We start from the raw sequence: 72,089 nt of genomic DNA, 5'->3' as shown, positions 1-72,089 counted from the left end.
TGCCAAAGGATTCGTTCAAATGATCGAGGGACCGGAGGACCAGAGTGTCTTGGATGATGTTGGCACCAAAGTAGAAGACAAGGCAGTTGAAGAATTAGTTGAGGTGCGGATTGATGCCGAGCAGCCGGACAGGTTCTTCTTGCTCGGTTCAAGTCTCTCGGCCATGGAGAGAACCGAGATGATCGAGTTTTTAATGGCGAACATCGAAGTCTTTGCATGGTCGCCCTATGACATGCCTGGTCTTGACCCAAGCTTTATCTGCCATCACCTCAATGTCTTCCCTGGAGCAAAGCCAGTCATCCAGCGAACAAGGCGATCGGCGCTGCATCACGCCGAGGTAGTAGCAGAGGAGGTAAAGAACTTGCTTGAGGCACGAGCAATACAGGAAGTGCACTACCCTCGGTGGATTTCCAACACGGTAGTGGTGCCCAAGAAAAATGGAAAGTGGCGAGTTTGTGTCGACTATAAGACAGTCAACCGAGCTTGTCCAAAAGACAGCTTCCCTTTGCCACGCATTGACCAGCTAGTGGATTTGACGGCCGGACACAGTCGGCTCAGTTTCTTGGATGCATACCGCGGCTATCACCAGATTGCCATGCATGGGCCTGACCAAGAAATCACCTCTTTTACGACTCCCAGGGGACTCTTCTGCTATCGAGTTATGCCCTTTGGTTTGAAAAACGCCGGGGCAACCTTTCAGAGGATGGTGACCAAAATGTTCGCTCCTTTGCTCGGCCGGACAATGGAGGCTTACATCGATGATATGGTGGTAAAGAGCCGACATGAGGCACACCATCTGTCCGACTTAGCCGAGATGTTCGCCATTCTTAAGAAGCACAAGCTGCGCTTGAACGCCTCGAAGTGTACCTTTGGCGTGGGATCCAGGAAATTTTTGGGATTCTTAGTCACGAACCGAGGCATCGAAGCAGACCCTACTCAGATCAAAGCCGTGCAAGAATTGAAACAACCTAGCTCGGCTAAGGACGTACAGCATCTGGCCGGTATGGCCGCCGCGCTTAATCGATTTATAAGCCGGTCATCAGATCGCTGCCGCATTTTCTTTCAAGCATTGAAGTCAAAATTCTCATGGGATGACGAGTGTGACCGAGCTTTGGCTGAGCTCAAGGATTATTTGTCTTCCCCGCCGCTGTTGGTTACACCAGAGCCCGGTGAGGAACTCTACCTTTACCTTGCCGTCTCCCAGCACGCAGTAAGTGCGGTGTTAGTCCAGGCTGAAGGAATTAAGCACCTCCCAATTTTTTACGTAAGTAAGACCCTTCTGCCGGCTGAGACGCGGTACTTGCCGCTGGAAAAACTAGCGTTGGCACTGATGATGGCTTCGAGGAAATTGGCACATTATTTTCACGCCCATACCATCGTCGTACTGACCGAGTTCCCTCTCAAGGCCTTGTTTGAGCGCGCAAACTTTTCCAGCCGAATATTAAAATGGGCGGTCGAGTTGGGACAGTTTGATGTGAAGTTCCAGCCGCGCACCGCAATCAAAGCCCAAACCTTGGCCGATTTTGTTGCCGAGTTCTCACCTGGCACTCATCCGGTATGCCCGGTCGTCATTGCCGGGGCAGATGATGAGACGCCCACAATGCCAACCGAGGAACTACTATCTGCAGAAGGTCGCGCCGCGGAGTTAGCGCGCACCATCGAAATTCCCTCAGTTTGCACGGTCATATCTCCCGGTGTTGCGATGACAGAGTTGTGTATCACCAACCCATCCACTCTGTCCGGTACCGCATCACCAAGGGGAGAAGGAATGGTTCCACACAGCTCAGAACTTGATGATTCGCCTACGGACTTGGGCATTCTGAACCAACTTGCTGAGTCCGGTGCCGAATCCTCAAGGGGGAAGGAATGGTTCCAGGCAGCTCAGAACCTGCGGCCGGCTTCACACCGCAACCTGGTGTTTCGCCTACGGACTTGGGCATTACGGACCAACTTGCTGAGTCCGGTGTCGAATCACCAAGGGGCACTGACTTTGAACCGGTCAACACCAAACTTGACACCGCACAGCCGAGCAGTTGTGATCCCATTGCCCTTCGCAACTCTCAGGACCCATCTGACTGCTGGAAGCTTTTCGTGGGGGACATGTGGAAGCTTTTTGTTGATGGAGCGTCCAACCGCCATGGTGCCGGCCTAGGTATTGTTCTTATATCCCCGGACGGCCTAACCATAGAGCATTCTATCACACTCGGCTTCCCGGCATCTAACAACGAGGCTGAGTACGAGGCGCTTCTTGCTGGGCTCAAGAGCGCAATCCAAATGAAGGCTGCCGAGCTTCTGGTATATACTGATTCCCAGCTTGTGGTTAATCAAGTTTCCGGGATTTATGAAGCGAAGGACGACAGGATGGCGAAGTACCAAGCTCTGGTCAGGGACCATATCAAGCAGTTCGCGGCAATCAGAGTCCAGCAGATTGGCCGGGAAGAAAACAGCCGGGCTGATGAACTCGCCGGCCTCGCTTCCATGGTAGATAGCACATCTCCAAACCCCCTGTTGATTGACTTTCTTCCGCGGCCAAGCATTGAAAACACCGGGCAGACGGATGTACTCTGCGCCGAGCTAGGTCCTTCATGGATGGACCCATTGATCTCGTTCCTCAGAGACCGGACTCTTCCAGCGGACAAGAAAGAAGCACACAAAATCCGGGTGAAGTCCGAGCGGTTTTGGCTCTCTCCATCAGGCGCGTTGTATAAGAAGTCCTTCACCGGTCCTTATCTCAAGTGCGTGCACCCGAACAGTGTGGAGGCCTTCTTGTTTGAAATTCATGAAGGCAGTTGTGGCAGCCACGTCGGGGGACGGTCCTTGGCTTACCGAGCTATTTCGCAGGGATACTGGTGGCCGTGCATGCAGGCCGACGCCCAAAAATATGTCCGCAAGTGCGAGAAATGCCAAAAATTCGCTCATCAGATCCACCAGCCTGCCAGGGAACTTCTTCCCCTCACCAGTCCTTGGCCTTTCGCCATGTGGGGGCTAGATATAGTGGGACCGTTGCCAACAGCACCGGGCAACCGGAAATTCTTCATCGCGGCCACAGATTACTTCACAAAGTGGGTTGAAGCTGAGCCCTTGGCAACCATCAAAGAAAAAGACGTGAAGCGATTTGTCTGGCAGAACATTGTCACGCGGTTTGGCGTCCCCAAGATTTTGATCTCTGACAACGGTACCCAGTTTGACGGTCGCCTATTCAGAGGATTCTGTGAAGATCTAAAGATAGAATTCTACAACTCCACCCCGGCCTACCCGCAGTCCAATGGTCAAGCCGAAGCATCAAACAAGACTATACTGGATGGGTTGAAGAAACGGTTGGAAAAGGCTAAGGGCAAGTGGGCTGAAGAATTACCGAGCGTCCTTTGGGCATATCGAACAATCCCGCGACGTTCGACCGGGGAAACTCCATTTGCTTTGGCTTATGGCATGGAGGCGGTCATACCCTTGGAAGTTGAAATGCCCACCCTCAGAACTGAGAGTTTTGAGCCCGAGCTAAATGCCGAGGCTATTGCCTTGGAGTTGGACTTAGCGGAAGAGCGCCGGGAGAAAGCCCTCATCCATGTTGCCGCTTACCAACAAGAGCTCTCCAAGAAGTATAACAAGACAGTGCACCCCAGACCGTTCAAAGTTGGGGATTGGGTTTTGAGGAAAATTATGGGCAACACCCTGGTGCCAGGAGAAGGCAAACTAGGGGCAAATTGGGAAGGACCTTACAAGATCACTGGTCTGGCGGGCAAGGGGGCTTACCACTTGGAGGATCTAGAGGGAAGAGCCATACCCCGGCCATGGAATGCGGCCAACTTGAAATTGTATTATTTTTAAGCTTTTTACTTTCCTCTTTTTTGTAAAGCAATTTTTTGGCTTGCAAAGCAGAATGTAATTCTTTTTGTCAAATTATAGAAGTCATTTTGCATTAGCACTCGGATTGTTCTTTTAATGTTTAAAACCGAGATGATTTGCTCCGGTTGGAAGAGTTGGTGTTTTGTCCAACTTAGGATCCCCAACCGAGATGATTTGCTCCGGTTGGAAGAGTTGGTGTTCTGTCCAACTTAGGATCCCCAACCGAGATGATTTGCTCCGGTTGGAAGAGTTGGTGTTTTGTCCAACTTAGGATTCCCAACCGAGATGATTTGCTCCGGTTGGAAGAGTTGGTGTTTTGTCCAACTTAGGATCCCCGACCGAGATGATTCGCTCCGGTTGGAAGAGTTGGTGTTTTGTCCAACTTAGGATCCCCAACCGAGATGATTTGCTCCGGTTGGAAGAGTTGGTGTTTTGTCCAACTTAGAATCCCAACCGAGATGAAGTACTCCGGTTGGAAGAGTTGGTGTTCTGTCCAACTTGGGATTCCCAACCGTGATGAAGTACTCCGGTTGGAAGAGTTGGCGTCTTGACCAACATGGTATCTTGTCCAAACTTAGCAACAACCGAGATGGATATTTCGGTGCGTGAATTTGTTTTGTTATGCTCAAGTGCGTCGACCATGTTATGGACTCCGGTCGACCAAGTGTTCAAATGATAAGTCATACCGAGATAGTTTGCTGAAGACGGAATTAATTACTACCGGGCAAACACTTAGCGAAAATTCAAAATTTTTCATTGATAAAGAAATTCATTACAAAAGGTGGGGACAAAGCCCGGTTACATCAAGTGTATTGAAAGCAAAAATACAAAGAAAAGAAACCTAAACTAAGGGGGAAAGATTGGTGAACTCATCCTCGGCAGCATCAGCATCAAGGTCAACAGCTTGGCTTGCTTCTTGGGCGCCGGGCTCATCGTTGCCGGGCTGTTCAGGCACCTCGGCCTCTTCTTCCTCAGAATCTGTGTCATCCTCTCCATCTTCAAGTCCTTCCTCGGCCTCCGCTTGAAGCGCAGTAAATACATCATTTGCATATGGCACGAGGTAGACCGGTAGTGAAGCTTTGGGAGGATTGGCAAAAACGTCGGTGTCAGAGCCCTGGCCGAGGTGTTCACAGGCAGACTTCCAACCGACCTTGAAGTAGATGTCTTGTGTTGCAAACACCTGCTTCTTATAGCTCTCCTCGGCCTCGTTGAACCCGGCCTTGTTGGCAGCCCGGCAAGCCTTCTTCTTCGCCTTCTTCAAAGCGTCAACCTCGGCCTGAAGCTCACTTTGTTTTTTCTCGGCTGCGCCCAGCTGACCGAGCAGCCTATTATTGTCATGGTTGGCCATTTCGAGAGAAGCTTTAGCCCGGCCGAGCTCGGCTTGGAGGCTTTCAACATGGCTCGCAGTGTCGTTGGCTTTCTGCCTAAGCCGGTGGATGCGCTCTAGGACCAAATGTTGTTTTTGAATGGCCTGCACAAAGAAGCATAGTACATCAGAAAGGGGACCGAGCAAGAAGAACCGAGCAAACACTTGTGAAATGTTAAAAAGAACGCCGACTTACCCTGGCCATCGACTTCACAGAAGATTTTACCAGCCGGGTGTCAGGGACGTGGTCACTGCCTACCACGTCGCCCGGTAGGAGAAATGCTTTGGAGAGATCGAAGGCAAGCAAATGTTCTTTGTCTGCCTTGATCGATGCAGTCGCCGGGATGTCCTGTCCCCGGTGCTTCAGCTGAGGACGCCAAGCGGGCACGGGAGCAGGAGTTTCAGCAGGATGCTCGGTTGTCAGCTCGGTGACGAGCTCGGCGGTGGGATCTGCCCTTGGTCTTTTTCCAGCCCGGCGCGCTTCTCTGGCAGATTGCACGGCAGCTGGAGCTGGAGAAGCAAGGGCTATAACGGCCGCACTCGATTGACCGGCAGCCGGGGAACGGGTGGTGACGCTCGGAATCTCGGCTGAGGTCGCGGTTAGGAGGTTTTTGATTCGAGATCTTTTGGCCATTTCTTGCTCGTCGGTTAACCGGATTAATGGGACGTCTGGTAGGGTTGGATCTGGAGGTGGCGAAGGAGCTCTGAGGAAGTCAGTTACTCTACTCCGGCGCGGTGCAGAATATCTGTAGGTGGGTGTGTAGCCGAGCAATTCGTTGCAGTCTCGGTGACGGTACCTAAGCACGGCCCGAATTGCCTCGACGTTGGGGAATTGGTAGTTGGCTTGCAAGGCTTGGATGGCTGCAAAAGAAACAGGGAAACCGGTTAATAAAACTAAAAGAATAAAGTTAACCGTGCAAATTTGAGTGGCTTACATGAAGAACCGAAGTCCTTGCTTATGAACCAGCCCGGCACCTCGGCTGTTTCGTAGTTGCCGGACACCCAGAAGAAATCATCATCGTGCATATCTTTGTCCGGGGTGCCGGTTACGATTTTTTCCTTGCCCGGTCTTATTTTTAAATAGTAAGCTAGGCCGTCACCGGTGTGGCCCATTGTGTATTGCCTCAATACCTCGGCTAGGCCTAAGTTGGTGCCTAGCCGTTGGTTCAATTCATGTACGCCGTTGATTATTCTATAAGTGTTGGTGGACACTTGGGTTGGCGCTAGCCCGGTACGGCGTAAGAACTCGGTAATCAGTGGGTTGAGAGGGAAACGAAGGCCCCCTTCGACAATGGACAGCACGGTGAAGGGGCATTCCTCCCTACCCCAAGGCGTGGTCTCTTCTTCGGCCAGCTCGAGATGGACATCGGCCGGGACGCCGTAGTCCTCTCTGAAAGCGGCTAGCGCGGCCGGAGTATCCACAAGGAAGCGGAACTTCCCCATTTGTGGCCGACTTACTATAGCCCGGTTGATGGGTTGGGCACGGTGATAAATTGCTGCAGCTCGGTCCTGAGAGGTTCAGGAATGACAGGGGTCCCCTTGGACTCTGCAAGAAAAGGATGGCAAGTGTAAGTGTGTGGTTTCGTAAAGGGAGCTAGACTTCAGCTCGGTCGGTAAGGGGGCCAAACTACCTCGGTTGTTTGATTAAGGAGCTCGGTCGCCCAAGCAGACCTGATGTTAGCCCGGTTGAGCGACCAAGTCCTTTGATTATCTCGATTTTTGCCCCGGTTAGAGCAAACACGTTGTTTGCCCGGTTTGGCTGGCTTCTTGGATCAAAAAAAAGGTCCAGAGCCCGGTTCACCCCAGTTCTTCGACGTTCTTCAGGAAGACGAAGAACACCAAGAACATTGGGAGGTTTAGAATGTTTTCTATGGTCTAAGCCCTAAAATCTATGTTTTCGGGTCCTAATGTGTGCAAAATAAGAGTAAATAGCAACATAAGAGAGATTGGACATCTTACCTGTGAAGGGCCGAAGGTGTTCTTCCCAAACACGAAGAATGGCAGGATGGCAGTCGAGCTTGGGTTTGAGAATCGACAGAGATGGATGCAGCAGTGGAGGAAAAATGGAACTGGGGGGGGCAAGTTTGTATAGGCGTTAGAGACCGCCCAAATTCAAATTCTGGCAAAAACGGCGGGTTGGCTGCCCGATGACCAATGGCAGACCGCCACGTGTCACCATTTATGGCTTTGGCAGGACTGAAGCAACGGGTTGAAAAGACGAAGAGCCAACCGAGCTACTTTCAACGAGAAAAGGTCAGCCGAGGAATATAACCGGTCAAATCTACGGACAATTGCGTCAACTAGCTCGGTCGAAGCTTGGCATCTTGACGACCAGATAAACGTTATCTCGGACGAGGTGAATAATCCCAGTCACGCTTCCACGGACGGAATTAAGGGGCAATTGAGAGGGTGATTTATGCTCCGGCGTTGGGCCGAGGTATAAACCGAACAGGTTGGGGGCCCAGCAGAGCAGTGGGCCGAGATGATCGACTGTTCACCCGGAGATGGGCTACCAGAACTTGGGCCGGGCAAAGTTTGGACTATGTGCTGCCCCGAACCGTGCAGAAGGTGCTCGGCCAGGAAGTGACCGGTCAGACCAGGATGCTCGGTCCAAGGATTGACGAGATCAGACAGACCGAGAGGCCGGCGCTCGGAAAGGCGCGGTCAGCCGAGGTAGTTGACTGACCGGCGAGAAGACCGACCAAAGGAGGATCCCGGGCTAAGCTTTGCCGAGATGCCGCCTAGCCCGGTCCTCCTCAGTCTTGGCCAGTGAAGTGCTAGGGTATGGAGCACGGCATGGCACAACAACGGATAGGGCAGCTCGGCTGCCGAGCTCCAGCTGTGATGACAGGCAGTTGAGGTTAGGTGATGAATGGCATGGTTTATGCTGACAGATGGGATAGCAGAGCCACGTGTCAGGAGATGACTGGGAGTGGATATGGGGCTCAGAAGGTATATAAGCATGTCTGCGCCCCCCATACTGTGGAGACGAACACTCTGTAAGGAATTTCTTACACTCAAACACTCTCTCCCTTCTCTCTATCCATCCTAAGGTGTGTGCTAACTTGATCGTCGGAGGGTTTTTCCGGCCACACACCGCCGGGTAGCTCACCGTTACTTGCTCGCAGGTGATCGGACATCGACGGAGCTCGGAAGAAAGGAATACGGGCACGCCGGAATATTTGCTCCCCGTACATATTTTTATAGTAAATTATTTTGATATAAAGAATGGTGAAGTAAAAAATGAAGGAATAATTAAAAAAAATGATAGAGAAAATACCATACTAATCAATAGAATAAATAAATTACGTAGGATAATAGAGGGCAAAATAGTAAATTTCTCGCTAATCCCAAGGGATTGTTTTTCTAATATCATCTCCTACGGGGACTACTAGTCCCATCCATAGAGGCCTATCATAATCCTAAAATATTGTAAATTTTCTTCCCTATTTTGCAATCAAACACAATATTAATGTATCCTACATCCATCTTAATCCAATCTCATCCCCAATAACCCAGAACAAACGAACCCTAAGAACATTGCTATTCAAAAAACCAAAAATTAGACCCACTTTTCAAGCTCAAAGATGTGGCAATCATTTAAGATATTAAAAGTAACACTTTATCTCATATATTTTTTTTAATTATCAACCAATCATATTACTTACACATCATTAAATTTAAAAAATTGACTTATATATCATTTTAAATAATTTCATATTATTCAGTTTAAAAAGTGAGGAACCTTAGACAACTTTAAAGTAAAAATTGTATTTGCTGAAATTCATTTTCAGTCCTCTAAACTCTTGTCGAGCCAAAAGCATCTCTTTCAGTTTTTAGATAATTAATATTTTTTTAATTCATTTAAATTATTTTTATGTAATAAATTGTAAGCAATCCTACACTATAATTTTTATATCATCTCAAAATTTGTAATAAGATTATATTTACACACATATATATAGATAGAGAGCAATACTATATGTACTAAATTTTTTATTAAAAATCTTATTAACAGCACATGTGTCCTGTTAGAATAGTAAAGAGATAGAGAAAATAATATGTATTGTATTGAATATATTGTATTGAATAAATTGTCCTATACAATAGAAGGTTTGTATATATAGGCTGAAAAAGAATATCCTACTGGAAATCTAACTATGAGAAAGAATATCCTATAAAAGACCTAACTATGGCAATGTTGGAACAATCTTCTGTGTACAATAAATAAATTGAAACTAAGTCAAACAAATAAAATAAATAACGTATCGAAATTATTTTACCGAAATTATTTTACTGAACCGAATGAATAATAAAAAGATCAAGTCGAGTGTGTGACACTCTATCCTTAAGACAGATTCGGCGAACAAAAACATGTGTTCTTAGAATGATCTTCACAAATTGTAGTAGCACTCTAAACAATTTGTTCGGCGAACAAAAACCTGTGTTCTTACTCTCTGAATTTTTCCTAAAATTAATATGAAGATTATATCATGCAAGAGAGCAAAAGTAGAGGGAAAGTAATGAATTTTCAGATACCAAAGACTGTTGGAATGGCCTCTATTTATAAGCAAACAAACTGTCCCGAACAGGTACAATTTAGAAAGGAACATGTGTAAACTATTTTTGAACGGATTCAATTCAAATTCAAACAAATCTGTAAACTGTTTGGCAGTTTTAAAACTGCTCGGAACTGTTGGGCCGTTTACCTAATTTTTTGGACAGTTTGAACCTGTTGAACTGTTGAAAAAGGACTGAAAAACGGGTATAGATTGGACAGAAAAAATTGATGCAAAAAATTTAAATAAATAAATTTTTTCCCGCAAGAATTTTTGAAAAAATTCAAATAAATTTTGTCCAAAAAATTAATGTTAGAACCGACCCGACCCACAACCCACACCCGGACCCGGCTCGACTGGTCGAACGGGCAGTAGCGGCGTGCATGTGTGGTAGTTTGAGCCAAGGTTTATTTTGTCCATAACTCCTTCCTTCTACAACCTTGGGGTGCTCCTTGGTGCCCAACCCAAGGTTGTACTTCTAGAACTTATATATACACATAAGTTCTCTTCAAGTTTCAATGTGGGACAACCCATTTCACGGAAACCCACATTTACTACTTTTATTGTCCATTCCACGAACCCAAAAACGACGTATAGTTCCCATTCACTCATAAATGGTTTTCATGAACCGTCTTCACCGTGTGACTTGCCATACGGCAAGGAACACGTCACCTCTTTGGACCTATCCCAAAAGACATGTGAACCCCACTTAATTTTAGGCTCAAAGTTGGTCCAAAATAAGCCTATAAAACCAATTTTTCAATAGGCAATACCTAATATATCTAGGAAATCAATACCTAATATATATAGGAATATATACCATATATACATTATCATCCCCCCTTAAACTCAAGGAAGATAAACATCTTGAGTTTAGAGAGAGAAATTGAAACATGAAATAAAACTAAGGGTAAATTACATTGACACCCCTTGAGGTTTGGTCCAATTACTACCCACCCCCTGTCGTTTTGAAAATTACAGTCCCACTCCTATGGTTAATAGTTTCATTTCAAAAACCCCATTGCTTATATAAAAGGTAACAACTTCTAGTAGAAAAATAGAAGAAATTACATTAAAAAAAAAAGTAAAGAAAAGGTAAAAAAAAAGAGAAAGTAAAGCAAAACAAAAAAAGAGAGAGTGCATGAGTTCAATGTCTTCATTCCGTCTAAATAATTACAATGATAGGAGAGCTAATGTAATTTTCCAAACGTCAGGGGGTGATATGTATTAAACCCAAATCTCAGGGGCCTAAGTGTAATTTACCCTAAAACTAAATAAAATAAAAGACAAATATATTGCAAAATCTGAACGAGAGCGTAATGGCGTTTGAAATAGATCAGAAGCCGGAACTAATGCTGGGAGACAGTTTATGATTGTGTCGGACCATTGTAGGAACTAGGTGAAACTAATGCCAGGACAATTTAAGATCATGCTAGACCGATATAGAAACTAGTTGGAATTAATGCGAAGATCAGAGGCTGAAGCTAATGTCGGGAGACAGTTTATGACCATGTTGGACCGTTGTAGGAGCTAATCGAAATCAATGTCAGGACAGTTTAAAGGGTCATGCTGGACCGTTGTAGGAGTTAATCGGAATCAATGTCGGGACAGTTTAAATGGGTCATGTCGGACCGATGTAAGAGCTAACCGGAATCATTGTTGGGACAGTTTAAAGGGGTCATGCCAGACCGATATAGAAAACTGGATGTTGAACCAGCAAGCGTGGCACATATATAACTTATGACATGGTGCTGAACGATGATGGCAACAGATAATTGAGTGCGCTAGCGTGCAGCTTGGATTGTGCACCAAATTGGGGCGCTTGGGTTGTGCGCTAGAGGGAGCAACTTAAGTGGTGCGCTGCAAGCGTGGCACACATATAACTTATGACATGGTGCTAAACGATGATGGCAATAGATAACTGAGTGCGCCAAGGGCGGCTTGGATTGTGCACCAAAGGAGACGGCTTGGGTTGTGCCCCAGAGGGGGCGGCTTGGATTGTGCGCCAGAGGGGGTGGCTTAGGTGGTGCGCCAGAGGGGACGATTTGGGTTGTGCGCCAGAGAGGGCAACTTGGATTGTGCGCCAGAGAAGGCGGCTTGGGTGGTGCTCCAAAGAGGACGGTTTGGGTGGTTCGCATGGTGTATAACCATACTCACTATGATATAGGTATAATACCCCCCTCAAACTCAAATAGGTTTGAAGATAGAAACCTATTTGAGGTTGAAACAGAGAGAAAGACAAAGTGAAGCAGAACTACTTTTTCTTAAAAAAAAAAAAAATATGATAGAGATATTTGGGGTAGGAATAAATTAGCGGATAGAGGAAGAAATCACTACAAAGTGATACTAGAAGGAAAATATAGCAGTGGAATGGGTTAAAGTTCGGCGGACAACCAAGGCAAGGCTGTCACCTGCCGATAAGGCGAAGAACACCAAGAGCTTAACCTATAGCTCTGATACCATGTTAGAATAGTAGAGAGAGAGAAAAAAATGTATTGTATTGAATGAATTGTCCTATACAATAGAAGGCCTATATATATAGGCTAAGAAAGAGTATCCTATTAGAAATCTAACTATGAGAAAGAGTATCCTGTAAGAGACTTAACTATGGCAATATCTAATATATCTAGGAAATCAATACCTAATATATGTAGGAATATATACCATATATACATTAACATGTCTAAACATTATGTCTAATTATCATTGTCTTTTTTTTTTATATACAATTAATCATATTTAACCTATTGTACCTATAAAATTATTCTTTTAATTTCATATATTTTGTATAAATGTTTCTTAAGAATATTTAAGTTTGAAGAAAATATAACAAGTCCCGCACTGACCTTGTTTAAATTTTTAAAAAATATAACAGATCTTATAGTTTTGAGATAATTACATTAATTTCTCCTAATAATTTAATTCACATAATACTTGAGTCTCTTTTACATCGAAATGTCTATTTTTCATTAGTTATGATTGTGTCTTCACACAATCAGCATTGGTTTTGGTCTCCTTTATATTAAAATATATATATATATATATATATTTTATTGTTTATCATTATGTCTTCACACCATCTATATTGATTTTAGTTTCTTTAACTTCACTAAAAAGAAAGTTAATAGAATTGCACTAAAAATATAGGACTTGTATTATTTTAAATATCAAGAAAGGTTAATGTAATTTGCACTTAAGTTATTTTAGGTACAACTTATTTTTTAACTTTTTAATTTTATTACGTATAGACGTGAAAAAAGTAAATAAAATAATAGTAATAAACTATTAAATTAATAAATAACTTATTTGAAATGTCCTCAAAGAGGCCAAATCTTTATAGGATAAATTACAAATATACTTTTTGAGATTTGTTTAAAATATGAATTGCCTCTTGTAATTTGAAAAATTATAAATATCTCATTGTCAGAATTTTTTATTTAACAAAATTAATTAACAAAAGTGAAATTTCTAACTGTTCACCTATACAATAATAAAATTATCTGACTTATTAATTGAAATAAAATTTTAACATTATTAAAAACTGTTAATTAATTTGATGATTTATTAACAAAATGACCTATTTGTTATGAAATTAGAAATCTTAAGAGATATAATATAATTTTTAAAACTACAAAAAAATAATTTATGATTAAAATAAATCTCAAAAGGTGTGTTTATAATTTATCCACCTTATTATTGGGGGGTTTGGTGTGGTGTTTAATGCTTGGCGTGTTTGGTGTGCTATCACCGAATGGTGGGGTGTTTGCTGTCACTGAATGGTGGGGTTTGTGGGAATTAGCTCTGTTGCTTGACTATACGTGGGAATTTTTTTGCTGATCAGTATTGTGTTCAACTAAAAAAGAGTTCAAATTGAAAGTGTTGGATAATATCAAGTACAAGTTGCTCTCTGTATAAAGTCAATTGCCAAAGCCTGCTATATAACATTAATAACTTCTTGTTTTATATTTGACATCGGTGGGCCCACAGAACTTTTGGCCCACCACTTAGAGCCCAATTCACGGTTCAAGTACTAAGGCCCAACACCATTGAAAACCCAACTCGCACCAGGAACCAATGGTATTTAAACACTTGTCAAGAGAAGAACCAGTCACGCAAGCAGACAAAGATCCTGTAAAGTTATTGCATCACACATCAGCCATTAATGAGGCTCCTGTAGCATTAAATGCGATAACCCATTCACATCGGAACGTGCAGCCTCACCATGAACAAGGCAAGCTAGAGCATAGACTTTCGACCAATATGACAGGTCGGAGTGGACAAGGAAATGATGAACAAAGGATATAAGGAGGCTTTCAAGACACACAAAAGGTTAAGTTCTCTATTTTTACTCTCTCTCCACACACTATCAATCTCCTCTCTTCTAACTTGATTGTCAGAGGATCCGCTAGGGAACTTCCGTTCCCCTCTAGATATTTTTGCAGGCACACTAGTGAGCTTAGTGACAGGTGAACGGTGTAGGAAGCGTGGATCAACCCGACCCGCCCTTTAGGGATCAGCAGTATCATCAGTAGTGCCATTTGTAGGAACGCCACTCCGAGTAATAGTTGTGCTCATTGTTGCCGAAGACCCGTTTCCGATAATCCCTCCTCTTCGGCCATCAAGGTGAATGGTCACAACGAGATCCATGACTTTTCAACACAACATCGTCGACCCCCATGCCGACCCTCCTAACCCAAACAACCCACCTTAGTACTTCACAGAACTCACAAACAGTATCAACCTTTTAGCCGAGCAAAACCAGGCCTTGATCAATGCTTTGCTCCAGCGAAACCTCCACATACCTCCTCCACCACCACAAGATATCCCTCCCAATCGAGAACGGACCTCGTGCCATCCTTTCCCACAAGCCCACCTCTCTAACTTAGAGGGTCTGCAGGTCCTACCTCAAGACATGAACCCACCGCCTGGGGGTTTACACCCATCAGTTCAAGCACCTGTTTCTGAAGGAGAGGCTAGTAGTGTTCAGCCTCCACCGCACTCTGGAGGTGACAATGTTCCCATTTGGGATGTGGAACTTTGAGCCATGAAACTCCAGCTTTAAGGAGTCATGTAGAACATACAAAACAAACCCTCAACAATAGCCAACTCCCCGTTTGTCGCCTCCATCAGGGACAAACCCTACCCCCATGTTCAAAATGCCCTCGATCGACTCATTCAACAGCACAACGGATCCGGTGGACCATTTGGAGACCTACAAGACCTTTATGATCCTTCATGCTTTTCCTGACGAGATCATGTGTCAGGCTTTTCCCGTGACGCTTAAGGGGTCGACTTGATTATGGTTTAGTCAGCTGCCACCAGACTCTGTCTCTACTTTCCAACACCTAAGTGCTTCCTTCATGAGCCATTTCATTGGTGCTCAGCGCCAGCGGTGCTTGGCAACTCAACTGCTTAATATCCGTCAAATGGAAGGGGAGTCACTACGTAGCTTTGTCACCCGTTTCAACACCGAGGCCCTACAGGTGGCGAAAAACGACGACAAGTGCATCCTCACAGCCTTCATGACCGGTTTATGATCATCCGATTTCCTTTTTTTCTTTTCTAAAAACCCTCCAACCACCATGGCCGCCCTCCTCTCCAAAGCCCAAAAAATATGAATGCCGAAGGCTCTTTGGCAGCCTGCCAAGATACTACAACTAAAAATCCAACCTCAAGGGAGAAAAGAAAGGAATCCGAAACCAGAACCTCCCAATATACACAGTAAACCCCTCAATATATCGATCGACCCGATCGACCCGATCGACTCGCTCGAGCCGACCGACCGGCACCTACCGACCGCCCGATCGGTTTGAGTGATACACCCCCTCAATTTCCCTATGGAACAAGTCTCTAACCAGATCCAACGAGATTACAACCTGAAATGGCCCCAACCATCACTTTCTCTCTCCAACCTGCGAGATCAATCCAAGTACTGTCATTTCTATCAGGACCACGACCACATCACTGAGGAATGTGTTAACCTTAAAGACTAGGTAGAGGATTTGATACGCCAGGGGCACCTTAGTCAGTTCACGACAGCTCGTCCTCAGCAGCGATCAAGGACCGACCCACCGGGGGGCCACCGCTGACATACCCCCCCGACAACCCGCACAACCTAAGCGAGACAATGATCGGCCCCCACTATAACCCCAAGCATAAAGCAATCCTGCCCTCCCGGTCGAAGAGATTAGAGTCATTGTTGGCGGGCTCGCATGCGGAGGTCCATCCCGTTCGGCCCAACGAGCCGAACTCAGAAAAATCAAACAAGGCTTCGATCAAGAAGTCGTGACATTGGATCGTCCATTCAAACACCCCAAACAGTGAACTGAACGCATCACCTTTACGGAGGCTGTCTGCACAGGCATCTGTTACCTCCACGATGATGCCCTCGACATCTCTGCTCTCCTATCCAATTACAAAGTCAGACGGGTGCTTGTCGACAACGGCAGCTCTTCAGACATCATTTTCCTGAACGCCTATCACCAGCTCAAGGTCGGAGAAGAAAAATTGTCCCCTCTCCAGACCCCGCTAGGCGGCTTCACGGGGGATCGGGTGACCTCCATAGGCTCCATCAATTTTCCCATCACCATCAGAGAGTATCCATGGCAGACCACCAAGCCACTCACTTTCCTTGTCATCGACTGTCCTTTTGCTTATAACATAATCCTCGGACGCACAGCTCTTAACGCTTTCCAAGCTGTCACCTCCACATACCATCTAGCCATGAAATTCCCCACCGACCTCGAGGTCGGCACTGTGAGGGGCGAGCAAACGATGGCCATAGAACGCTACGTCACCTTACTAAAAAAGGTCAAGCTGAAGGAAGCTATGATCATCGAAGGACTCAACGTTAGAGACGAAGAAGAGTTAGTCAGAGGGGAACCAGTGGAGGAACTTGTCGAAGTCCCTATCGATTCTACCAACTCAGCCAAAACAGCTAGGATTGGCAACCAACTATCCTTTCAGGCCAAGGCCAATCTCACAACTTTCTTAGCCGAGCACAACGATGTGTTTTCTTGGACCCATTCAGATATGCCGGGTATCGATCCTTCTTTCATCACTCATCGTCTCAGTATCAAGCCCTACTTCCGACCTTTCCACCAGAGGTAGCGTATCTTTTACTCGGAACGCAATGCCCTCATCGCCTCTGAGGTAGACAAACTACTAAAGGCGCAGTTCATCAAAAATATGGACTACCCCAGGTGGCTTTCCAATGTAGTCTTGGTCTGCAAAAACAATGGTAAATGGCGACTCTATGTCTACTATTCCGACCTTAATCGGGTTTGCCCAAAAGATAGTTATCCCCTCCCCCGGATAGATCTGCTAGTCGATGCAACTGCCGGACATCAGATGCTTAGTTTTATGGATGCCTTATCCGACTACTATCAAATTCTGATGCACCCGGCCGACTAGGAACACACTTTCTTCATCACAGACAGAGGAACTTATCACTATTGTGTTATGCCGTTCGGCTTGAAAAATGATGGAGCAACTTACCAACGTCTGGTTAATGCCATCTTTTAACACCAGATAGGCCGGAACATGCAAGTCTACGTCGATGACATGCTAGTCAAGAGTAAACTCTCCTCTGATTATTTGGTAGACCTGCGAGAAACCTTCGAAACCTTACACAGATATCAGATGAAGCTCAATCTAGAGAAATGCGCCTTCGGCGTAGGATTTGGGAAGTTCTTGGGTTTCATGCTCAGCCAACGAGGCATCTAGGCTAACCCCGAAAAGGTCAAGGCCCTGAAAGAAATGTGGTCTCCTAGAATGGTCAAGGAGGTTCAACGGCTCACGGGCAGAGTTGCCGCCTTCAACCGTTTTATTTCCCGGGCAACAGACAAGTGTCTTCCATTTTTTAAAGTCTTTCGATAGGCGTTTGAGTGGAGCACCGAATCTAAGGAGGCCTTTCAATAACTGAAGTAGTGCATGGCCAACCCCCTCTCCTCTCTCAAGCGCTTCCAAGCAAAACCCTCTTCCTTTACTTAGTTGTATCAAACACTACAGTCAATGTTGCCCTCATCAGGGAAGACAGCTCAGTACAACGTCCAGTCTACTATATTAGCCGCACTCTCAAGGGGGCAGAACAAAACTATCCTCTATTGGAAAAAATGGCCCTCGCCTTAGTCATAGCCTCCAGGTGCCTCCAACCTTATTTCCAAGCTCACTCCATAGTGGTTCTCACTGACCAGCCTCTGAAAAAGGTCATGCAACAACTAGAGTTGTCAGGAAGACTTATGCAATGGTCCGTCGAGCTCAGTCAGTTTGAAATCTCATACCGACCTCGCACTGCAATTAAAGGACAGGTCGTTGCCGATTTTATCTTAGAATTCACCAATATCACTCCGAACATGCCCCCTTTACCAATGCACTTTAACATTGATGCAGAAGACCCCCATTCCTGGACCCTTAGTGTTGACGGTTCATCTCGCAAAGAAGGTAGTGGGGCCGGTCTCATCCTCACCACCCCAGAGGGTGAGTATTTCAGGTATGCCCTCCGTTTTCTATTCAACGTGAGCAATAATGAGGCCGAATATGAGGCCTTGATAGCAGGTCTTCGACTGGCCAAAGACATTAGTGTAAGCCATATCCAAGTATCCAGTGATTCCCAATTGATCATCGGGCAGATTACTGGGGAATTCGACGCAAAGGAAGACATAATGTGGGCATATAGGGACATTGCCCTTCCTCTTGTTCGCCTTTTCAATACTTTCCAGATCAGACACATCCCTAGGTCAGAAAACTCCAAGGCGAACGAAATGGCCCAATTAGCCTCGGCCGACCAGTCAGACCTCAGCCATGGTATTTGCATTAAATAACTGACCCATCCGGCTATTTCGCCAAACCAACAAGAAGTTCACTTCCTCCAAAACGAACCTATCCCATGGGCTACAGACATCCTTCCATTCTTCACACGAGGGGAGTTGCCAGACGATAAATAGCAGGCCGCTAAAGTCAGAGCCCAGTCATCCAATTACATCCTTATCAACGGACTACTATACAAACGAGGATTCTCACGTCCATACCTCAGGTGTGTCAGTCCCGATCAAGTGACCTATGTGATGAGAAAAGTCCATGAGGGCATTTATGGTAATCATTTGGGTAGAAGATCTCTGGCCCATAAAATCCTCCGCACCGGTTACTTCTGGCCTACTCTCAATCAAGATGCCAACGAATTTATGCTTAAGTGTGATAAATGCCAACGCTTTGCCAACATTCCCCATGCTCCACCAACAGAATTGATTACACTCAGTTGTTCCTACCCCTTTACTAAGTGGGGCATCGACTTAGTCGGTCCTTTGCCCACTGGTAGGAGCCAAACCAAGTTCGCTGTGGTAGCCATTGACTACTTCACCAAATGGGTGGAAACAGAACCCCTTGCTACAATCACTGAGCGAAACACCACCAAGTTCATCTGGCAATCGATCGTATGCCGATTCGGAATCCCCTAGGCCATCATTTCGGACAATGGCAAACAATTTGACAATGCCAAATTCAGGAAGTTCTGTGAAGAGCTCAACATTAGACCATGCTTCTCTTCCCCGGGCTATTCCCAAGCTAATGGGCAAGTTGAAGTCACCAATCACTCCTTCTTGAAGATCATCAAGACTAAGTTGGAAGCCGCTAAAGGACTCTGAGCTGAGGAATTACCGAACGTACTCTGGGCTTATCGGACGATCCCCCGAACCCCTACTTCGGAGGCCCCTTTTCACCTAACATATGGTGTTGAGGCAGCCATCCCAGTGGAAATCGGTCTGCCGACCCCTTGGGTTTTGCACCTAAATCCATAACTAAACGAAGAGTTGTGTCGGGCTGACTTGGACCTGATTGAAGAGCTCTGAGAGACAACTGCTGTCAGACGGGCATCATATCAGCAGAAAATGAGAACACATTATAACCGCAAAGTTCGACCTCGAGAGTTCGCAATGGGAGACCTAGTCTTGGGCGAAGCAACCCTTGCCACTAAAAATCCGACCGAGGGCAAGTTTGCAGCCAAATGGGAAGGACCTTATATTGTCAAGGGCAGACCCTGCCCAGGGACTTACTGTCTCCAAGATATTGAAGGCAGAGACCTCTCCCATCCATGGAATGTCGAGCACTTGAAGCGTTATTTTCAGTAATGGCATCCCCTGTTTTTGTATCATTCAATTGTTGTCTGTTCTCTTTGGCCGATCTGCGCACTTGTTCATTTTAGCCCTTTCTGTACACGATGTAAATTTGTGATCTACAGATTATGCCTTACTGACAACAATTTCACACCTCTATTTATCTGTGTTGTATTTCAATTACAAGTTTTAGACCGAGCTCAGCCAGACTGAGTTAACCCAAGCCTCAGCTCGACTGAGCTCTCAAAGCCTCAGCCAGACTGAGCATGAAGAGCTCAGCCAGATTGAGTTAACCAAAGCCTCAGCTCGACTGAGCCCTCTAAGCCTCAGCCAGACTGAGTTAACCAAAACCTCAGCCTGACTGAGCCCTCCAAGCCTCAGCCAGACTGAGCATGAAGAGCTCAGCCAGACTGAGTTAACCAATGCCTCAGGCCGGCTGAGCCCTACAAGCTTCAGCCATACTGAGCATGAAGAGCTTGGCCAGACTGAGTTAACCAAAGCCTCAGCTCGACTGAGCCCTCCCAGCCTCAGCCAGACTGAGCATAAAGAGCTCAGCCAGACTGAGAACGAAGAGCTCAGCCAGACTGAGTCAACACTAGTCTCATCCAGACAAAGCATGTAGTTACAATTAGCCATAATTATTCTTAGCTAGACTGGTTTCAATCTTAGTTCATGCTTGCCCAGTTTTACTATTTATACAAGTTAGGTTACTTGTCCAATTTCACATTCAAAAACTTTACTTGTCCATTTTTACCATTTGAACTCTACCATTTTACATTTACAAACTTTACTTGTCCATTTTATGTTTACTTGTCTATTTTTACCATTTGAACTCTACCATTTCACATTCACAAACTTTACTTGTCCATTTTACTTTACTTGTCCATTTTACTTATCCATTTTTACCACTTGAACTTTGCCACTCACAAAAAAAAAAAAAAAAAAAAAAAAAAAAAAAAACAACAACAACAACAATAACAGAACTCGTCGTTTTATTAACAATCTGAACCATTATACACTTCATTACAGACATTATATTTACTTCAACAAAAAAAAAAAAAAACAAACAAACAAACAAACAAACACAACCAAAACACCCTGCCCCTAATCCCCTTCGCTTGACATGAGATCTTCCTCTTCTACCCCCTCGTCCAAGGGAGTCTGGGCAACGTCGTCTTCTCCTACTTTCACCAGATTGAAGTCCACATCTGGGAACAGCTCTTGCGCTTTGTACTTGAAGCTCATTCAGCCGCTGTCCCAGTATTGGCTTATCTCGTGCTTGTAGAAGTCTGACCGCTGGAAGCTCTGGATCACTTTTTCTTCGCTCCTACCTCCAACGACCACTCCCGACGGCCCAACAACCCCTTCTCCCTCCTTCGCCAAGCTCCTGGCAACTGCCGCATCAATGGCCATCTGGAACTTAGCCGACCCTTTAAATTGCTCCATAGCTGCCACGCATAAATCGGGGTACGTTGCCCTCTCAAAGGCCATTTTGGCCCTCTCTTCTACCAATGACTTCTCAAACTCTACAATTCGCCCATCTGCTTCTTCTTTGTCCTTAATCTCCTAGTCACACAGATCTTCGTTATTGACGAGGGCCTCCTCCAACATTTCCTTAGCAGTGGTGCAGGCTTCTTGGACTACACCTAGCTTCCTCTACTCGCCACCAACTCAAACTCCAGCGATACCGCCTTGTGACGCACCGCTTCCAGCTCTGCTTTGGTCACGGTGAGCTCGGTGCCAGCACGCTCTGCTAAGTAGCTCTGCACCACGGCCAACACTTCCATCTTCTTTGCCATTTACGCATACTTCAGGCCCTTGGCACAGGCACTCCGTGCGATTTTCCTCCAGCCCGTTGTCTCAACCCTTAGGTTTTGCAACTGCGCTTTCACCCCCTCCAGCTAGGCCTTTAGCGGCTCTGCCTCCACCTTCGTGCGCACTGCCTTATTCAGCAGGGCAACCGCCAAGGTCGTCGTCTCCATCTGCGCCGAGCAGAACCCTCTCAGGAGGTTGACCTTTGTAAATCGCGCTATCGACCGCACAGCCGCATCCTCCATTACCCCTACGAGATGGTCGGCAGTGAACCTGGCTTCCCTCCTTCTTCTGTCGATCGACCGGCCACCGCGCGCATGTGATCTATGGCGGTCTTCAACGTAGCACCCATCTCTAATTTGCTCACCCCAACTTTCCCTTCCCTAGGACTTGGGGACACTTCTAGCACGGGCCCCATCTTGAGTGATTGCGGTCCTAATCTCTCACCTACTGCCACCTACTCTGGCTTCACTGCGCTCATCCCCACTTGGATATTTGGGCCTATGGCTTCTTTCGTCTCTATCCTTGTCTCCCCTATCTCTACTTCTGGGGCTTCCTCCGCCCTCCCCTCCTTCGGATTTGCTCCCTCATGACCAACTTGGGCGTAGGGCCTAACTACGATTCCATATACTTGTTCGCCTTGGCAAATGTTTTTCGCTCCTCCGCCTCTTGCAACTTACTCAGAGGCTCCAACTCCTCCAATGCAAGATCCTCCTCGGTCGGCTGCGGCACCAGACCTAAGGTGAACAAGTTCGAAGATCTGATAAGGTCATCCCACTTCACACCCTCCACTCCTTCACCTGCTTCACTTTATTCTCGGCCTCTGCCTCCAGCCTTGGCTCCACCGACTTCGTGGGAACTTTCCACGTTATGCACACCCCCTTCCGCCATTCGTTGATACATAGAACCACCTCGGTCTCCACCCCTTCACCAACGATGGTAACCCCGCCACTAACCCTCTGCCCGCCACCGCCTGTAAGGTCACCCATGTTTCTTGCTGACTGGAGGCCTTGTAGCGTGAAAAAAACTTTTCCACTGTCATCGCTGCTCCCCAAGTCGCCCGTGGCCATGCGATCGCACAAACCAGTAATATTTTCCATGCGTTGGGCATTAACTGCCCTGGCGCCACCTCCAAACAGTTCAGCACGTCCATCACTATTTGTGGGAGTGGCAACCTCAGACCCCCCCCGGTAATGCTTCCTCATACAACGTAAACTCCATCGGACGTGCATCCGACACCCTCTCCTTCTACGTGGGCAACTTCAACTCTATCTCCGCCGGAATCTGGTACTTTCTGTGTCCCTCCTCCAACTCCTCTGCCGTAAACGTCGACTTGTCGGCCTTGGTGTGCCAGTGGTCAGGTTCCACTTGGCTAATTGACCTTGCGACCACAATCATGGTAGATCGCAGGGCTCGCGCCGCTTGCTCCGCCCTTCTTTCCTCTTGCCTCTCCGTACTATATTGCTCTGCCAACTCCACCGCATCGTCTTCACCTAATGCCTCTAGCCTCATGCTGACGCTTTGTCTCGAGCCATCTTTTCTATGTTTTTGTGTATTGCTTTTGCCGCTAGCGTGAGGAATTTCGCAAAGTGTTGGAGGGGTGTGTCACATGAAACAAATGAGCTTAACTCTGGGATGTGTTGATTTTTCGCAAAGAGATATATAAAACAAATCACTACAAATGCCCACGGTTTGCCTATAGCCTACGGATCGAGATTATATTTCGCCAGTTTGAAATTTTCGAAAGTTTCCAAACCCGCATTTTCCACGCCCCGTCCTAGTCCTAACTCTTCGCTTCCTGCTAACGCCTCACCTCTCTCACCATTGGTTTAGATCTTACTACATGTACCACCACGATACCCCAACCTTTTCCCTTCCCCGTCTATTCTACTTCACATTATCATGTGCTTTCCTCACTCCTCGAGCCCCAAGCGCCGCCACCCCTTCTCGCTCGGCCCCCTTCCCAGTTGGCTGTCCTCTCGGCCGGTCCTCTCGCTCGGACCCCTACGCAGTCGGCTCCCCTCTCTGCCGATCCTCTCGCTCGGCCCCTTTTGCGGTCGACTCTCCTCTCGGCCGGTCCTCTCGGTTGGACCCCTTCGCGATCGACTCTCCTCTCGGTCGGTCTCCTCTCGGTCGGTCCTCTCGCTCGACACCTCTCGCGGTCGGCTGTCCTCTCGGTCGGTCCTCTCGCTCAATCTCCTGATCAGCCCTACACATCCCATTTTTCTTCTTTATTCCCTTCGTTGGACTAAAGCTGTACTTGGGAATGAGGGACTACTGACATCGGTGGGCCCACAGAAGCTTTTGGCCCACCACTTAGAGCCCAATTCACGGTTCAAGCACTAAAGCCCAACACCATTGAAAACCCAATGTTGCACCAGGAACCAACGGCATCTAAACACTTGTCAAAAGGAGAACCAGCCATGTAAGCAGACAAAGATCCTGCAGAGTTATTGCACCACACATCAGCCATTAATGAGGCTCCAGCAGCATTAAATGCGATAACCCCTTCACGTCGGAATGGGCAGCCTCACCATGAACAAGGTAAGTTAGAGCATAGACTTTCGGCCAATATGACAGGTCGGAGTAGACAAAGAAATGATGAATAAAGGATATAAGGAGGCTTCCAAAATACACAAAAGGTTAAGTTCTCTATTGTTACTCTCTCTCTCCACACACTATCAATCTCCTCTCTTCAAACTTGATTGTCGGAGGGTCTGCTGGGGTACTTCCGTTCCCCTTTGGATATTTTTGCAAGCACACCAGTGAGCTTAGTGACAGGTGAACGGTGTAGGAAGCGTGGATCAACCCGACCCACCCTCCAGGGATCAACAGTATCATTAATATTGATGGAGAAAAATAATTGAGGTGTTATCTAAAATTTTTTGAAGGTAAATTACTAACGTTATATTTAGTTGAGTGATTTGATAAGATATTTGAAAAATAAAAGAGAAAAGAGAAAAAATGTGTAATGTAGGTATATTTTATTTTTATTTTACCTACTTTTTCCTTTCCCTTTTCAAATCTCCCGACCAAACACAGTGCACAGTTTTTAATAATTAGACTTAATTCTCAAAAAAAATTATTGAAAATAAATCCTAATAAAATCGTTGAAAAAAATAAATTTTTATGACGATTTTTTGCACATGCTGCTAAAAATTGACAATTAGTGACTTTTTTTTTGTCACGATTTTTATAAATTGTCGCCAAAACTTATAATTAGTGACATTTTTTGTGACGAATTTTTTAAACTGTCGTTGAAAGTTAAAAATTAGTGACTTTGTGATAATTTTTTTAAACTATCGCTAAAATATATAATTAATGACATTTTTTGTGACAAAATTTTCAAACTGTCACTGAAACTTAATAATTAATGACGTTTTTTAATAGTGTTTGATAAAAAACTTTATTAATTCTTATAACACCTATTAAATAATAAATTCACCTATTAAGAGTTACACGTAAGCCTTTTTTTATTTTTTTATTTTTTTATAGGATGTGAGGAATTAACGTATTTATATGTTTATATACCTTCTCCTGACATAAGTAAATTTTATTTTTTGTCAGATAAAAAAAAAAAAAAAACTTACCAGTCAAAAAGTACTCTCTTAGGGCCCGTTTGTTTTGGGTTATAGGGAAGGGATTAAGATTCATAGTGAGGTGAGATCTACTAATATCATGTTTGTTTTGAGAGATTGAGAGGAAATTTGTAATCCACTCTAGACTACAAATCCCCTTGGGAAGGGGATTAGGATAGGCCCGTGGGACTTGGTATTTGAAATTAGTCCGCCGGACTATTTTTTATTATTTATTTTTTTAATTTTTTACATGTTGGACATTTTTTTTGAACATTAATGTTTAATTTTTATTTTATTTTTTATTAAGTAAAAATCATTGTTTTATTTGTTTTATTTTTTTCTGAAATTTTTTTATTTTTTTATTTTTTACATGTTGGACATTTTTTTTGAACATTAAAGTTTAATGTTGTTGTATTTTTTTTATTATTTTATATAAAAATAATTTAACAATCACAACTATCATAAAAATAAACACAATTTTACTTAATTCCCTCACTATCAATTTCCTTACTAACAATCCCCTCACTATTAATCCCCTCATTATGAATTCTCTCCCTTCTACCTCTGAAAACAAAGGGGACCTTAAGCTCTATTGATCACATTTTAATCAATATCCTAGCAAATAAAAAATATGTTTGAGCCACAGTTAAAAAATTTATCTAATGAAAAAATAAAAAATACAAATTAATATCATTTTTCAAAAACAATTAGTGGCATAAAAAGATGATAAATCTCTATCAGTCTTTAAAATGTCTTATTCAAATTTTATTGTTGGATCCTAAGAACAATAAAAAAAATTTAAGAATTTTTATTTGAGAGCTTTCTGTATCACCGAAATATTTCACCTAAATATTTCACCTGAACTTTTCACCTCTTATGCAGCTTCTTATATAAAATGGTAAGTCCTAATATTTTATAAACAAAATGGGCCCTTACACATACACATGATGTTTATTGTATAATTACATAGGAAATGTGAAATAAAATAATAAAATAAATTCGGTAATAAATAACATGCCAATTTTTATTTTTATTGACCTGGAACAAAATTTTCTTTTAATAGAAATGCTATTTAACATTGATTTCAATACTTTATTTCACTTTCTATATTTAACACAGTGAAATTTACTGTGTCATATAAAGAATTTAGGTGAACATTTTCGGTAATATATAACAATTATTTCTTTTTAATAGATGTTTATATAAAGTATATATATGTTTTTTTGAGCATTTGGACAGCTTAATTTTTCATTTGCATGGTCTTCAGACAAAAGGTTTTATTTATGTATTTATTTTTATGCAATCTTCTATAAAACATCGAAAATTAAAACTACCTTGGACACACGATTAGAGAAATGATTGATACCACAATTTAAGTTTCATAATTATATTCACAATGACATGGCATGACATGTGTAAAATTTTTAATTTATCACAAATTCAATCATATAATACTTAATTTTATGATCATGTTGTTACGAGTGAATTATGAGACTAAAATTACATCTCAACATTTAACTACAGACAAATTGCCCTTTGACAAAAAAAAATATCAAACTTATCCTTTGACTTGTAGATTTAGACCCATGACAGGTTAGTGAAAGCAAAATATCAGCAACTTGTACACTCCATGGTTAAACAAAATCGAAAAAACTGGATAAGGCCCTTTAAATAAATGAAAATTCTATTTATATAAAAAAATACAAAAAGAAGATGGTAATGTCATTTTTTAAATAAACTTATATTTATAATATTTTGTTTTAAAATAAATATTCAGATTGAATCATATTATTCTCTATTAAAATTATGTATAAATTTTTTATTTATATATCATTACTCATAAATAAATCATAACTCAAGCTTTAGGAAAAGGGTTTCTCCCTAGTTCGATAAGATAAGTCTTCTTTTCTAAGCTTACCAATTGGGTGTGACATTTGAATTTTATTTTTAAACGACTAAGTTTCACTATCTTAATAAAAACTTTACTATACATACACATACGCATCTACACATACACATCTTTTCTAAGCTTACCATTTACAATTGGATGTAACCTTTAAATTTTATTTATAAACTATGAGACTGAATTTCACTAATGTTACTTAGTAAAAATTTTACTATACATATATAGATGAGAAGTACACATACACATCAATTAGGCTTCCAATTAAGAGGTAGAGAAAAGGACAGCTAAGGCCTCATTTGGAAACATGTTATTTTAGTAATTTTTTAATTTTTTGGCTAAAATATGAGGTAAAAAAAATTAGTATGTTTGGGGTGACTTTTTGACTTTTTACAAAAAGATGTGCAAAAAGTAAAGAGAAAGGACAATCTTTGACTTTTTAGTATATGTTGGTTTTTTGACTTTTTTAGTAACTTTTTGACTTTGTAGATAAAATGTTAACTTGCCAAACGAGGCCTAAAAAAAAAATAAAAAATTGTGATCATCGAAGGGAAAAGAGAAACAGACAACTAAATGTCACAAGGGGATTGGAACGACACATAGAGCGTTTTGTAAGGTGGTGCCAAACCTGTCTTCCATGTCCAAGTCCTTTTGTGCAATTCCACCTTCAAGCTTCCTACTATACATATATAGAAGAGAGGTACACATACACATCAAATAGGCTTCCAATTAAGAGCTAGAGAAAAGGACAGTTAAAAAAAAAAAAAAAATTGTGGATCATCAAAGGGAAAAGAGAGACAGACAACTAATTGTCACATGGGGATTGGAACAACACATGGAGCGTTTTGTAAGGTGGTGCCAAACTTTTCTTCCATGTCCAAGTCCATTGGTGCAATTCCACCTTCAAGCTTCCTACTACATATATATATATGAGAAGTACACATACACATCAATTAGGCTTCCAATTAAGAGCTAGAGAAAAGGATAGTAAAAAAATAAAATAAAATTGTGGATCATCAAAGGGAAAAGAGGGACAGACAACTAATTGTCACATGGGGATTGGAACAACGCATAGAGGTTGAGCCTTTTGTAAGGTGATGCCAAACTTGTCTTCCATGTCCAAGTCTTTTGGTGCAATTCCACCTTCAAGCTTCCAATCAAACGAGTTTATGAGCGAACCCAACATCACTGGAATCATCCTTATTGCTAGGGGTAACCCAAGACAAATCCTCCGCCCTGCACCGAATGGAATTAGCTCAAAGTCCCGACCGCGAACATCAATTTCCAAGCCCAAGAACCTCTCAGGCATAAATGAGGTTGGGTTCAGCCATATGTTTGGGTCGCGGCCAATAGCCCAGACATTTACTAACACTTGTGTCCCTTGCGGGACTATGTAGCCACGGACTTCAACATCACTTTCAACCTTGCGAGGGATTAAAAATGGAACTGGCGGGTGTATCCTCAAGGTCTCTTTAACAATTGCTTGCAAATAAGGTAAATGTGAAACGCCAGACTCTTCTATTGGTTTCCCTTTGCCAATAGCTTGTTCAAGCTCGGCTTTGGCTCTGTTTAAAGTTTCCGGATTTCGGAGTAACTCTGCCATTGCCCACTCTACTGTACTTGATGTTGTATCTGTCCCTGCTGCAAACACGTCCTATAACAAAATCGGTTTATAGATTAGAAATAATATCCAAGGATTCAGAACACTACTAATAATGAAAAGATTTGACAAGAGTTAGGCCCATAAACAGAGTTAGAAAATTTATTTGAGGGGAATCAAAGTGTTGAAAAGAGTCCCCACACACAATTCTCAATATTACAATATTTGGGAATGGTCAAATGTGCACAACTTTATTCTCATATGAAGAGATTATTTTTGTGGTTTGAACTCATGATGTTTTGGTAACCTCGGGGGCAAGCTGAGTGTAAAAAAATAATAAAATGAATTTTTTACGTAAACATTTTGGAAAAAAAAAAAAAAAATTTGTATCAATCATTTTCTAATAGTTATTTAATTATTTCATACATTTTTTGAGCCATATAATTAATATCTTAAATTAGACTTTCATTTTATTGTACCCCATCTTTTAGTAAATAAAATCTTCATTTCCTACCATCTTGTAATTTCCCATTTAAAATATAGGAGTGGTAGGAAAAAAATTTAAAAACTTAGAAGGATCATCCCATATACATTGTTAAATTAATCTTGAAATAGGGGACCAATAAAAAAATTACTTAAACTTGAGGGGCCATTTCATGTACAAGGAATTTTATAATTTTAAAATATTTTGGGGGCCATGACAACCTGTGGCCCTGACATAACTCCGTTTAGGTTAGGCCTATTTGTATGTTTCTTTATGGAGGGCCCTCTTTAAAATTAGCTTAATAAAATTAAAATATAAAATCTAGATATATTCTAGATGAACAAGAAGGAGAAGACAGACAAACCAAGAACAAATGCTCCATGTGAATTCTATCAATATCTTCACTGTTCTGGTCAATGATATCAAGCAGGATATCTAAGACATCGTTTTCTTCACTCGTCTTCCTCAATTTCCTCAACTCTAATCGTTCATCGATCAATCGACCAAAAAGCTGTAATATCTTGGCAAAGTGAACTCTCATCCGACCCCTTATACCCTGTGGATCGATTTTCGCAAGAACAGGGAAGTAATCTACCAAGTTGGGCTTTCCAGCCTCTACCATGATATTCCAAACCAAGTCCCTGAACTCTTTCGCTGAATCCTGACTTGGGTCGGCTAAATCCACCGAAAACACCGTGTTTGACAGCAAATTCAGGGAAGTTGTGAAAGCTGCGCGGCCTATGTCCACCGCAACACCTTCCTGGCAACACTTTCCGACGTAGGAAATGAGCTCCTGCACCTTCTGCTGCCGTAGGCTTTGGTTAGCGTCGAGTCTGTTGCCTGAAAAAAGATAGATAAATGATTTACAAACAGGGCTTCGTTTAGCCCTGTTAAAATTTTCGAGCTATGCTATACGGACACACAAATATATTAAGAAAATTCAATTCATTGAATTGTTAAGATTGATTTTAAGGGTTGTCAATTTTAAAAAAAAAAATAATTGTGGGCTTATGGACAACGAATTTATTCCAATAAAACTTTTGATCATTGGGAAAAGAGAAAGTTTGCAATTATTAAGTACAATAAGGAATATTTTGACTTGAAATGAAGACTACAAGAAGATTTCTATGATACAAAATTTATGTTTATATAGTATTACCCGAAAACATATTGGAGTTCATGATTTTTCGGAGGCTGCGCCACCGCTCTGCAACGGGCAGCCAAACCATCGAGTATTGGTCGTGGGCTTGGGCGTGAACTGAGTTGGGGCAGGATCGGTTGGAGAAGACGAGGTCTTGCTTTTGAAGAACTTCTTTAGCCATGGTTGATGAAGAAATGACAACTGTGGTAATTTGGCCGAGTTTCAAACTCATGATTGGGCCATGAGTTTTTGCTAACTCGGCCAGGGACTTATGGGGCTTGTTCCCCAGCTTGAGAAGGTTGCCGACCACTGGCAGCGTGGCGGGTCCTGGCGGAAGCTTTCGACATGTTTTGGATCCTCGTACAAGTGACAGGAAAGCTTGAATCAAAGTGAAAGTTAACATGAGATACAAAACTATGCTCACTAGCTCCATAGTTTCCAACCAGTTGGGTTCTCAGTTTGCTAGTCTTCTGTAACATTATTGAGCCCTCATGTAAAACAAAATATAAATCCAAGTCCTTATCATTGTAAATTGGCTACTTTGGCGTTTGCTACTAAAATCGATATTTAATTAATAAATCTCATTTTACCATTGCATTGTGCCAAAAATGTTTGTATTGACACTAGCGACGCGTTGCCCACGAGGGCATCGCCCCCTGCGTCTGGATTCTCTAAAGTAATCTTGTGAAGTGATCCTCAAGAGTGATCCCTCATGGTGCAACACGTGTCTCATTAATGGAACCAATGGTTGAGATGATCCCTCGCCAAAACGACGTCGTTTTGGTGAGTCAGATCCAAAAAAAAAATAATAATAATAATAAATAAATTGCAGAGTTGCAGATCGAGAGGGAGGAAGAAGAAGAAGAAAACAGATTTGAGAGAAACTGGAAGAAAACAAATTTGAGGAAGAAGAAAACTCTGGGTTTGAGAGAAAATGGGTTTGAGAGATGAAGAAGAAAATAAAAGTTCATCCATGGCGATGAACTTCTTGAGAAACCAAATCCATTAACCCAACACAACAAAAAAAACCTTTTTTCTTCCATTTTCTTCTTCCTCAAATCCATTTAATGGTTGGATTTGCAGAGAAAATGAGCTTGAGAGATGAAGAAGAAAATGGAAGTTCATCCATGGCGATGAACTTCTTGAGCGACCAAACCTATTAACCCAACACAGCTAAATATTAAGTGAAACCATACATGGTGTCAGTTTAAAAAATTTTAGCTTAAAAAGAATGATAACATCATGAGCTATATCTTTTTAATTTTTTTTTCCCCTAAACTCCTTTTTGATGATGTAACAAAAAATTTTGAAAAGAGAAGAATTTGAAGAGAGTTAATTGGTTGGCCTCATTTACCACATCATTGCTGGGAGAAAAAAATTGGGGGATGGAATATTATTGGAATATCACTAAATTTCATCATTAAAAATAGGAGGATTTATTAAGAAATCATTTTTTAAACATTTGTATCTCAATAAAAATGCCTCTTATAAATATAATGATGATATTTTTTACAATAAAAATAATTTATTTAATGGGCTGATTTGGAAAGTTGGCTATTTTAGTTGATTTTTTGACTTTTTAATTATTTTAACTTTTTGATTTTTTAACTATTTTACCCTAGCCAAAAAAGTTGTGTTTGAGATGATAGTTGACTTTTTTTTCTTTTTTTTTTAATAGTTGATTTGATAATTATAAGAGGAAAAGTAAAATAATTATAATTTGAATGTAACATTTTATTTTATTAATTAATTTAATTTATTTTATTTTTATTAATTGTTTTAGCCTAAAATTAAGAGCTTGTTTGGGGTGTGCTATATAAGCATACTTTTTTATTTTTTTCAGATCATATCACATCTCTACTTTTTTACATATTTTTTTATAAAAAAATTAAAAAGTATACTTTTTTTAATTTTTTAAATCATTTCAACAAATAAAAACTAGACTAGAGGATGTTAACATTGTGTTGTTTAGGGGTGTGCATAATACCGCCAAAACCGTCGAAACCGCCAAAACCGCACCGAACCGCACCGCCAAGGCAAATTCATTATTATTTGTCAATCGAACCGCCGGTTTTTGGTAAGAAAAATGGCAAATTCTAGTGACATTTTTATCAATCCGCCGGTTTCTATTTTTCTTCCAAACCGCACCGACCCGCACCGCTATTAAATCATGTTTTATAGGATTCTAAAAATTCTTTTTTACTTAAGTTTGCTTGTTGTTCTATACCTTAGAATATAGTATTACATTAATGCTCGAGGGGAATTTTATGTATTGTATTTGATCATTGCAGCTTCCACAGATACTTGTAATGAACTGATGGCATAGTCGTTGATATTATCATGTTGTTGCTACACTTGCTGCATCAGAAGAAAGCTTCGCAAGATGCTTAACATCACGATGTCTCTCGTCTTTTTTTTACTCTTTGATTTAAATTTTGTAATTTGAATTATATTTTTTATAAACCGCCAATCCACCCGAACCGCCAAGGCAAATCCGCCATTATTTGCCAACCGAACCGCCGGTTTTTGATAAGGAAAATGGCAAATTCTAGTGACACTTTTATCAATCCGCCACCCGCCATACGGTTTCTATTTTTCTCTCAAACCGCACCGACCCGCACCGCGCACACCCCTAGTGTTGTTCACAAAGACAATTGTCTTGGGCTCACAATGAATTTAAAAAGAGCTCAAAAATTGTTAAAACCTTTAATAGTAAAATAGGTCCCATAGCTCATTTTAACAGTATTAGAAAAACAAAATAGGCCCAATAACTTATTACGGCCCAATATGTCTATATAAATTAAAAAGGGCCAAAACAAATTCGGGATTAAACTAAAATTATAAACAAAATTCTATCTAAATTGAAAAACTGTATCCAATGTACCCGACCCGATCCTTATGAAACCCTTCCTCGCCCCTACTCCAAACCCGTAATGTAATCCTTATCCCAACCCTACCAGATCCACAACACAATAAAAAATTTAGTAATAATATTGAAACTCAATAAAAAAAATTGGAAAATGATATTTATAATTAAAAAAAACAAAATCATGCTAAAATTTATATACATAGCATAATAGAAACTCAATAATGTTATTGTACGGATATTATGGGGTGGTTTGGCATCCCCTAAATAATTCATCTTTTTATCTTTTTTCTATGACATCACCTCTCTACTTTTCTGCACATCTTTTCGTAAAAAGACAAAAAATACACTTATTTAGATCATCCCAAACAACTCCTATAATCTATAGAAACTTAATAATATATTATACACATATTACATATATATAGATAGATAAAAGTAAAAATGCAATATTATTATTTATTTATTATTATATCTGTAGGTCGGATTAGGTTTAGGTAAAAAAATACACTCTCCTGCTCTCACTTCCAATCAGGTCGAGTTATTCAAAAATTTTCTCAAATCTAATCCTACCCTATTCAACCACTCCAAACTCATCCCATTAGGATTAGGAAGAGTCGAGAAACTCAACAGATTGAGACATTTTCTCATCTCTAATAAAACCTGCAATTTATGTGCTATAATTGATTTTTTTGTTTCATTACAATTAAATCCATTATTATTGTTTTTAAAATTATTTTTAAATTTGTCTCTACAACATTAATTTCTTATAATAAATTTTTTTTGTTACGAGTAAAAAAATTGAATTATTTTTATTTTATTTTATTTATTTATTTTTTTTGTGTAAAACAGTGAATTATGTTTTTTACTTCTTTAACTATAACCAAGAAAAAAAATGCTTGAGACCTCTAAATTGTGAGCTCTAGAAGAGCTCTAACCTGTGGGCCCCACTGTATGATTTGATATTTTTGCCTTTGTTTTGTTTTTTTGTTTTTTTTTTTTAAGTTGCCATGTTACTAGTGCTCTTATTAGAGCTCTATTATTGGAGCTCTTAATCACCACCCAACCAAGAAACTTCTTAAATTTTAGACATTTTTATATTTGTTTCACTTTTGAAGTGTGATGCGTGAATGACGTCATTATCTATTTGCTGCTCAAAGTTTTATTACAGAATCCTCCTCCTCCTTGTCTTGTCTGTTTGCCGTGTTTCCCTTGTCTTTCTTAATGGGGGAGTGGGATCCTCTATGTTATCTTACGTTGTGTTTGATTAGAAAATTTTAAAAAAAAATTAAAAAATATATATATATATGAAATGTAAATATATTTTATTCACAATTTATTTATTTTTTTCCTTCCGTTTTTCAAATCTCTTTTTAAATCTCTTAATTAAATACAATGTTAATGTGTTTTAATCACAGTTTGACACATCAATTATAACATGATTAAAATAATTCTTTTATGTGAACAAAAAGATCAATCATAAAATTAGAGACAAATCCAAAGATAGAATATAAAAAAGAAAACCCACCACTTCATATCTCATCGTGGTAGGGCCTATCCAAATCTGCTGCTTATGGTTTTTTCGGTGGACAAGATGGTTTCGAAAATGTAAGGTTGGAAGAATACACTTCTTTCCCATGCTGGAAGAGAAATCTTGTTAAAGGCAGTGGTCCAAGCAATTCCTTCATACGCTATGGCGTGTTTTGCCTTTCCTAATGCTATATTTGGTTTGGGGATTTGGGAGGGATTTGGAAAGGGAAATGAAAAAGGTAGGTGAAATGTGAATAAATCATGCCTATATTTCACATAGTTTCACACACCTTTTCCATTTTCCTTTCCAAATCCCTCCCTAAATCCCCCAACCAAACACAGCATAAATCTTTCGGTGCTAAGGTTAATAGAGCTATTCGGAATTTTTGGTGGAAAGAGATCCAATGAATAGAGGGATTCCTTGGGCTAATTGGGAGTTAATGAGTTTCTCAAAATTCCATGGGGGTATGGGTTTTCGTGACTTCTCAGCCTTTAATTAGGCCATGTTAGTTAAACAGGGTTGGAGACTAATCACTAAACCACATTCCTACTGGGCACAACTTTTCAAAGGACTGCACTTTCCAAATACCAACTTCCTCAGTGCTAATACTGGAGCGAGAGCTTCGTGGGCCTGGACTAATTTGCTTAGGGGGAGGGATCTCTTGAAAAAAGGGATATGATGGCAGGTCCAAAATGGTGAGTCCGTTCAGTTCTGAGATGACAAATGGATACCAACAGTGCATACTTTTCAGATTTCTTCCCCAAAACCTCTACGTTGTGACATTGTGACAGTCGTAGATGCAATTGATCCCATAAGGAAACAGTGGAAAATTGAGGACATTCAACATTTTTTGTCTAGTGGTGATTGTCAAGCAATTCAGCTCATTTCCATTTCGCTGGTGGACAGAGAAGATCGGTTGGTTTGGCATCTTAACAAGTCTGGGCTGTATTCGGTAAAATCTGGTTATGTAGGACAATCTTTACTGTATTTAAATAGATTAAATTCTGTTGTGTACAAAACAACAACAAGAATAAAAGAAATAGATAAAAAGGAGAGAATTTGTTTGATTACAAAAATCAAACTCGAAATAATAATAAATAAATAAAACCACAGATTTTATTTTGTTACAAAAAACAAAAATAAAATCTGATTAAATAAACAAATAAAAAACAGAATAAAATTAAACAACTCACTTGGTTAATTTATTTGAATAACTTTTCTGATCAAGTCCAGTGTTTAACACTGTGTCCTTAAGACAGATTCGTCCTCTCCACGGTACTTTCAGAATTTGGACGTCTATCTCCCAGGATGAAATGATCTTACCACAAACAATAGCAGCACTACAAATTGTTTGCCTTACGAACACACTAAGTGTTTACACTCTTTCTTTCGGAAATAAAATGCAGCAAGATGAAGAATATAATTAGCAGAAGTGAAATACGAAATTTCTGAATGGAAAACATCAAATGAGGGTGGTCCTATTTATAGATGTGAAGGTGGCTCTTGGTTTTGAATTGAACAGGTATGTGGCTCTTGGTTTTGAATTGAACAGGTATGATACCTGTTGGTTTTGAATTCAAACAGATAGCAAAACGGGAAGGGCTCTGTTTGGATGAGCAATAAATCCAAATCAGTTTAATTCTGTTTGAAAACGGGAAGGGCTCTGTTTGGATGAGCAATAAATCCAAATCCGTTTAATTCTATTTGAAAACGGGAAGGGCCCTGTTTGGATAAACAAAAAATCCAAACCAATTTAATTTGAATTCTGGATTTTATTTTAATAAAAAATAAAATTAAATTCAAATGTTTTTGGCCCAAAAAGATTAGAAGCCCAACCCAACACCACGTACCCGCGCCTAGGCCCAGCCCGCCCGGACGGACGGCGGCGGCGGCGCGCGTGTGGTGATTTTTTGGGTCCAATGGGTCTAGCCCATTTTGCCCATAACCTCTCCCTCTAAAACACTTGGGTACCCCTTGGGGCACACCCCAAGTATCTCACCCTAAGCCTTATAAACCCTTTCAAAACTTCCCACCAAATCAATGTGGGACAAGCCAATTTACAACCTTAAGGAATTTCCACCAAAACTCCATTTCCATGGAGCACACTTTGGCTTCAATTTCCCATTCACTCGGTAATGGTTTTGAGCAACCAAATATACCACGTGAATCACAACGCGGCATAGAACGCGTTACCACTTTGACCCGAGTAAATCGACACTCGGGGCCCACCTAAAAAATAGACCGAACTTAGGAAAAAATTCTGGTTTTATCCAGAATTTTATAACCATTTCCAACAATCCCCCACATGAATGGAATTTGATGACAATGGAAATGTAACAATATGCAGACTTTAACGAAAGAGTATAAGTCGAAAATATCTTGCATCAGGATAGGTAGTTTTCGGCTTTGAACCTTCCCTAGTGATAACCTATCGGACTTACTGGCTAACCAATGGACGCGATGCCTTGAATTGTTCAGCCGTTTGTGTAAGCCAAGACAATAGATTTCACACAAAATATCTTCTAACACATCGTGGTTCTCACTGTTGTGTTCATTTTGGCCTTGAACGCACCTGGTTTTCATAAGTGTTTCTAGAGAATTTAGCCTCTTCATTCTCATAGAACCGGCCCCAGTTCAACACTCATATAGGTGATTCTTATTGTGAGTCTCTCCTTATACTCATCTTGATTTTATGTCTTAATCAAGATATAAGTAATCATTAAAAGCAAAGCTTATCCTTATACCCCTGCAGACAACATATGTTGCAGATATCACTCTCACCATAGGAATGGGTAGGAATTTTAATCCCTTGGTGATTTCTGGCGAGCCATACATAACTTAGTTGTCCCTTTGAACTTAGTTCTTGGGATCTCCAGTCATATAAGTAGGGTTACCATTATGACGACTCTTATGTAATAGGCTTTAATCCCATCCCCTTCGATGAACTATACACTAGCTCTTTTGTCAAACCTTTTGTTAACGGATCCGCAATATTCTCTTTAGATTTTATATAATCTATTGAGATTATTCCATTTGACAACAATTGCCTTACGGTATTATGTCGACGACGAATATGTCGTGACTTACCGTTATACATGTGATTCTGTGCCCTGCCTATTGCAGATTGACTATCACAATGAATGCAAATAGCTGGCACAGGTTTTGGCCACATTGGAATGTCTTCTAAGAAGTGACGAAGCCATTCTGCTTCTTCACCTGCTTTGTCTAAAGCAATGAACTCGGATTCCATTGTAGATCGTGCGATGCAAGTTTGTTTCGTGGATTTTCAAGAAACAGTAGCGCCTCCTAGAGTAAAGACATATCCACTAGTGGATTTTGAATCTTTAGTATCCGATATCCAATTGGCATAACAATAACCTTCGAGTATTGCTCGATATCGAGTAAAGTTCAAACCATGATCACGAATAAATCTTAGATATCTAAGAACTCGAATGATCGCTTTCCAATGGTCTTCTCCAGGGTTACTAGTGTACCTACTCAATTTACTGATAGCATAAGCTATATCAGGACGAGTACAATTCATTAGGTACATTAGGTTTCCAATGATTTGGGAGTATTTTAACTGAGACACTGCATCACCTTTATTTTTTGATAAATAAAGACTAATGTCTACAGGTGTTCTAGCTAAATTCAAATCATCCTTGATAAATTTATCAAGAATTTTCTCAATATAATGAGATTGAGATAATGCATATCCGTCAGATGTTTTAGTAATTTTCATTCCTGATATAACATCTGCGACCCCCATATCTTTCATATCAAATCTTTTGTTAAGCATCTGCTTAGTTGATTTGATCATGTTTTGACTGCTTCCAATGATAAGCATGTCATCCACATAAAGACAAACTATGACATATCATTGGTCAGTGTTTTTAACATAGACGCATTTGTCACATTCGTTTATCTTAAACCCATTAGTAAGCATTGCATGATCAAATTTTTCATGCCATTGCTTAGGTGCTTGTTTTAATCCATAAAGGGATTTTACAAGTCGACAAATTTTCTTTTCTTGCCCTGCTACTACAAACCCTTCGGGTTGTTCCATATAGATCTCTTCATTTAGATCACCGTTTAAGAAAGTTGTCTTAACATCCATTTGATGTATTTCTAAATTAAACAACGCTGCTATAGCAATAAGCATGCGAATGGATGTTATTCTTGTCACAGGGGAATATGTGTCAAAATAATCCAGACCTTCCTTTTGTCTGTAACCTTTAACAACAAGTCTTGTTTTATACTTGTCAATTGAACCATCTGCTTTCATTTTTCTCTTGAATATCCATTTATATCCAAGAGGTTTAGAACCTGGTGGAAGATCCACCAATTCCCAAGTATGATTTTGCATAATGGATTCAATTTCATTATTAACAGCCTCTTTCCACAAAGGTGCTTCAGGACCTGTCATTGCTGCCTTAAAGCTTTGAGGTTCATTTTCTAACAAGTATGTCAGAAAATCTGGACCAAAGGATTTTGATGTTCTTGCTCTCTTACTTCGTCTAGGTTCATCATTAGTTAAATCCTGTTGGTCGAGACTATTACTAGTCTCTTGTGTTTGGTTGTCATTAGTTTCTTGACTTTGTGTACAATCATAAGTTCTTTTCTGTGAACTTAATTCCTGTCCTTTCTTGTAAGGAAAGACATGTTCAAAAAACACAGCATTCCTTGACTCTATAATAGTGTTCACATTTATATCAGGTATTTCTGATTTATAAGTCAGAAACCGATATGCACTACTATTCTGAGCATAACCAATAAACACACAGTCTATTGTTTTTAGTCCAATCTTAGTCTTTTTAGGAACAGGAACTTCAACTTTTGCCAAACACCCCCACACTTTTAAATATTTGTAGGAAGGCGATCGACCTTTCCACAATTCATAAGGAGTGTTGTTGGTTTTCTTGTGGGGTATTCTATTAAGAACAAAATTAGCAGACAATATTGCTTCCCCCCACAAATTCTGTGGTAAGCCTGAACTTAGTAACATGGCATTTATCATTTCTTTTAGGGTTCTATTCTTCCTTTCAGCAATTCCATTTTGCTGTGGAGAATAAGGGGCTGTAGTTTGGTGAATAATGCCATGTTGTGCACAAAATTCATTTAATGGTGCATCATATTCACCACCCCTATCACTTCTAATATAAATCAATGAATTTTAAAACAAATTCAAGAAAAAACCAAAATAATTATGACTACTCCAGGCAGAATTAATGTTTTGACAAAATCAAATCCTCATAAAAAATTTTGCCTAAGAATCAAACAATTCAAAAACCCATTTGATTGTATACATTCTTGCAACTTAATAACAAATAAATGTCACTGTCATAAAAATATTTGTGACAGAAGAAAATTAAATTATCTCAACTAATGCAAGAGATCCACCCCCATATTAATAAAATGGTTCATGGTTTAACAAATTCTACTACGCAAGTAAAATAATTATTAATGACATCTCATGTCACATAATTCAGTAATCAACATAAAAGATTTCTTAAATTACTTCCCAATTAAACGGACCGATATAATTACATACATCTTCATGTTTAAATTTCTCTGGTGTTTAAACACCCATTCAAAATTGATTAGAAATATTTAAATTAACCTGTTTATGTCCAAAGTCGACATAACAATTTATCATTTCAAATCACTTGAAATTATTGTTAAGAAATAACTTGAGTAGATATCATACATGCATATCAAACGCATCAATTAAAAATAATGAATTAACAAAATAAATTAATCATGCACGATCCCATCACTTGCATCATGAAATAAAAGGATTCTCAACTCATAAATAAAATCCAACGCATTTAAACTTTAAATTTCAAAATGACAAAACATACCTTCATTTAATAAGTTTGATTTGTACATAAATAAACAAATTAAATATGCATTAAAATGCTCTTGTCAATATATATATATATATATATATATATATTTTCTGACTCAAGTGCAGAAACAATTCAAGACTATGAATCCACATTGTAATAAAAATAAAATTAGTTTGTAAAACTAATATTTTTACTCTAGAAACAAATTCTTCCATGTATACTCACGATGAACTATGATAAAGTCAAAAGAATTAACACCTTTTCACAAAGAGTTCAAAAAATAAGTGGTCTACCAAACGAAACCATAAGTCACTTATAAAATTAACAGATTGTGACCGAGTCACAAAGTTACATGATTGATTAACAAAATTAATTTTCTAGTTACTAAAACCAGAAAATAAATTACAATACAAAATAATTTTATTTTTCTTGTTACTAAAACTAGTAAAATAAAATACCGAAATAATATCTGATTACAAAAATCAGAAAACCAAATCACAAATTAATTTTCTAGTTACTTAAATCAGAAAATAAACTATAACACAAAATCATTTTATTTTTCTTGTTACTGAAACTAGAAAATAAAATACCACAAAACTATCTGATTACAAAAATCAGAACAAACACAAAATAATTTTCTAGTTACCAAAACCAGAAAATAAATTAAAACACAAAATAATTTTATTTTCTTTGTTACTAAAACTAGAAAATAATATAATTTTATTTTCCTTGTTACTAAAACTAGAAAAATAAAATACCAAGAATTTTCTGTAATACCAAATAATATTCTGAATTGTTAATGACACCAGTATCGTACTACTAGTTGTTGTCAAAGAAAAGAGACAGTATATTACTACTATCTGTCAAATAGCATAAATCATTATTTGTTTTTCCAACCAGAATATTAATTTGAAAACGCAGAAAATTAAATACAATGAAGATACCCAAAAAGGATTCTGTCTTAAGATTGTAGGACAATCTTCACTGTATTTAAATAGATTAAATTCTGTTGTGTACAAAACAACAACAAGAATAAAAGAAATAGATAAAAAGGAGAGAATTTGTTTGATTACAAAAATCAAACTCGAAATAATAATAAATAAATAAAACCACAGATTTTATTTTGTTACAAAAAACAAAAATAAAATCTGATTAAATAAACAAATAAAAAACAGAATAAAATTAAACAACTCACTTGGTTAATTTATTTGAATAACTTTTCTGATCAAGTCCAGTGTTTAACACTGTGTCCTTAAGACAGATTCGTCCTCTCCACGGTACTTTCAGAATTTGGACGTCTATCTCCCAGGATGAAATGATCTTACCACAAACAATAGCAGCACTACAAATTGTTTGCCTTACGAACACACTAAGTGTTTACACTCTTTCTTTCGGAAATAAAATGCAGCAAGATGAAGAATATAATTAGCAGAAGTGAAATACGAAATTTCTGAATGGAAAACATCAAATGAGGGTGGTCCTATTTATAGATGTGAAGGTGGCTCTTGGTTTTGAATTGAACAGGTATGTGGCTCTTGGTTTTGAATTGAACAGGTATGATACCTGTTGGTTTTGAATTCAAACAGATAGCAAAACGGGAAGGGCTCTGTTTGGATGAGCAATAAATCCAAATCAGTTTAATTCTGTTTGAAAACGGGAAGGGCTCTGTTTGGATGAGTAATAAATCCAAATCCGTTTAATTCTGTTTGAAAACGGAAGGGCCCTGTTTGGATGAACAAAAAATCCAAACCAATTTAATTTGAATTCTGGATTTTATTTTAATAAAAAATAAAATTAAATTCAAATGTTTTTGGCCCAAAAAGATTAGAAGCCCAACCCAACCACACACCACGTACCCACGCCCACGCCCAGCCCGCCCGCCCGCCCGCCCGGACGGACGGCGACGCGCGTGTGGTGATTTTTTGGGTCCAATGGGTCTAGCCCATTTTGCCCATAACCTCTCCCTCTAAAACACTTGGGTACCCCTTGGGGCACACTCCAAGTATCTCACCCTAAGCCTGATAAACCCTTTCAAAACTTCCCACCAAATCAATGTGGGACAAGCCAATTTACAACCTTAAGGAGTTTCCACCAAAACTCCATTTCCATGGAGCACACTTTGGCTTCAATTTCCCATTCACTCGGTAATGGTTTTGAGCAACCAAATATACCACGTGAATCACAACGCGGCATAGAACGCGTTACCACTTTGACCCGAGTAAATCGATACTCGGGGCCCACCTAAAAAATAGACCGAACTTAGGAAAAAATTCTGATTTTATCCAGAATTTTATAACCATTTCCAACAGGTTATTGGGTGGAAAATATGTCCACGCAAGAGAGCTTACAGTCACAACCGTCCAGCTCTTTTCAATTTCCTGAAGGGTTCTGGAAGAATCTCTGGACCTATGAGGCCCCTCATAAACTCAAGCACTTTTGGTGGCACGCTTGTAAAAGTCTTTTGGCTTTTAAGGTTAATCTCCATCTACGACGATTCTCAACATCTCAGGTCTGTCCTATTTGCTTGAAGGATGATGAATCGGCTGAACATTTGTTATTTGATTATCCGTAGACTCAAGCTGTGTGGTTCGGCAGCCTATTAAATATCCGAATTGAGAAAGGGTCTATGGTGAATGTGGCAGAATGGATGACTAATTGGATGCAATCAAGGCGGTAAATTGATGGCATGGATTTGGTCCTCAACAAAATTGTATTTATTGGGTGGCATATTTGGAAAGCAAGAAATGCTTTCTTATTCAATCAAGTCCCTATTGACCCCATGACTACCATTGGGCAAATCGCTCAGGTGTGGTATGAATACCAAGCATACTACCAGATAGGTCACACTGCTCACACTGCTACACCAGTTCCAGCACTAGTGGAGGCTAAGGGATGGCAACCTGCACCTCCTAGGGAGTGTAAAATCAATTGTGATGCAAGCTTTAACAAACACAGAGCCATAGCAACTGATGCTGCTATTATGAGAGACTTAGTCTCCTCTTTTTCAGCTTCCTTTGCCTTTGTGGCTGAAGCCCATGCTGTGAGAATGGTGGCTATGATGACCCAAGCTTGTAACTTGACCTCCTCCATTGTTGAAAGTGACTGTTTTGAAGTTATCAAACTGGGAGTGGGTGAAACCATTCCCCTGTGGGAAGGATTGGCAATACTGCTTGACATTCGCCATTTGGTCAGAGTGGGGAATGTGCAGTTGAAGTAGACTAACAGAAACAACAACCAAGTCGCTCATTGGCGAGTGTTTTTAATTTTTTCATTATTTTTGTTTCTATAGATACAAAACACAAAAACATGACCAAATAGATCTATGAAGCATGGTTTTGAAAACTGGACGGGACTGGCCAGTTTGACCGGTTGAACCATCGACCGGTTGGGGTTCCGGTCTGGATACCGTCTAAACCGTTCGAAGCCAAAAACTGGTGGTTGAACTAACGAACCGGTCGACCTGGAGCCGATTAGCTGAAATTGAATTTTTTATTTATTTTTGATTTCGTCTAATTTTTTTTATTCTTTCTTTCTTATTATATATATATGTATATAGATATATATAAGAGTAAAAGAAAATTTTAATTGGAAACTCCCTTTCAAGGGTCTCATCTTGTAAGGAATCTCGTTAAGAGCTTGAAATTATTGTGAAAGTCTGTACCTATTTATAAGAAAAAAAATTCTTTCAAAAAAACTCAAGAAATTCATATGAGATTTAATCAAATGTATTGAAGGGAATATTGAAATTTTGATATCCCTCCAAAATTTTTGCTCTTCTTTCAATCAAATTATTTGAATTAAAATCATATGGAGGAAACATTGAATATTTGATTTCCTCTTCCAAAATTAAAATTAATAATAAATTAAAATATATTATTATATTTTTTCCTAAAAAAATATTATGAGAAATATTTAAGATAATTTAATATTTTTAATTTATAATTTTATTACTTATATTTTTATTTAAATATAATTTTAATATATTTATTACGTCATGGTTTGATTTCGATTCAACACGACAGTTAAACCGGTAACCCGTCACTCGATCCCTTTTCCGATTCATTTACCGGTCCGATTTTTAAAATATTGCTATGAAGTTTATCAATTACTAAAAAACAATATAAAAAATAATCTGATATCACGTACCGAACTGCATTTTTGTTTAGTAATTAATATCCCAACTAAGAAATTTTATTCATAAATTGAAGTTTTATGAAGTGCAAATAAAAACTCCAATTGTGGTGGAGTTTTTAGTCCATTGCATTGGTTAATGGGTTAATCTTAAAGCCGAAACAGAATTCAGCCGTTTCTTGTATACTCCCATAAAGTCAATGTGTTTGTTTGGTAACAAAAAAAATCAAGGGATTAAAAAGTTATGAAGACCAAAAAAAATGTCACCAACATTTTTCGTAGAGAAATTTTTAAAATTTTTAACTTATTACGAATAAATGTAAAAAATAAATTTAAAAAATAATAAAATAAAAATAAATTAATAAACTAATAAACAACTTATTTAAAATGTCCTCAAAGAGGCGTGATCTTTATATTATTGTGGGTTTGGTGTGGTGTTTAATGCTTGACGTGTTTGGTTTGCTATCACCGAACGGTGGGGTGCTTGCTGTCACTGAATGGTGGGGTTTGTGGGAATTAGCTCCCTTCTTTGACTATGTGGGAGTTTTTTGGCTGACCAGAACTGTGTTCAACTAAAAGAGTTCAAATTGAAAGTGTTGGATGATGTCAAGTACAAGTCGCTCTCTGGATAAGGTCAATTGCCAAAGGCTGCTCTACAACATTGATAACTTCATTTTTTTTATATTGATGGAGAAAAATAATTGAGGAGTCATTTAAATTTTTTTTCGGACAAATTACTACTGTTATGTTTGGTTGGGAGATTCTAGAAGAGATTTAGAAAAAAAAAAAAAGAAGGGAAAAGGTGTGTAAATAAAATTATGTAAAATATAAATATATTTTATTCAAATTTCACATATCTTTTCATTTTTCATTTTCAAATCTTTTAACTAAATATAACGTAATAGTTTTTAACAATTAGGCTTAATTTTCAAAAAAATTATTGAAAATAAGTTTTAGTAAAATTATTACTAAAAATAAATTTTTATGATAATTTTTTACATATGTTACTAAAAATTGATAATTAGTGACATTTCTTTGTCACGATTTTTATAAATTGTTACTAAAACTTACAATTAGTGACATTTTTTTGTGACGAACTTTTAAACTGTTATTGAAAGTTAAAAATTAGTAACTTTTTGTGATAATTTTTTTAAACTGTCGCTAAAATATATAATTAATGACATTTTTTGTGATAAAATTTTCAAACTATCACTGAAAATTAATAATTAGTGATATTAGATAATAAATTCACATATTAAGACCTACACGAAAGGCTTTTTTTTTTTTTAATCTGAAAAAAAATAAAATTTATTTATGTAAGGAGAAAGTACATAAACATATAAATACATCAACTACTAACATCCCGTAAAAAAAAAAAAAAAACAAAAACAAAAAACAAAACCTCGCACCAGTCAAAAGGTGCGTTTTTGTGTATCAAAAGGGTTCTCTTTTTAAAAATCATTAAAAGCTCTTCTAGAAAACAATAATATATATAACGGTAGTATTACATGCACCATTTAGCGTAACACTAGTTATCACATTATTATTAACACTTCTCATTAATCACATTACAAATGCTAAAAATTTCTTAATATATACCACATCATCAATTAATACACTAATTAGTGCATATAATATTATTCTATATATAATTGTTCCTCTCTTCAGCTCTACTTATCACATTTTAATCAATATCTAAACAAATAAAAATATGTTTGAGCCACTATTAAAAAATTTATCTAATGAAAAAATAAAAAATACGAATTAATATCATTTTTCAAAAACAATTGCTGGCATAAAAAGATGATAACTTTAAAATGTTTTATTCAAATTTTAGTGTTGAATCCTAAGAACAATAAAAAATTTTAAGAATTTTTATTTGAGCGGTATTCTGTATCATCGAAATATTTCACCTGAACTTTTCACCTCTTATGCAGTTTTTTATATAAAATTGTAGGGTAAATTACAAATACACTTTCTGAGGCTTGTTTAAAATACGAATTGTCTCTTATGGTTTGAAAAATTACAAATACCTCCCTGTCAAAATTTTTTATTTAACAGAATTAATTAAAAAAGTGAAATTTCTAACTGTTCACCTATACAATAATAAAATTATCTGAATTATTAATTGAAATAAAATTTTAACATTATTAAAAACTGTTAATTAATTTTATGATTTATTAATAAAATGACCATTCGTTATAAAATTAGAAATCTTAGAAAACATAATATAATTTCTAGAACCACAAAGGAAAATTTATAATTTAAGTAAACCTCAGAGGTGTGTTTGTAATTTACCCAAAATTGTAAGTCCTAATATTTTATAAACAAAATGGACCTTTAAAAATACACATGATGTTTATTGTATAAATATATAGGAACTGTGAAATAAAATAATAAAATAAATTCGGTAATAAATAATGAAAAATCTAAAAAAAAACCCACTATAAGAAATTGTACTTTTGGCGACTAAATTTTTAGTCGCCAAAAGTTAGATTTTAGTTGCCGAAAAGTTTTTCCGACTAAATAGTTTGGTCACCGGCTTGGTTGCGGAAAGATTGTCAGGGAAGGTATTGGCGACTAAAAAAAATCTAGTCGTCGAAAGTCCTAAATTGCCGACTAATTAGTCGTCAAAAGTAAAGGTATTGGCGACCAAAGACAAACTTTAGTCGTTGATAGGCTAAATTGGCGACTGATCTTTTAGTCGGCAAATGCTTTCAAAAAAATTAATATTGTATTTTCAGCGACTAAAACATCACCAAAACTAAAATTATTTAGGGTGACTAATTTATTCAGTAGCCAATTTTTTTTTTTTGTTCATCTTATTTTTTTTAGCTATTTAAAATTTAGTCGCCTAAAGTCTTTTTTTATTTGGCTACTAAAGGTTTAGTCGCCAAAAGTTTTTTTTTCCGTTGTATTTTTTTTAGCTACTAACTATTTAGTTGCTAAAAATATTTACTTCATTTTTGGCTACCAATTATTTAGTGGCCAAAAACATGATATTATTTTTTTTTAATTTGTCCATAACTTGTATGTATTCCGTGCAACCTATACCATGTATATAAATAAAATAATACATATATTATCAATCATTTCTCAATTTGCATCCATTTCACTTCCAACCATCCAAAAAAGAATAGTTTTTAATGTCAAATTTCATACGAACAAAGTATATTCCAATTGAGAGGGTAATTTATATGTAAATTGGGCCGAGCTGGGTAATGGGCCATTCTGTGGGCCACAGTAAGAAGGACTAAGTAAAAGGGCCTTATAATTAGTCCGGTCCAAAGGAGCCTTGCAGATAGCCCGGTCCGAAAGAGCTTTGTAGTTAGCTCAGTCGGCATGGTCAGAGCGGCGACAGTTAGCTCGGTCAAACCAAACTGAGCCGAGGTATTGTGGGCCTTTAATCAGGACCTTGCTGTTGAATAGCTCGGTCTGGGCACGCTATGGATAGCATGGTTTCAATAGGCAACTAAGGTACCATTGTACGAGAACTTAGCTAGCTTGGTGTTGTGCATTGGAGCACCAAGCTTGGTTAGCTCGGTGTTAAATAAACAGCCCAGTTGGAGTATGTCAAACCGAGGGGCACGCAGTGGAAGGAAGAACCGAGCTAGTTGGAGCTCGGTTTAGTCTACGGCTTTAGCATGGTCATGTTAGCTCGGTCGTATTGACATCCAACTGAGGTAAAACCATCTCACTTGGTTTAACCAGTGAGGAGGGTGTTGAAGGATAAGCATTACCCTTCAGGAGTGTGATTCCTAGGAGGACTCTGCATGGAGGAATAAGAGTCCTACTAGGATTATGCCATGCGGAACCTATAAAAGCTCATAACATCACCTATGGAGAGGTAACACAACTCTGATCCTGGGGGACCCTCGTGATCCTCTGCAAGTCACCTGAAAAGGAATAAACACTCCAGTCGGGGGTGCCGGAATTAGCACTCCGACGGGCAAGTCAATCTCTACGCTCTGAGTTACTTGTATTTTAAGTTAAGTGTAATAGTTCTCACATACCTCTTCCTAGCTGATGTCCTTCTATTTATATCTTTTCTTTCTTGGGCCTTGGGATCGGGTCCACTTTCAATTCACTATTCGACTTCAACTGTAACAAACCGCTTTTCACTCGGCCCCCTGCTCGACCGGCTATTGGGCAGAATAGGATAGGGTTCGAGCATGTGAGATGGCGCCAAATGCTATAAATTTTGACCCAGAGTTCGACTATTCGGCATCTCAGCGACTCCCAATATTCGGCCCTCACAATTGCCCCCTAAGCACTCCACTAATCAACAGTTGGCTTGGACTGTTTGGTTTCGGACTTGAAAAGTCAGAGCCGAAATTCAGCGGCTGACCTCATCCCAACGTAAATGTTTGAGCACACGCTTCTCAGTTATCACTTCAACTTCCCGCCCCTTCGTACACTTCTATTTATTGTGATTTAAAATTTGGACATCTTTTCAAATACATACACACTTTTAGACGCTCATCGCTGAACTGCCTTCCGAATTACCTCTGCAACTTCCTTTTCTTTACTATCCTCCCGTTTCTTGTAAGTTCTCTCCCTCTCTGCCCTGAATCTTTTATCTTGCTTTGTTTTTGGCTTAGCACGATCCTATAGACTGAAAGAAATGGCAAAACATTTAAAAGATCTCCTCTCTGGCTTCCGACTCCATTTCTTCATTCCTGATGACGTCCGTCTGTCACTTGTGACAGACAGCACCCTCGATATGAAGAGGGCTGATGAAACCACGATTGTCTTCCCTCTCCTATCAATCGCAAATGGTGGAGTCCGTTTTCCCCTTCACCCATTCCTTAGGGCTGTGCTTTGCCATTGGGGTTTAATCCCTTCCCAACCCAATGTCAACTTTTTTAGAATCATAATGGGGATTATCGCACTAAATCGGCACCTTAGGATTAACCTCGGCATTCCTGCTATTCGGCATTGTTATGCCTTGGCCAAGTCTTCTGGTTGGCACGGGCGTTACTTCCTTAGGGCCAAGGACACCGACCATCAACTAGTGACTATGCTTTCCAGCTCTGGGAAGCGAGTTGATGATGTTATGGTCGTTGTCCAAGGTAATTGGGAATTCAGCGAAGGCGAGGATCGCCTTAATCCTATCCCTAGACGAAGGGGCGAACCAGGTGGCCGTGTAGCTTGTTTTATTTCTTTTTTGTTATATTTATAAAGCTTCATTTTCGAGACCTCATGGTTTTGCTTGTGCAGGGAACGATTTGAAGAAAGCCCTGACTTCAACCGACGATGCCGTTCTTTCAGAAATCAAGGTTGCGCTCAGATATTTCAGCCGACCGAGTCTTCAAAAACAGGGGAGGGCAGCCCACGGTCTTCTCCGCTATGACCCGACTTATACGACATTCTCGGCGGCAGAAAACATCCCAGTTCTGAAGGGTGAGGAGTTTCTTACCGCCCTTATCTTGACCGATTTCAAAAATTTGAGGCAAGTCGGTTTTGAGGGGTCCGATTCGGAATGACCAGAAGTAGCTGAGGTTGCTGAGTCCGATCAGTTCGAAACCGAAGTCGACGAGGCTTTGAAGTTAGCCTTTGAGGAAGCCGGCCTCAACTCAGGCGACCCTCCGTCCACTTCGGGCCGAGAGGACCTTCCACTTGATGATATTTTTCACGGTCTAGAGGACCTTCCCGACGCGTACCCCGAAGATATGGCTGGGTTAAGCCTCACACAACTTGCCAAGAAGGCGAATGCGGAAAGGATGGTAGCACGGCGAAGGGTAGAGGCCATTCGAGCTAGAGTGCCTCTTACTACCGAATCTTAGCCCTCCCTGCCTGTTAGCGAATCTCAGCCCTCCCTGCCTGTTATTGAGGAGGGAACGGCAGAAAAATGAAGTGCCGAGGCCGAGTTGGTTGTGCAGGCCGATCAAGAGGCTGAACAAAGGGCACAGAAGCGCCCTGCCGAGGTTGAGGCCGACTCAGAAGATAACCGCGCCGACAAACGACCTCGTTTAGAGGAATCGGATGTGATCGTGCCTTTCGTAATTCAACCAAAGATAAAAAACACGCCGATCCCCTGTGATGCTTCGGTAATTAAAGATCCAGCAGTCACTCTCAGCATGGCTACGTCTGTTTCACTGCCGGCTGACAATGCGGCTTTTCGGGTGGAGCCAGACCTGGTTGCAATAGCATTGGCCGCACAATCGGCACTTTTGGTATATATCTTGACTTTATCTTTTCACTTTATGCAACTACTATTTTGGTCCTAATTTCCTGTTTTGCAGACCGTCGGAAGGATAGCGGAGATGGGCCGTCACCATCATGACGCCATCAAACAGCTTGGCCGTCTTCAAACGGAAGTTAAGGGCCAAAGGAGTAGGGCTGAGTTCGAGCTTTAAGGGCGAAGATGGAAGGCGCGCGGGCCGAGGCCGAGATGAAGGGGGCACGTAATGTGGATGAATTGAGGTTATTCGCCGAGAAAAGGGAGGACGCGAGCGAAGAGGCACTGAAATTGGCCTAGGAGGCGGTCTCCAAACTGGAGGCAGTGTCCAAACTGGAGGCTAAGTTGGAGGAAGTAAAGAAGGTGATGGAAGCAGCCGACTCGGAGGCTTCTAAGGCATTCGAGGCCGAGAAAAGTGCTGCCTTCGCCGAATATGTAGACGAAGTCCCCAAATTTGAAAATCAGGGATTCAAACACGGTTGGCTCCAAGCCCTTGTTGCTGCTGATGTGACATTGGCTATGCCAATTCCATACGAGCAAGTGGATATTGAGCCGCTGGAGTCTGACTCTAAGGATTAATTTGGGTCACACCTTTTTTGTTGTTATGTTTTAGGAGTTTTCGAATGTATTTTTATAGCTTTTTGTTTGGTAATTTTCATGTGTAAAATGGCTACAATTTGTGCCCAATTTCCTAATGAAAATTTCCTTTTTTCCTTGCTGTTATCTGTGCTAAATTTTTTTATTGATGAATGATATTGCTTTTGCGTGCAAAATGGCTACACTTTGTTTTTAATACCAAGTATCGATCGGCATTGGGTTTAAATACTTGGCCGATCAGATTAATAAATCTGCCCTTGCCCCAGCCAGTGCACGAGCTTCATAAGCTGAATATGACTAGTTCGTGGAATGGCTACGGCATCCGTCAATCGACATTGGGCTTAAATACTTGGCCGATAAGATTAATAAATCTTCCCTTGCCCCAGCCAGTGCACGAGCTTCATTAGCCGAATAAGTCTAGTTCGTGGAATAGCTGCGGCATCCGTCGATCGGCGTTTGGCTTAAATATTTGGCCGATCAGATTAATAAATCTGCCCTTGCCCCAGCCAATGCACAAGCTTCATTAGCCGAATAGGCCTAGTTCGTGGAATGGCTGCGGCATCCGTCGATCGGCGTTTGGCTTAAATACTTGGCCAATCAGATTAATAAATATGCCCTTGCCCCAGCCAGTGCACAAGCTTCATTAGCCGAATAGGCCTAGTTCGTGGAATGGCTGCGACATTCGTCGATCGATGTTTGGCTTAAATACTTGGCCGATCAGATTAATAAATATGCCCTTGCCTCGGCCAGTGCACAAGCTTCATTAGCCGAATAGGCCTAGTTCGTGGAATGGCTGTGACATTCGTCGATCGGCGTTTGGCTTAAATACTTGGCCGATAAGATTAATAAATCTGCCCTTGCCCCGTCCAGTGCACGAGTTTCATAAGCCGAATAGGACTAGTTCGTGGAATGGCTGCGACATAGATCGATCGGGATGTTGCTTCTGGCGTTTGGCATTAATGATGTCGCCTCGGGGGCGCTGCATACATACGAATAAATGGGGTGAGTTCGCGCCAATGACTCTATTTATTTTTATTCAGACTCGATTTAAACTAGCTTGAGGCAAGTGCGAATGTCAAATAGAGTTTTCTTCAATAGCAGAGGAGAAGCGCGAACTTTTGCTGAGCTTGATACTGCAATGAATCGCAGCAGCGAACCCACCCGCGCGGGAGGTAGGGCATCCAAAGAACAGGAAAAACGTCTGCCTCCAAGTCATCGAAGCAGATCACCCCGAAAGGAGAAACAGCAACGGCGAAGTTCTCCGCGACCGCGACCGAGAAATAAGGCCGAAGTGGCGCCGCGACCATTAAGTTTTGCAGTTTTCGTGGGGAATAAACCGATGACGGAGGCAGACTCCATTATCAAGGACCCAGGTGTGGCGGTCGAGTTTGCTTGACAGATTTTTTCGCCGAAGGTTCAGTAGTCGATGGTTGGTCGATAAGATTTCGACGTATTTCGATAGGGCATCCACGGGGCAGTGAAAGGGCTGTATACCGCCTATGAAATCGACATGCGTCTGCGCCCCGCGCGATGTGAAATAGAGAAGAAGGAGAAAAGAATCCGCAGTTTGGAGGCTCGCACGGAGAAGGCCGAGCGTGAGCTCAGGGAGCTTAGGAAGGCTCAAACCACTGAGCCGCATGTGGTGGGTCAATCTAACCCGATCGTGGAGGAGAGAGTGACTCAACGGCTGTTGAGTCATGCCATCGTCGACCGAGACACAGCAAGCATGTTTACCGTGGAGAATGCGAGGACCATGGGTTACGAACAAGGCTTCCATGCGGGCCGGAAGGTCGACATCGACAAAACCAAAGAGAAACTTGCGGAGGAGGTCTGCCGATGCGAGAACCGGGGATTTAGGCACGATTGGATCGAGGCACTTCAGGCCGCAGAGACTCTCCGTGCAAAGGGTGTTGATTCAGCGTTGCCGCTGTACCAGCGTAATCATTTTCCCTTTTCCGCTTTTGAAGTCGAAAAGAGTGACGATGAAGGAGACGCCGGATAAAAACACGTTGTGATGCTGAAAACGCAGATTGCGTTAAAAACTATGTAATCATTGGCTGATTGAATAAAACGTTTTGTTTTCAATGTTCATGTTTCTTTATAATTTTTGTTCGGCACACATATGTTTGCATGTTTTGTGCTTTATTGCATGAATGTTTTAATAAATGTGTTTTAGATGATTGGATAGACATTGACTGTCTAGAGTTCATTTCGAATGTATATATGCCTTAATGTGCAAATGGTTTTTGCTGGCTCGTCATAACGGAGCACTCTTCATTAAATATTTATTCAACATGTGTTACACACAGCCTTGGCAATAAATCCGGAGGCTTTATCGGCCCAAAGACGTCATGCGCCGATGGGGCTCCGAATCTGGAGACTGGCCAATCATGATATCCACGAAGGGCGCTCCGAATCCGAAGGCTTTATCGGCCCAAAGACGTCATGCGCCGATGGGGCTCCGAATCCGGAGACTGGCCAATCGTGATATCTACGAAGGGCGCTCCGAATCCGGAGGCTTTGTCGACCCATCGTGATATCCACGAAGGATGCTCCGAATCCGGAGGATTTATCGGCCCAAAGACGTCATGCGCCACTGGGGCTCCGAATCCGGAGACTTTTTGGCCAATCGTGATATCCACAAAGGGCGCTCCGAATCTGGAGGCTTTATCGGCCCATCGTGATATCCACGAAGGGCGCTCCGAATCTGGAGGATTTATCGGCCCAAAGACGTCATGCGCCGTTGGGGCTCCAAATTCGGAGACTTTTTAGCCAATCGTGATATCCACGAAGGGCGCTCCGAATCTGGAGGCTTTATCAGCCCAAAGATGTCATGCGCCGATGGGGCTCCGAATCCGGAGACTTTTCAGCCAATCGTGATATCCACGAAGGGCGCTCCGAATCCGAAGGCTTTATCAGCCCAAAGACGTTATTCGCCGATGGGGCTCCGAATCCGGAGACTTTTGGCCAATCGTGATATCCACGAAGGGCGCTCCGAATCCGGAGGCTTTATCGGCCCAAAGACGTCATTCGCTGATGGGGCTCCGAATCCAAAGACTTTATTTGGCCAATCGTGATATCCACGAAGGGCGTTCCGAATCCGGAGGCTTTATTCGGAACACTTTTGAACTGGATTTGGCAGTGAGTAAACAAGGATCTTTGCATTATAAAAGTTGTGCACGTACACGTTGAACCATTCAGAACTAGTATTATTCCCCACAAGTCAGGTTTAATGATAGAATTTTCGTAAGTGCGTTGAATTTCAAGGCCGTGGGAGGCTCCTTCCAGACATGTCTTTAAGCCGATACGCCCTTACCCCTACGATCGAATCGACCTAATAGGGGCCGTCCCAGTTGGGGCCCAATTTTCTATCAGCTGGTTTCCTGGCCGCCAGAAGTACTTTCTTCAGGACCAACTCTCGTAGTTTATAGCAGCGAAGCTGAACGCGTTGATTGTACGACATGGCAAGCTGTTGTTGGTATCGTGCCATGGAGGCGAGGGCGCGGTCTCTTCGTTCTTCAATCAAAATCAAATCCAAAGCCAGCATCATGTCGTTTCGGCCCATATCAAAAACTTACGTTTTCAGGGTTGGGTGGCCGATCTCTAGGGGTATGATCGCCTGGGTACCAAAACATAAAGCAAACGACTTTCTCCAGTGGATCGCCTCGGCGTAGTTCGATGTGCCCACAATACACTCGGTAATTCTTCGACCCATTTTCCCTTAGCTTTCTCCAGCCTCTTCTTGATACCGTCTAAGATGGATTTGTTAGAGGCTTCTTCCTGACCATTACTCTGGGGGTAAGCCGGCGTGGAAAAGTAGGGCCGGATACCATACTTGCTGCATAGCTCCCGGTAGACGCCACAATCAAACTGGGTGCCGTTATCTGAGATAAGAGCTCTTGGAATGCCGAATCGTGTTATGATATTTCTCCACACAAAACGCTTGACATCAGCATCTCGAATGTGCGTTAATGCCTCCGCTTCGACCCATTTTGTGAAATAGTTCGTGGCAATGATCAAGTATCGCTTGTTGCCCGGGGCCCTCGGTAATGGTCCTATGATATCAAGCCCCCACTGGGCAAACGGCCAGGGACTGGTGATAGAGCTCAACTCTTCAGAGGCAGATGGGTTAACGGGGAAAACTTCTAGCACTGTTCACATTTTTTCGCATGACATTCGGCATCAGATCTCATTGTCGGCCAATAATACCCCTGTGTTATAGCTTAATCGGCCAAAGAATGCCTGCCAGAATGTGCGCCACAACTGCCTTCATGTATTTCGGCCAGAAGCTCTTCAACTTTGTCCGGATGCACGCATTCTAGGTATAGGCCAGAAAGGGACTTTTGGTAAAGCTTTCCTTGCGGATCCAAGTAGTAACGTAGGCTTTGTTTCGCAGTTTGTGCGCTTCTTTCTTGTCCTCTGGGAGCTATTCGGAAGACAGGAATGTGGCGATGGGATCCATCCAACTCGGTCCTATAACATTGACCTGGACTTCCTCCGATGGGCCAATGCTCGGCTCTGGGACAAAACCTACTTCGATGGTCCGTTTAATCTCTGAATTAATGGCGGAGGCTACGCAAGCAAGGGCATCTGCATGTGTGTTCTGATCACGTGTTATCTGGTTCAATCCATGATGGTCAAATTTTTCCAACAAGGAGTTGGCCGTTTTCATGTAAGCCGCCATTCGGTCGTTTCTTGCCGCGTACTCCCCCTTTAGTTGATTAATCACCAGTTTTGAATCACAAAATACAAGCAAATGCCGGGCACTCAGAAGATGTGCATTCCACAAACTAGCTAGAAGGGCTTTGTATTCGGCCTCGTTATTTGATGTTTCGAAGCCGAGCTTGACAACCTGCTCAATTATTGCGCCGTCGGGAGCCATGATTACAACTCCGGCTCCGCTGCCCCGCTGATTGGATGATCTATCACAGTACAACTGCCAAATGTCCCCAACATAAATTCTCCAGTTCGGCTCCGGTCAAATCTCATCGGACTTAAAACCGGCAAGGCCCCCAGTGAATTCGGTAACAAAGTCGGCAAGCACCTGTCCCTTGATTGAGGTTCTAGGTAGAAACTGAATGTCGTATTGGCCGAGTTCAAGAGCCCACTTTGAAACACGTTCGGATGCTTTTGCACGTCGTAGTACTGATCGGAGAGGATAATCTATTAGTACCCCATTGCTATGTCTCTGGAAGTAATGCATCAGTTTTCTTGCCGCCATGACTAGGGCTAGGATAAGTTTTTCCAGCGGAAAGTAGCGTGCTTCGGCGTCAAACATTGCCTTGCTCACATAATACACTGGCCGCTGCTCCTCCAGCTCTTCCTTTATCAGTACAGCGCTGATGGCCCTATCGAAAACTGCCAGATACAAAATGAGCGAGTCACCAGCAGCAGGTGTTGTCAAGAGTGGTACTGAGCGGAGGTAGGTCTTGAGGCCGTTGAAAGTGGCTTCGCATTCAGCGGACCATTCAAAAGCCTTACCCTGCTGTAGTGTATGAAATAATTGTTGGCAGCGATCTGTGGACTGACTGATGAACCTGTTGAGTGCGGCGGCCATCCCCATTAACTTCTGAACTTCCTTGACCGATCGAGGAGAGCTGAGTTCTAGGATTGCTGTGATTTGCCTTGGGTTGGCTTCGATTCCTCGGTGGTTGACAATGTAACCCAAGAATTTTCCAGAGTCGATCCCAAACGCACATTTGGAAGCATTCAACTTCATTCTATATTTGCGTAGAATGCCGAATGTCTCTTCCAAATCAGCTATATGATTCTTCTCTTCCTTGGACTTGACCACCATATCGTCAATGTACACTTCCATAGTGTGGTCGAGTTGCTCCTTAAACATGGCGGTGACCAGTCTTTGATAAGTTGCCTCTACATTCTTCAGCCCAAAAGGCATGACCTTGTAGCAGTAGGTTCTTCTTGGGGTGAGGAATGCAGTTTTGTCCTGGTCCTCTAGATGCATGGCGATTTGATGGTAGCCTCTGTAAGCATCGAGAAAGCTCATACGTTGATGGCGTGCCGTCGCGTCTACAAGTTGGTCAATTCTGGGTAGGGGAAAATAATCCTTAAGGCAGGCTTTGTTCAGGTCTGTGAAATTGACGCACACTCGCCAAGTCCCATTTTTCTTCTTCACCACCACTGTATTAGAGAGCCATGTAGGGTAGGTCACTTCCCTGATTGCCCCAGCGTCAAGCAGCCTGTCAACCTCCTCAATAACGGCGGCAGTGTGCTCTGCGGCTGACCGCCGGCTTTTCTAAATGATCAGCTTGCGTTTAGGATCAACATTCAAACGGTGCTGTGAGACGGACGAATCTATACCCAGCATCTCATATGGAGTCCATGCAAAAACATCGAGGTTGCTGAGCAGAAAAGAGATTAGCTGCTGTCTGTCGGCCTGATCTAGGGATGCGCCGACCATGAAGAATTTGTCTGGGCTTCCATCGATTTCAACTCGGTCTAAGCCTTCCGTGGCCTTTTTATTTGGGAGCCACCCAACATCGTCAAGGCTCTCTCGATCTGGCACCTCAATAGAATTCACCTGCAGCTCCTTTGGTGTTCTTTCAGCAAGGAGATAACATGCTTGTGCTGATTTCTAGGAGCCACGGATTTGCTCAATACCGCATTCTGTCGGGAAGCGTAGCAGCTGATGATAGGTGCTTGGCACGACCTGCATAGTATGCAACCAAGATCGCTCCATGATGAGATTATATGGCGACGACAGCTTGACGACCAAGAATTCCACATCCACTGTTCGGGAGCCTGATCGAACGGGTAGTGAGATCTTCCCCAACGAGCACTCTAGATTGGCGTTGAAGCCGAATAGTGGATACGGGGCTGGAGAGAGATCCGATTCGGAGAAGCCGAGTTTGGTAAATGTCTTATAGTACATAACCTCTGATATGCTCCCCGGATCAATGAGTACGCGCTCAACTGTGAACCGGTTTACACGTAACTCAATTACCATGGGATCAATATGGGGCAGTGTTACTCCGGTCAAATCTGAATCATCGAAAGTAATGCCTGCTGCTTCATGGGGACATTTAGCCGAAGTAAGTTGGTTTTGAGGGTCGGAGTTCAACTGAATCGTATGCACCACCGATGACATTGGAAGGCTATATATCATGTGGATCACGCCGAGCGGAGGTGAATCCTGTCTTAAAGCTATTGCTTTGGTCGGGTTGCCTTTTCGGACGTACTGTTGTAGCCAGCCATCTTGTACCAATTCATCCAAGTGATCCTTCAGTGCATAAAAACTCTCAGTATCATGGCCATGGTCCTTGTGATACTCACACCGTCTATCCCGCCTTCTCGTGTCGGGAGGTCCCACCATTTTTTACGGCCATTTGAAGAACGGAAGGTGTTGGATTTTGGACATAACAGCACTGATCGGCTCTGTCAACTCCGTATATTTCTTGTCAGCGCGCCTCGTGCGCCTACTGTCAACTTGCAGTTGTTCACTTTCTCGGTGGGAGCATTAGTCGCTTGATCGGCGGGAATCCCGTCTCTTGTCTCGTTTGGCCCGACGCCGTGGTTCAGGGCTCTGAGGTGGTACAAAATTTATTGGCCGAACAATTTCTTCAGGAGCTGTCTTGTTGGCCGTGTTCCCGGCTTTAACCCGCAAAGTGTCGTATTCCGCTTTGCAGTATTCTTCAACTTTTTTCATCAACGACCAAACTGTCTTAGGGGGTCTTCTAGTCAAAGAACTGCGGAGAGCGCTGTTAGGATGCAAACCCATTTTGAAGGCGATAATGGCCATGAAGTTGTTGCAAGCGTCATCAACAAGATTAAAGCACTCCCAATAGCGCGCCGAATACGCTCTTAGTGTTTCTCCTAGCTGAATCTGCATTGCCCAAAGAGAGTCGGTTTGTTTTGGCTGGACCTCATTGGTGATAAATCTAGCCCTGAAAGATTTCTGTAATTGATGGAAGCTTTTGATCGAAGCCGGCTCCAGTTTATAATACAACCAATGGTCCCAAACTGTTGGGAAATATTCGGCACATAAGGGCCTCGTCGTCTGCATACAATGTCATGGCTTACTTGTAGTGACGGATGTGATCGGTGGGGTTTGATTTTCCACCATAGAGAGTGAACGATGGAGTTTTGAACTTTTTGAGCAGAACTGCCCTGGCGATCCATCGTACAAAGGGATCATGCTGGTCTTCTTCATCTGAGCTGTTTCTTCTGCGCTTATGCCTTATACGTGGACTCTCTTCAGAGGAACTGGAAGTTTCAGATCGCCCCTTCTTCTTGGGCTCCGGGGATAATGAGTTAGAGCTGCTGTTAGTGTCTTGTTGTCAGGCTCGAGATCATCGACCACCTGCCCTCACAAGTCGTTTCGGGCCTTGGCATACAGTTTGTTTGGATTTCGCCACCTCTAAGGCCAAATCCTGACGGAGACGCTCGTTCTCTGCGATCATGTTCTCCAATCTTTGTTCGTTTGGCTTTGCTTGTTCCATGATCGCTTGCATTGCTTCATGCTTTGGAGTCAAGGGTGAGGTGAAGTTCAAAGCGCGTCTTGCGGGGATAGTCTCTGGTCCAAGCATGTTTGTTGGAGTGAGGTCGTCTCTCTACGTGGTTTTATCAGTGACTATCGGAGGGTCTTCCGTTACGCCCGCGATGGATGTGTTTGAGTATTCCCACAAATGGCGCCAATTGTGGAGAAGTGGTTTGGAAATACTCTTTTGATCCTGAGGGGACGCTCGTGATCCTCTGCAAGTCACCTGAAAAGGAATAAACACTCTGGTCGAGGGTGCCGGAATTAGCACTCCTTCCGACGGGCAAGTCAGTCTCTATGCTCTGAGTTACTTGTATTTTAAGTTAAGTGTAATAGTTCTCACATACCTCTTCCTGGCTGATGTCTTTCTATTTATATCTTTTCTTTCTTGGGCCTCGGGATCGGGTCCACTTTCAATTCGCTATTTGGCTTCAACTATAACAAACTGCTTTTCACTTGGCCCCTTGCTCGACCGGCAATTGGGCCGAATAGGATAGGGTTCGAGCATGTGAGATGGCGCCGAATGCTATAAATTTTGACCCAGAGTTCGACTATTCAGCATCTCAGCGACTCCCAATATTCGACCCTCACAGGAGTTATTGTACAATTATTCTGTTAACTAAGATTAATAATTGTTGTAGATAAGTTTGTATATATGTATATATATAAAGACAAGGATCAAGTAGAAGCTTATCCTTACGGATAAGCATGACCAAGGTCACGTGATGATGCCACGTGGTCCCTTGAGAGGCAAAGAAATTGCTTATAAATAGGAGTGTTGGGAGTAGGTCGAGGGAGCAAAACAGTGTGTGATCCATTAATAATAGAAGGGAGTTTCGGTGAACGGAGGAGTAACAGTAAGGAATTAATATAAAGGTGAGTTATATTATATCTTGAGTCATCATAATATATTTTACGTATGTTTTGAATTATCATAATTTATTTTATACAAGTTATGTTTTATAACTTATATTAATATTTCAATCACGTTAATTATTATCTAAACTCTATTTGCTTAAAATGAAACCCATGGATGTGTTTGTTTAAATTTTAAAAATTATTTGACAATGATTTTGTAAACAATTATTTTTTGTAAGTACCTCCACAGGAGTCCCATACCTTGGGGGACTTAAATAACCATTGGCCTCTGTTTGGCCATTTTGTGGTCCTCTGTTTGTCATAGATCTATTGACATCTGTTCTGATTGTCACTCATGTGACCTCTGTTCTGTTCTGTTCTGTACCATAGTTATGGTTATTTATTTACATAATTTCCATATTTCAGTTTCTACCACTTAAATAATTTATTTATTCAAATTATGTAAATGTTTTAGCTTAACTAACTATCCATGGCTATTTCGTGTTCCCTATACTCTTGGCATAATATTTCTCACTCTGCTATCTGCTTATAACTATTACCCTTTCAAGTGATGAAATGTAAGGAAGACCCGTAACCCCGTGTAGTGGAACCCGCACAAGAATTTGATGCTGATCCGTTATTTTATTTTATTTTTCTTTTCTTTTCTTTCTTTTGTTTTGTTTTGTTTTACTGATAATCGGTTACTGAATAATAAAATAATAAAATTCCTACAGATGTACCTAAATATTCTGTTTAATTATTTTTATATGCATTTTGCCTCCGTCTGCGCCGTTTAATTTGTTACAATTAGAATTATTTAATAAGTTGTGATTCCAACCCTAAGTCCCTAGTGTTGGGTTATGACAAATGTGGTATCAGAGCAATGGTTGATTTAAGCAAAACACAAATAAAAATCATTAAAGCATAGCACACACGCACAATTAAAAACTAGGATAGTGGGTGATTTATACCTAAATGCTATATTTTGTTAGTCCATTTATTTTGTATCATTCACATGCCCATCCGAGATAATTTCCAGTTTAGGATGCACCACAAAAAACAAAAACAAAAAAAAATCTATTTAATTTGATCAGAAAGTTTGAAAAGTTATAAAGAAAAATATAAATAAAACTATATAGCTAGATACATATAATAAAATAAAATGCCTACATAAAAATAAATAATAAATATTTACTTGCGACGTTAGTCCTTTTATGTAAAAACTCACATTTATTTTGGTGATGTAGGAATGTCCGAGATTAACCTTGATGAGGCATTTTGGGAGGAGTTCGAGACCATTAATTTGGATGATATTTTAGCAGAGCACCCCGCCTCCGCCTCACCTGAAGGATGGGGAGACTCAAAGGATATAATTAGGAGACTGTATCCAGGCCTTGCCCAATTGATGGGTCGGCCGATATATGTACAAACCGATCCTACTGACGTACTATACTTATTGTGGAGTTAGAGCCGTGCCTACACGTGTAAATGCTTTCTCGGACCCACTCGTGTCCTCGGTCTTGCCCCAGGATATAACTGCCCGCACTACATCGTTAGCCCTTTGCCCCCCAGATTTTGTGGCAAGAAGGGGAAATGTGTACCCCAAAGACTATATTTTTACCACTATCCCTAACCCGTTGGAAATTATTCATATCCAAAATATTGATTTTAGTAATGACCTATCATACATTGAGCAACCGGGATGGATTGTCGATCGAGCGTTTTGGAGCTACATACAGTCCGTCCCCGTGTACACAGTTCAAGCCGCATGGGTTTGTTTTGAGGTGGTACAGTTAGGATGAGAATTTGATCTTTTTATGCAATACTACTTTCCATGGTTGTTTGACCTGTTTGACCCACCATTCTAGATTTGGTAGAAGAAAACTTTTTTGTAAGCTAACCATGATCAGTTTTGATCCCTCTATAACTCGGCCTTTCGTGCTCCTTTCAGATGCGAATAGCCTTACAATTCGGACTCTCGTGGTTCTAAATCTGATCTCACAAGTGCAATGTGAAATAGATAAACATCAAAGAGTCCAAATCCATCAAATATTTTGAAAAATCGATTTTGAATAAAAAATGCCAAAAATAGATTGCTTTGGCAGATACAGAGTCGTCACCTAAATATTTTTGGAAAATTTAGAAAACCCATGACTCATGCCAAAGGCCACGTGTCCGTCATCACCAAGATTGTCTCGGCTCGGGAACTTAGGTACGAGAGAGAAAAGTCATGAATTGAGCACCCCACTTGCCCGATCAAAGATCGGCCTCTACTAATCATGATGTGAATCTTATTTACATTATATGCTCTTGTTTCAATTTATTAGGCTAACTTACTATGTGATGTGCACACAAATATAGACTAACTTGCAAAAATTGGAACAATTGATTTCATGTTTGTTTTTTGAAAGAGTTTGAATATGTACCACTCGAAAAGGTGATCGCATATGTACATTACTCAAATTATTCTAATTCAAGAAATTAGCCTTCATCCACAGGCATTCAAGCAATTTATCAATTAAGCACTTAACCTTATGGCAAGTATGCTAGACATGGCAACAATCACACTTATGGAATATGCTAAAGCACAAAAATGCTCACTTAGTACTCCGAGGCGAGCCAAAAAAACAAAAGAGTTAGAAAACATACATGCTCCTTACTAATGCAACATCACTAATGCAACACATGTGATATGCAACTAATAGGCTCGGCTACTAATTATGACATGTGAGTCAATTTGATAGCATGTGTTTTAAACACGTATTCAAAGAAGTATTTAAATGACAATACTTTGTTAGAATGATGAGCCGAGCCTCGATGCATACAAGACAAGTGGATACAAATATGGAGTATGCTAAAAGAAACATGATGTTCTAAACTACCCATTATAAGCAAGTAAATAAAAGGGAGAAAGACGTGGAATTAGAAGACATCACATTATTACAAGTTGCCCTCACGCAGAAGGGTTCGAATGAATAACCTAGCTAATTACTACGAATTAACTAACTATTACAAACCGAATAAACTAACTATGCTAACTAGTTATTACAAAACCAATTAATTAATTAACTATTCTATGAATTAACTAATTAATTAAACTAATTAATTAATTAAAATTTAGAATTAACTAATTAATTACAACATGAATACAACATGAAATAAGTAACTACGCTAACTAATTCATCCCGGGAAACGAGGAATGCCCATGCATGAGCCGACTTCCACCCGAAAAGCCCATTATTCTGCTACTAGAATGCTTCTGTTGCACAGTAGAACCTCTTTCACCTTAGCCACTGCTCTGTTCTATTCCAAAAAGTTGCTACTCAATTTGACAAAAGTGGCTGGCAGGCCAGAAGTAGTGGTCGGCCGGCCACAAATGGTAGCCTGCCGGCCACTAAAGCCTGGTTTCTCCTACTGCAACAGAAAGCATACAGTGCACAAACAGGGTATTCTCAAGGTATGTTTGTACACCTTACCCCTTCTCATCATCAAACAGCTCAAAGGAGTGGCAAGCTTAATTCGCAAGCCATCATTCGATGCAATTTCATTGCATGATGGCCTATAAACCAAGGTGTACAATTTCAATAAATGCACAATAAAAGACTCTCAAACCTCCTCTCTATCTTGGATTAATCAAGGGAAGTGGTTGACCTTGGAAACTGGAACCATTTCATCACTAGTAAGTATGAAATGCCTCAAGTTTCCATGTGTTCAATTAACGTCTGATTGAACACCAAATTGCTTATTATCTTGCATCACTTTTAGTCCTAATTTTATTACTTTATTTAAATTACCAACCATTCTTTAACCAATTGAGTCCAAAAGTGATCTTTAAGTCCTCTAATGGAAAGAAATACCAAACTAAGTGTTGTTTTAGGCTTGAAAGAAGTGTCATGTCGTTGGTAATGAACCCCTAAAGGGATTAAGCCTTTAAGCACAATACCTCAATCTCATGCTTAAACAAACAATTGGTTTGAAACATCTTTCAAAACAAAGAAAAAGGCAAGAAATGAGGGAGGTTGCAGAAGTGATTAGAGGTGATCACAAGCATGGAAAGCAAGAAGCACTACCAACTCAAATAGGTTGGTGGTTAAGGCCTAAACCACCAAACCTATGAGGACAATTACCCTACAAGTATGCAATACAAGACTCAAATGCAATGAACCACTAATAACAGTCCTAAAACAATTCTAAAATAGTCCTAAAACATGCTGGAATTAAGACAAAAAAAAGCTAGAACAATAAGCTAAAACATGGAGCATGTTAAATTAGTAAGCAAGCACAATTGGGACTTCAAAACATGTTTTCTAGCCACTGAAAAAACTCTGAGATTTAGTTCTAAAAAGCTCAAAAAAAGGTTGACAACAAGGTGGGAAACATAAGGGTAAAGGCCTTGGAAGCTAGATGGAAGGAATGGTGAGCCATCCCTCCACCTTTATTGGCCTTAAACTACAAATCTCAACCCAAAATTTTAAAGTTTAGATAGTCCAAAAAAGTAAGCAAAATAACAATTAAAGCAAAACAACAAGCAAAGACTTATACTTCTTGAAGAGGAGAACACTTTCCAAGCAACAAATCAACACTTACACACCCTTAAGAGCTCAAAGTAGGCTCAAAAGTACCTCAGCTCAAAGATCACAAGGTTTAGTTTAGAGTGTGTAGGCAAAGGCTTAAGAAATTTGCAAGAGAAAGAGAGAATTGTAGAGAGAGAGAAAATATTTTGCTCCAAAATTTTCCAACCTTGAAAAATGGAAGGGGAGGTCTTCTATATATAGAAAACAATGAAACTCCCTCAGAAATATCAATACATACATGTGTAGGCAAGTGCGTGCATTTGTGCAAACAACTAGCACAGCTAGCCAAAATATCTACCAAAACACACAAGTGGCCGACAAGCCACTAATGCTGGCCGGTAGGCCACACAAATGGTCAACAGCATACATTGGTGGCCAGCAGCTCACAGTGGTGGCCGGCAGGTCCCAAGGTTTTTTAGGCTTGCAAAACTATGGTTTTGGTCCAAAACAAAGTAAAAGATGTGTAGGGTTTGAAGGCTCAAAGTAAAGGCTTAAAGGCAGTCAAAAATAGGGTGTCTACACCCTCCTTTGTTTTTGTATCACAGGGATGAGACAGTAACACAATTTTTGAGTTTTGGAACAAAGATGTTATATTATATTTGCAAAAAAAATGGTAAAGTTGGTATTTTAGATATGCAATATATATGTTGTGTTATGAATATAATGCCTCGTTTATTACCGTGTAGAATGACTAATAATGGTAATAGAAGCGAGTCATCAGTTAGTGGCACTGAATCGATGGAAAGAATCATGGAAAGAGCGGTTACTAGCTTTTTGCCAGCCTTGTAAACCAACATCAACAATGGGATGCCAGAATGACGAGAAGAGCCAGTTACCATAAAATAGTTCCAAGATCTGAAACCCACCATATTTACCAGCAGTCCAGACCCAATGGTAGCGGACACTTGGGTTAAAGACATGGAAAAGATTTTTCGTGCTTTACCCTGCATCGAAAGAGAGGAGCTAACTTTCGCCACTTTTACTTTCAAAGACAATGCGCAGGAACGGTGGTTTCTCACCCTAGAGAAAGAAGAAATTATGACTTGGGCAAGATTCTTAAAAGTATTTTATGAAAAATACTTTCCAGATTCGTTGTGGGAACAAAAGGCATCAGAATTCATACATCTAAAACAAGGAACCATGACGGTAACCGAATATGAGAGCAAGTTCACAAAACACGCTTGATTTGTGGCCTATGTCATCCCTACTGAAGTTTAAAAAGCAAGGAAATTTGAAGCAGGATCGGATGCTGAAATCAAAGATAGGCTTGAGGTTTTGAAACTACCAACCTATACAGGAGTGGTAGACCGAGCATACATTGTAGAAAAAGGAATTAAAGCCTCCCGTTTTGGGGAACCAAGCCAAAAGAAGCGATTCTGGGAAAGAGACAACAGAAGATCTAGTGTTATGCCTCCTAAGAGGGCGAATACAGGCACAACCAGCTCAGGTAATCAAGGTTCTACTAACCATAGAGATGGCACCATTCCAACTTGCCCTACTTGTGGAAGGGTTCATTGGGGACAATGCCATCGAGATACGGGGGCATGTTTTAAATGCGGTCAAGCTGGCCACTTACTAAGGGATTGTCCAAAGCTTATCAATCCTACAGCCAGCCTCTTTGTCCCAGCCCAAAAACCCACAGAACCTGGAGGAAAGAGGAAGGACCAAAAATGCCAAGGAAGGGCTTTTACCTTGGTACCTGAAAAATCAGAAATTACCGAAAACATTGTGTCAGGTATACTTTCTGTCTATGGTCATTTAGCTCATGTCCTCATTGACTCTCGGTCAACTCATTCTTTTGTTGCACCATACTTTGTTGCTAAGTTGGCATCAACACCCAAACCCTTAGCATATATATTATATGTGTCTTTTCCTTCTAGTAATTCTGTCTGTACTACTGATGTATACTGATCATGTACTATATCCTTAAAAGGCAAAACCTTATACGTAGACTTGATTCCCCTCCATATTGAGAACTTTGATGTGATCTTAGGGATGGATTAGTTGGCTGCCAACCATGCCTCTATTGATTGTAAAGCTAAAAAGGCCTCCCTCAGGTTACCAAACCAACCCAAGCTTGTCTTTGATGGGACTGGAGTTTCCAACCCTCTCTGTATTATATCCTCTATGACAGCCCAACGACTTCTAAGAAAGGGTTGTTGTAGTTATATTTGTTATATCATCAATACACAAAAAGAGGTCCCTACCGTTGATGCAATCCCCATGGTTCGAGAATTCTCGAATGTCTTTCCTTAAGATCTACCCGGTACCCCGGTTGACCGGGAAATCAAATTTGCCATTGAAACTCAACCTGGTATCCAACCAGTATCAAAAGCCCCTTACCGCATGTCAATGACAGAATTGAAAGAATTGAAGACTCAACTCCAAGAACTCCTGGACAAAGGTTTCATTCAACCTAGTACCTCACCCTGGGGAGCTCCAGTACTATTCGTAAAGAAAAAGGATGGCATGATGAGGTTATGCATCGATTACCAAGAGTTGAACAAAGTCATTATCAAGAATCGATACCCTCTGCCATGAATCGATAACTTGTTCGATCAACTTCGAGGCACCCAAGTATTCTCAAAAATCGACTTGCGTTCTGGCTACCATCAGCTAAAAGTCAAAACGGAAAGCATCAAAAAGACTGTCTTCAAAACCCATTACGGGCACTACGAGTTTCTTGTCATACCATTTGGCGTCACAAATGCTCCAGCAACCTTCATGGCTCTCATGAACCGAGTGTTTAAACCTTATCTTGATGAGTTTGTTATTGTCTTCATTGATGACATTCTCATATACTCCAAGTCACCAAAAGACCACGAGCAGCACTTGCGAACGGTTTTACAAACACTATGTGATCACAAACTTTATGCCAAGTTGAAGAAATACGAATTCTGAATCACTAGTGTACACTTCCTCGGTTACGTCATTAACAAGGATGGCATCTTGGTTGACCCCTAAAAAGTTACAGCAATTGTGGACTGGCCACGACCTACTAATGTGTAAGAAATTCGAAGTTTCTTGGGTCTAGTTGGCTATTATCAACACTTCGTGCAAGATTTCTCGAAGATAGCATCACTCTTGACCCAGCTGACTCAGAAGAACACACCCTTTGAATGGACTGACAAACAGGAGCATTGCTTCTAAAAGTTAAAAAACAAACTTGTATCGGCTCCTATACTAGCACTCCCCGTGGGAACAGATGGGTTCGTCATTTATAGTGAAGCCTCATATAATGATTTGGGTTGTGTTCTTATGCAAAATGGAAAAGTCGTTGCTTATGTCTCGCGACAACATAAGACTCACGAGAGAAACTACCCAACCCATTATCTAGAATTGGTTGCAGTGATCTTCGCCCTCAAGATCTGGCGTCATTATCTCTACAGTACAACCTGTGAGATTTACATTGATCATAAGAGTCTTAAATATCTGTTTACGCAGAAGGAACTAAATATGAGGCAACGCTGGTGGCTAGAATTTATGAAAGACGCACTGAGCCGAAAGACGACTAGAAGTTTGGCATGCACTCTCGTTTCCTGCCTAATCAATGGGTTGCTCACCAATATAACCGTGGAACCCATTTTGATTGAAGAAATTAAAGCACGCCAATGTGAAAATAAACTTTTAAAGAAAAAGTAAGGGAAGCGAAGGAGTACGCCTGATCCTGATTTCACTATAAGCAATAGGATACTAAAATTTTGAAATCGAATTTGCATATCCGACATTCCGGAACTCAAGAAGAAAATATTGGTAGAAGCTCATAGCTCGAGATTTGCAGTCCACCTTGGCAACACAAAGATGTACCAGGATCTGAAGGAACACTATTGGTGGATATGAATGAAAAGAGACATAGCAAACCATGTCTCCAAATGTCTACATTGTCAGCATGTTAAAGCAAAACATCAGAGACCTACAGGAATGTTACAATCACTCCCTATTCCTGAATGGAAATGGGAGCACATTACTATGGACTTCGTGGTCAGGCTGCCTCAGTTAGTCTCAAAGAATGATGCAATATGGGTTATAGTAGATCGATTGATGAAGTCGGCGCATTTTCTACCAATCAAAATCACGTACTCCCTTAATAAGTTTGCCACTTTATATATCAAGGAAATTATTTGATTGCATGGTACCCCAGTTTCAATCGTGTCTGACCAAGACCCCCGCTTTATGTCTCACTTCTGGAACAAATTACAAGAAGCTTTGGGAACCACACTGAAGTTTAGCACTGCTTATCACCCACAAACTAATGGGCAATCCGAAAGAACAATCCAAACTTTTGAAGACATGTTACGTGTATGTGTCTTGGACCTCAAAGGTAACTGGGACGAGCACCTACCTTTGGTGGAATTCACCTATAACAACAGCTACCAAGCAAGCATTGGAATGGCACCGTACGAAGCCCTGTATGGAAGGAGATGTCGATCACCTTTGTGTTGGAAAGAAGTTGGAGACAAGAAACTATTAGGTCCCGAGATCGTATAAGTCACAAATGATAAAATCTAACTCATCCAATAGTAAATTCGCACTACTCAGAGTCGCCAGAAAAGTTATGCAAATACACAAAGATGGAAATTGGAATTCCAAGTAAGAGATCATGTTTTCCTTAAGATCTCACCAACAAGAGGAGTTATTCGATTTGGAAAGTGAGGGAAGTTAAACCCATGTTACATCGGGCCATTTGAGATACTAGAAAGGATTGGCCCAGTGGCATATCGCCTTGCACTACCACCTGAACTATCCAGTGTCCACAATGTGTTTCACGTTTCAATGCTTTGACAGTATCTTTGAGATCCAAAGCATGTTGTTGATTATGAGAACCTAGAAGTTCAAGAGGATCTCTCTTATGAAGAACAATCAGTGCAGATTCTCGATCGTCATGATCAGGTTCTCCGAAACAAGACTATTCCTCTTGTAAAAGTCTTGTGGAGAAATCATGAAATTGAAGAAACCACGTGGGAAACGGAGAATCAAATGCGAGCCAAATACCCACACTTCTTCGAAAGCTAAGTACGTCAAGTTTGAGGACAAACTTTTATTTAGGAGGGAAGAAATGTGACACCCTAAAATACCACAACCAATCGCGACAATAATAACAAAATAATAATAATAATAATAATGGTAGGAATAGTAAAAGAAAATAATTAATTTTATGATGGTATGCGATAAAGTGTAATTTAATTTACATTAGGAGTTATTGTACAATTATTCTGTTAACTAAGATTAATAATTGTTGTAGATAAGTTTGTATAAAAAAAATAAAAAATAAAAAAGATAAGGATCAAGCAAAGGCCACGTGGTGATGCCACGTGGTCCCTTGACAGGCAAAGAAATTGCCTATAAATAAAAGTCTTGGGAGTAAGTCGAAGGAGCAAAACGGTGTGTGATTCGTTAGTAATAGGAGGAAGTTTCGGTGAACGGAGGAGTAACAGTAAGGAATTAATATAAGGTGAGTTATATTATACCTAGAGTCACCATAATATATTTTACGTATGTTTTGAATTACCATAATTTATTTTATATAAGTTATGTTTTATAACTTATATTAATATTTCTATCACGTTAATTATTTTTTGAACTCTATTTGCTTAAAATGAAACCCATGGATATGTTTTTTCAAATTTTAGATATTATTTAACAATGATTTCGTAAATAATTATTTTCTGTAAGTACTTCCACGGGAGTCCCATGCCTTGGGGGACTTAAATAACCATTGACCTCTGTTTGGCCACTTTGTGGTCCTCTATTTGTCATGGATCCATTGACCTATGTTCTGATTGTTACTCCTGTGACCTCTGTTTTTTTTTTTTTGTTCTATATCGTGGTTATGTTATTTATTTACATAATTTTCATATTTCAGTTTCTTCCAGTTAAATAATTTATTTATTTAAATTATGTAAATGTTTTAACTTAATTAACTATCCATGGTTATTTTGTGTTCCCTATACTCTTTGACATAATATTTCTCACGCTGCTGTGTGCTTATAGTTGTTACCCTTTCAGGTGATGAGATGTAAGGAAGACCTGTAACCCTGTGTAGTGGAACCGGCATAAGAATTTGATGCTGATCCGTTATTTTGTTTTTCTTTTCTTTTCTTCCTTTTGTTTTGTTTGATTGATAGTCGGTTACCAAATAATAAAATAATAAAAGCCCTACAGATGTACCTAAATATTCTGTTTAATTATTTTTATTTGCATTTTGCCTCCGCTTGCGCCATTGAATTTGTTACGATTAGAATTATTTAATAAGTTGCAATTCCAGCCCTAAGTCCCTGGGGTTAGGTCGTGATAGTTGATTTCATAGAAGGTTCATTAGGGGTTCGTTTTTCTTAGATTTCACTTGGATGGATTGGAGCTAAGAAATTTAGAGGTGAAGCAAATGACAACATCAACAGTTGAACATATGCATAAGCAACCTTTTGTCATTGGTAAGTAGACATCCCATTTTTGATTGCCCACAAGGCTCGAGCGCTGTACTCGGAACACTCGATGATGAAAGTGGTATTGTGTATGGTTCGAGGTCTAAACGAATGAGTCTTATTCAAGCTTCGAAACAACCCCAAACCTTTCATATTCCCACTGATCATACCCAAGAAATTCATTTTTA

At 40.7% G+C, this 72,089-nt stretch overlaps 3 protein-coding genes and 1 long non-coding RNA gene across 4 annotated transcripts; 2 read left to right on the top strand and 2 right to left on the bottom strand.

Annotated features, from left to right (window-relative positions):
• Nucleotides 1-4,684: 4,684 nt before the first annotated feature.
• Nucleotides 4,685-6,652, bottom strand: LOC145824328 (uncharacterized). The gene is made up of 3 exons (XM_082923969.1): nucleotides 6,145-6,652; nucleotides 5,406-6,070; nucleotides 4,685-5,314 (listed from the first exon to the last, which is right to left on the bottom strand). Exons 1-3 carry the CDS (start codon nucleotides 6,650-6,652, stop codon nucleotides 4,685-4,687), a joined length of 1,803 nt encoding a protein of 600 aa, XP_082780095.1.
• Nucleotides 6,653-17,882: 11,230 nt separating this feature from the next.
• Nucleotides 17,883-18,590, top strand: LOC114286969 (uncharacterized). The gene has a single exon (XM_082923968.1). It carries the CDS (start codon nucleotides 17,883-17,885, stop codon nucleotides 18,588-18,590), a length of 708 nt encoding a protein of 235 aa, XP_082780094.1.
• Nucleotides 18,591-28,013: 9,423 nt separating this feature from the next.
• LOC114280038 (geraniol 8-hydroxylase) lies at nucleotides 28,014-31,593 on the bottom strand. Its single transcript, XM_028222349.2, has 3 exons — nucleotides 30,414-31,593; nucleotides 29,619-30,094; nucleotides 28,014-28,824 (listed from the first exon to the last, which is right to left on the bottom strand). Exons 1-3 carry the CDS (start codon nucleotides 30,826-30,828, stop codon nucleotides 28,219-28,221), a joined length of 1,497 nt encoding a protein of 498 aa, XP_028078150.1. The 5' UTR covers nucleotides 30,829-31,593; the 3' UTR covers nucleotides 28,014-28,218.
• Nucleotides 31,594-32,357: 764 nt separating this feature from the next.
• Nucleotides 32,358-32,964, top strand: LOC145789802 (uncharacterized). The gene is made up of 2 exons (XR_014328161.1): nucleotides 32,358-32,472; nucleotides 32,687-32,964. It is a non-coding gene; the product is annotated as an uncharacterized LOC145789802 (long non-coding RNA).
• The last annotated feature ends 39,125 nt before the right edge of the window (nucleotides 32,965-72,089 follow it).

The sequence above is a fragment of the Camellia sinensis genome, chromosome 4 (assembly GCF_055761805.1).
Source record: "Camellia sinensis isolate YWXY chromosome 4, ASM5576180v1, whole genome shotgun sequence".
Lineage (NCBI taxonomy): Eukaryota > Viridiplantae > Streptophyta > Magnoliopsida > Ericales > Theaceae > Camellia > Camellia sinensis.
This window is presented reverse-complemented; position numbering and strand designations above follow the sequence as displayed.

Coding starts and splice junctions, on each gene's coding strand:
- LOC145824328 (XM_082923969.1), bottom strand. CDS start 6,652: ATGGGGAAGTTCCGCTTCCTTGTGGATACTCCGGCCGCGCTAGCCGCT. Junction 6,071..6,144: donor CAAGGACTTCGGTTCTTCAT/GTAAGCCACTCA, acceptor TTTCTTTTGCAG/CCATCCAAGCCTTGCAAGCC. Junction 5,315..5,405: donor CTGTGAAGTCGATGGCCAGG/GTAAGTCGGCGT, acceptor TTCTTTGTGCAG/GCCATTCAAAAACAACATTT.
- LOC114286969 (XM_082923968.1), top strand. CDS start 17,883: ATGGCCCTCGCCTTAGTCATAGCCTCCAGGTGCCTCCAACCTTATTTC.
- LOC114280038 (XM_028222349.2), bottom strand. CDS start 30,828: ATGGAGCTAGTGAGCATAGTTTTGTATCTCATGTTAACTTTCACTTTG. Junction 30,095..30,413: donor GAACTCCAATATGTTTTCGG/GTAATACTATAT, acceptor ATCTTTTTTCAG/GCAACAGACTCGACGCTAAC. Junction 28,825..29,618: donor ACATGGAGCATTTGTTCTTG/GTTTGTCTGTCT, acceptor ATTTTGTTATAG/GACGTGTTTGCAGCAGGGAC.